This window comes from Scyliorhinus canicula, chromosome 21 (assembly GCF_902713615.1).
Source record: "Scyliorhinus canicula chromosome 21, sScyCan1.1, whole genome shotgun sequence".
In the NCBI taxonomy this organism is placed as follows: Eukaryota; Metazoa; Chordata; class Chondrichthyes; order Carcharhiniformes; family Scyliorhinidae; genus Scyliorhinus; species Scyliorhinus canicula.
Window position 1 is genome coordinate 65,146,998 of NC_052166.1, and position 56,480 is coordinate 65,203,477.

At 45.6% G+C, this 56,480-nt stretch overlaps 1 protein-coding gene across 2 annotated transcripts; it reads right to left on the reverse strand.

The window, feature by feature from the left end:
- Positions 1-1,769: 1,769 nt before the first annotated feature.
- pomt1 (protein-O-mannosyltransferase 1) lies at positions 1,770-50,248 on the reverse strand. Of its 2 annotated transcripts, XM_038781705.1 has the most exons (20): positions 50,157-50,248; positions 46,801-46,938; positions 39,000-39,106; positions 36,554-36,604; positions 32,988-33,134; positions 31,337-31,448; positions 31,177-31,239; positions 29,897-29,990; positions 27,379-27,534; positions 24,065-24,195; positions 23,072-23,167; positions 21,532-21,624; positions 20,222-20,318; positions 19,098-19,190; positions 16,931-17,051; positions 11,977-12,074; positions 6,414-6,527; positions 5,397-5,523; positions 3,428-3,605; positions 1,770-3,252 (listed from the first exon to the last, which is right to left on the reverse strand). In XM_038781705.1, exons 2-20 carry the CDS (start codon positions 46,920-46,922, stop codon positions 3,078-3,080), a joined length of 2,175 nt encoding a protein of 724 aa, XP_038637633.1. In that variant the 5' UTR covers positions 46,923-46,938; positions 50,157-50,248; the 3' UTR covers positions 1,770-3,077. The 2 variants fall into 2 exon arrangements, with proteins under 2 accessions (XP_038637633.1, XP_038637634.1); XM_038781706.1 differs by lacking the exon at positions 21,532-21,624.
- Positions 50,249-56,480: the final 6,232 nt, after the last annotated feature.

Consider the following 56,480-nt stretch of genomic DNA (forward strand, 5'->3'; position numbering starts at 1 on the left):
CATCCTCGTGTTTAGATGCCATCTTGGTACCTTCCTATCTCTGTAATCTTCACCTCCCCTATTCTCGCCATTCATTTGACTCTGGTCTCGTGCCCTTGCCCCATCACTGGTGGCTTTGCCTTCACTCAGGTTGGCCCCGAACTCGAGAATTCACTCCCGAAACCGCTCTCCTCCTTAAAAACAATTCTTTGACCAAGCTTTTGGTCACTATCTCTTCTTTTATAATAATCTTTATTAGTGTCACAAGTTAGTGTCACAACGGTCCCAGGTTCGGTTCCCGGCTGGGTCACTGTCTGTGCGGAGTCTGCACGTCCTCCCAGTGTGTGCGTGGGTTTCCTCCGGGTGCTCCGGTTTCCTCCCACAGTCCAAAGATGTGCGGGTTAGGTGGATTGGCCATGCTAAATTGCCCGTAGTGTCCTAAAAAGTAAGGTTAGGAGGGGTTGTTGGGTTACGGGTATAGGGTGGATACGTGGGTTTGAGTAGGGTGATCATTGCTCGGCACAACATCGAGGGTCGAAGGGCCTGTTCTGTGCTGTTCTATGTTCTAAGTAGGCTTACATTAACACCACAATGAAGTTACTGTGAAAAGCCCCTAGTCGCCACACTCCGGCGCCTGTTCGGGTACACTGAGAGAGCAATCAGATTGTCCAATTCACCTAACAAGCACGTCTTTTGGGACTTGAGAGAGGAAACCAGAGCACCCGGAGGAATCCCACGCAGACACGGCAGGTTCCACAGACAGTGACCCAAGCCGGGAATTAAACCTGCTGTAAACAGCAGTGCTAACCACTGTGCCACCATGCCACCCCTGTGTGCCACGTTTTTGTGATTCTGATGAGGGTTCATTGACCCGAAACGTTCGCTTTGCTTCTCTCTCGACAGATGCTGCCAGCATTTCGAACTTTTTCCATTTGTTATTTCTGTATCCACAGTATTTTGTTTTTTGCGATTGGGGTATTTTCATTGCCCCAATATGCTACATGATGAAAGCTGGTGGGTTAAAGTCATTCCAGTCCGGGAAAACAGTCACAAAATTATAATGCAACTTCTTTATCAGTCTAGCAGTGATGTCAAACTCTACAATTTACACTTCTGTTCAGATCTTTCAGAAAAGTGATAACCACGATGTCCACCCCCTCAAAAACAGCACACTCGAGGAGTACGCTGCACACCATCGGGTTGTCACTCGAGGCCCTTCCCCGATGGGCCGACTTCCCGACGGCGTGAGACAAATGTCCTCTCACTTTTTGTAAATCTGGCATGGTGACTGCAGACTGTGTTCAGCGCCACCACAGTCGCGGGCGTGGGGGCCATTCCACTGGCGGGGGGGGGTGGGGGGGGCTTTGGCGGGGGGACTGGTGGGGGGGTGGGGGTTATAGGAGGTGCAGTTTTTGGCAGGCCGGGTACGTGCACGGCCGGCGCCACGTTGTACTATGCAGCCAGCACCGTGCGCACGCGCGTCCACGAACCCGGCCATTCTCCAGCCTTACCCGCAGGTTACGTGGCGTGGCTGCTAGCCCCCCCCCCCCGCCGCCCCCCCCCCCCCCCCCCCCACCCCCCCACCCCCCCCCACCCCCCCCCACCGGGCGGAACATCGGTGCGGGCGCAACGCCGACTTTTTGGTCGTAAGACCAGACAGATCCTGCAAACATTGCCGCAGAATCGGAGAATCCAGTCCATGGCTTTTCAAATCATTTTCAAACAATATTATTTAGAATGGAAACCATATGGATTTGTGCTTTCATACTTCTTACCAATGAAGAGAATCCTTTCAAAAATGTCTACATTTTATTTTCATATAAACTGGAACATAATGGAGGATAAAAAGTCCTGTTTTTTTTGGGAAACTTAATCATTATCCTGCCTAAGCGGAGTCAAGTGATTCCTTGTAGATTTGCTGAGCTCCGGATGCTAGAGGCAAGGTGCTCGTCTTGGACTAAATGTAAACACCACATTACCTCTTTCCATCTGTTTTAGTGTAACACCGAGTGTTTCAATCTTCTCACAGGATACCCATACAAAGCCTCCACAAATCTGCTCAGCTACAGTTACACTTAGAACTTGTCAGTCTCCACTTAGGGCCAATGTTTCAGCAACAGATGCTACTGTAACTGATCAAGTGTGCCTGGAACTTCAGAACTTTAATAGGCAGGTCATAATGAGTACAGTACAAATATACTATCCACATACTTATCTGCAACAGTAATGCATACGACATTTCATGTACACAATTTGTATTCCTGATTTTAACACCATTCATGTCAACCTCTGTTTAGAAAAAAGAGAGGGTTTAAGTTTGAAACTCTTATGTATTCGCTGTCAACGTACAAGAAATGATCACGGTAAACCAGAAGTTCAAACTAAGATCACCACTCCAGTAAAAATAAAAAACTCAATAAGCCAATCAACTTATTTGCAGGAAAGTGGGGTAGACAGGTTAAAAATAGTGTACATGTACTTTCAGATCCTTCACTTAATTGAATGAGCCATGAGTGTCAGTTTACAGTGAGTCAGCGAAAGGCTCCTTTACGGCTGGACAAGGTTGGCAGTAGCAGCATTAAACTCTCACCTTGGAGCTCTGCTGTCATAAGGCACTCAATCTGATACGACAAAGAACTTTAAAAATTAATCACAATTTGGTTAAGTTAGAAATAACCATAATACTTGGCAGTCATGGCAATCTGGCTCATACCGTATGGTATTATAACAACTGGAACACTGCAATATCTTCAGATTTTAATCTTTACCTCAAAAAGCAGGAAGAGGCATTGGCAGTAGAGGATTTCTCTTGGTGTCCAGCCTCAGCATTTAAGCACCAGGACGCACACAAGACAGTATTGTCTCTGGTGCCCTATAGAGTTTTCAATACTTCATGGCAATGCAGCATCATATTGGGATCAGAAGTCTGTGTCACTACATCCATTCAGGTAAATTAATGGTTAATAGTCCGACCTTTACCTTTCTGCTCGATTATCCAAAATTGATGTCAACCATAATCCTTTAAAGTGCTTGAATTTTAAAGTGAGAGCTCACTCTCATCTTGCAGCCAGCCCACTGTCCTCTGCCTCAGTCAGGCGCTACCGTTTACGTATGAGAATGTCCCAGCTGTCTTTCCAGCGCAACGCAGTTAACTCAGATGCTGAAAGAGCTGGATACCCATAAGTGAGAGGGCTAAAGGTCCGATACACAAAGTAGACGGAGGAGATCCAAGCTAGGACCACAGCACTGAAGGTGTTTTTGGACACAGAAGACCTGGAAGGGTAATAGAAGCAGTTCAGGGTTTCACAATAGCTAACACTAGATTAGATTTAAGGCTAGGGTGTCGTTTTGCAGCCAAGTAGGTTGGCGAAAATTTAACAAGAACTTTGGAAGATACAGCTCACAAGATCAGTAGCGTTCCTTCAAAATAATTGGGCATTGCACATACCTGAGGATGTCATGGTGAATGTGCTCAAGAACAATGGGCAGCAGGAGGATTTTGAAGGTGAGACCCGGCAGGTAATGATACAGAAAAAGTGTTTTCTCCATCAAGAAAAAAGGCAGATAATTAACAGCCCATCCTCCAACACAGACAGCTCCAGCCAGAACAAAGTGCTCCCAGGAATCTAATTGAGCACAGACAATAAGAGCATTCAAATCAATATCAGCGGAAGTGAGATACTAAACACATTATACTTAGTGGATATTTATGATATGTCAATACTTTTATCAATTAGGACTTACCCCAGTACAGGTTATTCACAACCTCTGACTTTTTAAAGTGCATTTATTTTTACTTTCATGTATTTCAATACAAGAATACATGTTTCATATATATTATATAGATATAAATCCTATTCAAAATTACTTATACTGAAATACATTTGAAAAAAATGCACTTTGGGAGGTTACATCAGTGAACACTCACTCTCGCCACAAACCCCATTAAATAAATGTCGCTGGGAGAACAAGTGCATAACATCTTTATCTGTGTTGCAGTGGGCAGCATACGCAAGAAGCATCCACAGTACACTGAATAAATGCTCAGAGCCGTCCTGTACAACTCTCAACCAAAGGCCTTGATATTTTATACTTGGTCAACAGAGACATTACATCACAATCGTTACACATATCGGATGGACAAGTCAACAGGGGCTGGTTTAGCTGACTCGGCTAAATCGCTGGCTTTGAAAGCAGACCAAGCAGGCCAGCAGCACGGTTCGATTCCCGTACCAGCCTCCCCGGACAGGCGCCGGAATGTGGCGACTAGAGGCTTTTCACAGTAACTTCATTGAAGCCTACTCGTGACAATAAGCGATTTTCATTTCATTTCATTCAGTGAACCCCAACGGCACAGTCATATTCAAAAAGTTACAGGGCAAATACTGAAACAAGAAAAATCATATAATTTCAACGAGATGTCTGGAAATATAGTAGTGCATCAGCTCTAGAGACTCACAATGAACAAAGCAGCAAAGACTGACAAGGATCTTATACTCCTTATTAGCTAAAATCATTTTACACGATTGTGCACACAGACAGGACATTAAGAGTCAATGGAAACAGCAGTCAGTCATTTATTTCAAGCTAATTGAACTCAGTTTCTCATGACATGGTGCTTTTGATAGTACCAGTGCTATAAGCCAAACTTACCAAATGCTTGATAAATTAAGGTAGATGGGTGCATGCAATCTATTTTATCAGATGGGACATTGGAGCGGCTGTAAAACAGAACCTTCCCTTATCCTGCAACAACTTTGCTCTGGAAAGTAATAATGGCTGCTAAATCTTAAAGAGCATAACAAGTAACATCAGTCGCCTTCCCACCGAGGATGTGCTGCTCTGCGGGAGGTACTGTGCTCTGGGTGAGACGTTTAACCAAGGCCCCATCTGCTCCCTCAGGTGGCTGGAAGAAGAGCAGGGAAGTTCTCCCTGGTGCCCTGCCCAACATTTATTCCTCAACTAACATCACAAAGACAGTGTCTTGTCATTATCTCACTGCTGTTTGTGGGAGCTTACTGGGTGCAAATTAGCTGCTGCAATATATACAACAGTGGTTAGACTTCAAAAGTACTTATTTGACTGTAAAACACATCCTGGGGTCCATGTAAAGTGCCATATATATATATATATGTGCAAGTTCATTAGCTCACTGGGCTAAATCGCTGGCTTTGAAAGCAGACCAAGGCAAGCCAGCAGCACGGTTCAATTCCCGTACTAGCCTCCCCGAACAGGCGCCGGAATGTGGCGACTAGGGGCTTTTCACAGTAACTTCATTTGAAGCCTACTTGTGACAATAAGCAATTTTCATTTCACTTTTCATTTCATTCTTACTTCAAGTGCTGTCTGTACGGGGGGTGGTGGTGGTGGTTTGGGGGGGGGGGGGGGGGGGGGGGGGTGTCTGACAAAAAAGTTACCTTTCGGGATGGTGTAGACTCTCCGGTGCTGCCTCAGCAGATGCCAAAGGAAAAGTACCAAATAAACAAGAATTCCAACAGTTGCTGATGACCACGTCACAATATTTCCAATCAGCTGTATCTGTGCCTGCAAAGTAAGTTTCGGAATTCATAAGGTAAAGATGCAGTACAAACTATTACGTATAATTAGGCTTATAATAGCCCCAAAATTATAGTTTGAAGTGGTGTTCTCAATTTACCTCCTGCCCTGATGGATTTAAATTGCTTAATTTCAACTAGTGGATATTTAAAATCTTTGATTATATAAAACAAAAGACGTAAAATGAACAGGAATGTTTCAAACTAGTTACAAGGTGGCAATGAAGGAACAGTATCTTCAACCTCAGCCACGGCACAATTTTATAAACAATTCTTTCGTGGGGTGCGGGCTTCGTTGGAAAGGCCAGCATTTGTCGTCCGTCTCTAATTCCCCTCGAAATAATTGGCTGGCTTGGCCACGAGGACGATTCAGCATCAACCACATTGTTGTGGGTCTGGAGTCACATGTAGGTCAGATCGGGTAAGGACGGCAGATTTCCTTCCCTAATTAGTGAACCAGATGGGTTTTTGCAACAATCGATGATAGTTGTCATGGTCACCATTACGGAGACTATCTCTCAGTTCCAGATTTATTAATTGGATTTAAATTTCACCAGTTGCAATGAGCAATAGCCTGGGTCTCAGTATTACTAATCCAGTGATATTGATGCAGGGCATCAATTTATCCATTTTAGAAGCAAATACTGGCGGATAGTTTTAACTTTCGAGTTCAAGCCTGGTCTCTACTTATGAGGCATTCACTTCAATACACTCAGTCTGCATTGGCATTTTGCACCAGAATTCAGCAACTCCTGTGCTTCCAAGAGGAACGGGAATACAAGTAGGTGAATAGCAAAAATTATAAATGAGAGTTGAAAATGTCAACCACACACTTTGACAACAAGAGTTAAGTATTATTCGGCTAATTCTGTTCATTACGTTAGAGCTGGGGTGGAGCCAGTAGGCAATATTGGTGTCCATGTTTATCCATTCTAGAGGGGATGAGCTGTACTTGTGTTCGGTCTCTTCGCTCTTCAACATCATCATCTTCAGCTGTAGAAAACATAGGAGGAGTTTGTATTACATTGGACATATAGCACAGAAAAACACTCATTCAGTCCTTGACAAATATGAGCCTTCTCCCACCCCTCTCATTTCACCCTGTCAGCATATCCTTCTATTCCTTTCTCCTTTATGTTTTTATCATGTTTCTCCTAAATGCAAAAATGCTATTTGTTTCAACCACTCCCTATGGCAGCAAGTTACATATTCATACCACTCTCTGGGTAAAGAAGTTTCTTCTTAATTCCTTAACGGATTAATGCAACAATGCCGATTTATAATCTCAACTTTTCATTTATAATGAGCAGCACGGTAGCATAGTGGTTAGCACAATTGCTTCACAGCTCCAGGGTCCCAGGTTCGATTCCCGGCTTGGGTCACTGTCAGTGCGGAGTCTGCATGTTCTCTCCGTGTTTGCATGGGTTTCCTCTGGGTGCTCCAGTTTCCACCCACAGTCCAAAGATGTGCTGGTTAGGTAATTGGCTATGTTAAATTGCCCAGTGTCCAAAAAGATTGGGTGGGATTCCTGGGTTATAGGGATAGAGTGATGGTATGGATTTGGTTAGGGTGCTCTTTCCAAGGGCCGATGCAGCCTCGATGGGCTGAATGGCCTCCTTCTGCACTGTAAATTCTATGAAAATATCTGTAGGTCTTTGAATTGGGTGGATATCTTTGTCAAGTTGTTTAAGAATTATATTTTCCTCTTAACGTCCACCATGCTGCTGATGAACAGACAGCTGGTGCTAAATCCCCTGCCAATGGCAACGGATAACTGGTCACTGAGAAAGATGCAAGAGCGGCAGGGTAAATCGCCCTCCCTTGGCCCCATTCTCCCGTGGGGAGGCAGCTGTGTTCATCACCATTACAGGTATCAGCTGTAGTTCAGTGCATGGCGCTCTCACCTCTACCATCTGAGGTCATGGGTCAAGCCCCACTGAGACTTGAACACAAAACCTGGACTCTCTCCAGTGCCGCACTGAGGGAGAACAAATTTCGGATGAGAAGTTAAACCAACAGCCCTGCCTTCCCTCTCAGGAGGAATCACAGGATCCCACGGCACTTTACAAAGAAGAGCAGGAGAGTTCTCTTCAAAGCATAGGCCAATATTTATCTCTCAGTTAACTTAACTAAAATAGACTAATTGGCTATCATGACCACTGTTTACGGAAACTGTTGTAAATTGGATGCTACCTCTCCTACATTAAACAGTGACTACACTGGAGGTTGTGAAAGGCACTATATAAATGCAAGACTTTATTTATTTCTAACTGTGATGGCAAGGGTCGATTACAAACTCACCGCTGGACTGACAGAAATGGACCTGCACCATGGCAAATTATAGTACAGGACGTTAGGTCCAAAGACCACATGGCACAAAAAGAGACAATTCAGCCCATCGTGTCTGTGCCGACTGAAAAAACTAGCCGCCCATTCTATTCCCACGTTTCAACTCTCTGCTTCTACATTATTTTGGACTTGTGTAGAGGGTAGTTAACAAAGTAAATGCTACACTTCAGAGCCCTTATTTATTCACCTTTACACCAGAGAGGGTGGAGAATAAGTAGTTTGCAGAAGATAATACTTTACTTGTCTTCTTTCGACTCAACTTTTTAAATCAAGTAAACAAAAATATCAGAGCAGCCTGGTTTGCTGCTAGAATGTAGTTAACATTTTTTGAGCATATACCCTTCAGTAAATGGCTCAATTCTTTCATGCCAGAATGCACGAGTTGATGCTTCACTGATTTTTACATTCTTTTTCAATTAATGAAAGGCCGGGGATAAACTGAGACCTCCCATCTAGTTACCAACCTAAGAGGGCAACATTTGTACCCCAAGGTGGCACAGCAAAAAAGACAGTGTTCGAAACCTGGAATGCGAGTGCCTTCAGCATGCTTCCAATTCTCTCTCGTCTCTGATGCATCGAGTCCTCATTTGACCATAAAAGTCTGATCAATTTCCATCCAAAATATTTCCGAGTGTCCTTCCTGCTCAATGCCTTAAACCTGAATGCCATCTCCCGATCATGGTCTCTCAGGGAGAGGGAAGAATGCAGCATATATTGGTTGAAAGCGCATCTAGCCTTCACACCCTGAGATATGCCTATTTTCCCTAGAGTGGGGGAAAAGACCAATCACAGAGTGGGAGGAAAGTTGGAACAGCCTGTACCGCAGTAATAGTCTGAGTTTTCTTTCTCTCGCTACAAGAGGCAGCGAAGAGGCATATTTACCCACACTGAGCAGAAAGGAGGATGTGGAGCTGTTTTTTTTTTTTAAGGACTGCGCTTGGGTCAAGGGAATAGCTCCTGAAGCAGAATGAGTATGAGTGTTTCTTTTTAAAAGTGTCTCAAGCACACAGTGCTGGCTTGAGCACCAAGTGTTCAGTAATGTTGAATGCATTTCAGATGCAGATGCGTTCAACATTACCGAACACTTGATGCTCAAATTCCTTGTTGGCCAACTTTGTTTTAAAATCTGCCTCAACGGGATTTAAATTAGATATTCTTGATGGATGGATATTGGGAGATCTTAGTTACTGCTGAATGAAAATTACATTCTTTGTCGAAGCTTTTCATCTTACACTCGTGAGGACAATTCGCAAGAATACACAGAACATAGAACATACAGTGCAGAAGGAAGCCATTCGGCCCATCGAGTCTGCACCGACCCACTTAAGCCCTCACTTTCACCCTATCCCCGTAACCCAATAACCCTTCCTAACCTTTTTTGGACACTTAAGGGCAATTTAGCATGGCAATCCATCCAACCTGCATGTCTTTGGACTGTGGGAGGAAACCGGAGCACCCGGAGGAAACCCACACACATAAGGGGAGAACGTGCAGACTCTGCACAGACAGTGGGGAATCTGGCGCTGTGAAGCCATAGTGCTATCCACTTGTGTTATCATGCTGCCAAGGATAATACAATGCAATGCTAATATAATGCAAGGGAAACCAACAAATTTATGCTGTATGAGAAGAGGGTGCTGATAGGTTCACAAGTGGACTCTGATTGGTAAAGTCACTGCCATGGAGAATGTACCAGTTGATGCTGACCGACAGTTAACTGCCAAGCAATGTTTGAAATTTAAACCAGGCAGTGCAACTCTGACCAAGGCACTGTCCGGAGGAATGAGCCGGCAAATGGCTGTCACTTATTTTGTTTAGCTGAAACAGACGCAATGTGTGTTCATTCCTCAGGGCAATGCCTTGACAGTCTAAATTTGTTGGTTTCCCTCACACTGTATTCTTATGAACTGCCCTGATGAGTGAAAGATCAAAAAATGTTGCATTAGCGAGTTTGTCACAAGTAGGCTTACATTAACACTGCAATTAAGTTACTGCGAAAATCCCCTAGTCGCCACATTCCGGCGCCTGTTCGAGTACACTGAGGGAGAATTCAGAATGTCCAATTCACCTAACAGCAAGTCTTTTGGGACTTGTGGGAGGAAACCAGAGCACCCGGAAGAAACACACGCAGACACGGGGAGAACGTGCAGACTCCACAGAGACAGTGACTCAAGTCGGAATCGAACTTGGGACCCTGGCGCTGTCAACCAACAGTGCTAACCACTGTGCTACAGTGAATTTGGTTTGATTTAGAAGGGAAAATGAGGAGAAAAATGTTACCGAGATATCCCATTGCCTGGTATTTGGCAGTATCACTGAAAAAAAAGATAGTTAAGTGAACTGTATTTGTATTTATGGACATTAGGAAAAACATATCGCTTTATGCGAAAGCTTAATTTATATTTCTGCAGTTGTGTGTTAAAGAAACTTGACTTTTGCTTTCATTTTAAAAATGTTGCTTGAAAATCTGTGGATTTGTACGCCTGCATTTTTGATTAGGTTTTAGGACTTTTAAGTAGTTGCCTAGCAACTGGGAGCCCACAGAGACATCAAAAAATGTTTCAGTTCAGTTGGTGATTATTCTCGCGAGATGCAGGGAGCAGTCGAATGCTCTCTCTAGCAAAGCATGAAGGGAAGCTGCAGAGTGAAGGGCCCAGAGTGAAGGACAGTAAGGTCCCAAAACCAGGGAGAGTGACAGTAGGAAGTTCCAAGAAAAAACCTTAGTCAAAGGGAAAGAACAGGAATCTTGAAAAGATCATATTAAGTAAAGAGTGAGGAGCACAAGCTCCCAAATTAAAAGTCAGGGCTGCAAGGGGCTGACCTGGAACAATGTGGGCTTGTGAAAACCCAGAGATCCAAGGATGCCCAAACGTTGGTGACTCCTCACCATGGACCTGTGAAGCAGTGGTGTTCTGTTGGCACAGTTGGCTACCCTAGAGGTTGCGTGGAAGGCGAAGCTTAACTGCACCTGGCACTCCAGAATAGAGGAACACCGGAAGAAGAGGTTGAAAGCCTGGAGGTGGATCCTTGGTGAAGATATCCGAGAGAAAGCATTGTTTTCAGTCCAAGCATCGCGGAAGGGCCGAGCATGGTGTTCAAGTTGCTAATTACATTTAACACATGAAGTTGCCAGCTTTGCATGCCCTTGCCGGCACGAAGCACAAACTTCGTTTTCGCTGCCAGGGAGGGACTGGACCGAATTGGGGCCGGGCCTCAATTTTTGGCAGGCGTTCAAATCTCCGGCCAATCGCGATTCAGGTTTCCGGTGCCGCAAGGAATGCGGCCCCTAATTTCTTAAACTAACTGCACTGGAAAAAAATTGCCATTGACTGCCTAAGAGATTCGATTGTGTTTCATGAGGTGTCGGCCTGAAATCTGAGATAGCACTCAGCTCTGAGTAAGGAAGTCATGGGCACAAGCTTCACTCCAGAGACCTCAGCATGTAATCTCAACTTTCTGCAGGGCAGAGTGGGTGCTGCTCTGCCTGAGGTGCTGATTTTTGGATGAGTTGCTAAACAGAGTCCCTGCCGATCATCTTGGGTAGACATTAAAGATCCCATGGCACTTCACGAAGAAGAGATGCGGAATCTGCCCCAGTGTGACGACCAATATTGATACCTCAAACAACTTCGCCAGAACACAATACCTGGCCATTACCTCATTGCCGTTTGCGGAACCTCGATGTGCATAAATTGGTTGACATGTTTTCTGTACGAACTCAAAAGAATGTTTGTCAAGCACTTTGGGTTGGCCGGAAGTTCTGAAAGGTATTAAACATCTTTCTCTCTTTTCTGTGAGTGTTCTACCTACTATGTAACAAAGTGAAGCCCGGCAGCACGGTGGCGCAGTGGTTAGCACTGCAGTCTCACGGCGCCGAGGTCCCAGGTTCGATCCGGGCTTTGGGTCACTGTCCGTGTGGAGTTTGCACATTCTCCCCGTGTTTGCGTGGGTTTCGCCCCCACAACCCAAAGATATGCAGGGTAGGTGGATTGGACATGCTAAATTGCCCCATAATTGGAAAACATGAATTGGGTACTCTAAATTTCTAAAGAAAATACACAAAGTGAAGTCCAGAAATTAATAGTTCCATTACTTGTAATTCCAGGAATTTAGCCATAAAGCTGGTGTTTTTGCTGATATCCATCTGTGCTGGGGTTTGAAGCTCCAGCTCTCTCTCCTTCTGTTCCTCACCTCAGAGAAAATGAAAAAACGGCACAGTTTAAAAAAAACAAGGCATCTTACTGGAATGTAAAAGGATATACAGAAAAGTCCAAAGGTTTAAAAAGGAATTATTCTCAAAGCTCAACTATTACCTATATTCCATTTTTGCCGCTTCCACTGACTAATATTTGAAAATCATAGTTGTCAGTGATTACAAGGCAATATTCTGATCAAGCATCTCAAGTATTGCACCAACCCACCAAAGGTGAAACTTCTGCTTTTTTTTCCCTTTTAATTAGTTTTCTAAAAATCTGAAAACAAGGCACATTTCAACAGAACGGTGTTTGCAGGAAAAGATACTTTAGATGCCGGTGTGCCAGTGCGAACGCCGGGATCAATGTGTTTTAGTAATCACAGCCTCTGACTTGCTTGGAAGCGTAATGATAGGAGAGGGAGAAAACAAGAACAAATTTGAACTTTTACACTAAGCAACAATCCTGCCTTTTAGGGGAGGTTTGTGCTGTTTGCCTGGCTTCAAATTGGGGATCAGTACGGATTTACTTCCCTGTGCTGCATTGATCTGCCTATTCCTTCAGGGAAACGGTGTGGGTTTTTGGGTATTAAAGGGATGGATATGTTATATGTTCCTCCCAGTAAAGGTACTAACTACTGTGGGCAAGTAGCATTTTAGACTCAAAATTCACCTTGCCTCTAAGTGCCCAACTTCCTAATGAAGTTATGGAAATCTTCTTTATTTCAACTTTTTATTTGCATTTATACAGACCAAGTCGTCACTGGAAGTCGCCCCACTTCAAGCAATTTCACTTTAACATTTATTCTTTGGGAGCTTTTTTCGATTCATGTTGTCATTACCGATTTTATGCTGTCTGCTCTCAGGCCCCGACTCCAACCCCCCGTGTAGGCCAGCCGCCACCATTGTCACCAGAGGTTGAATTTACAGGGAGAGATTGAAGTTACAGGGAGAGGTTGAATTTACAGGGAGAGATTGAAGTTACAGGGAGAGGTTGAAGTTACAGGGAGAGGTTGAAGTTACAGGGAGAGGTTGAAGTTACAGGGAGAGGTTGAAGTTACAGGGAGAGGTTGAAGTTACAGGGAGAGGTTGAAGTTACAGGGAGAGTTGGAGTTACAGGGAGAGGTTGAAGTTACAGGGAGAGGTTGAAGTTACAGGGAGAGGTTGAAGTTACAGGGAGAGGTTGAAGTTACAGGGAGATATTGAAGTTACAGGGATAGATGGAAGTTACAGGGAGAGATTGAAGTTACAGGGAGAGACTGAAGTTACAGGGAGAGGTTGAAGTTACAGGGAGAGGTTGAAGTTACAGGGAGAGGTTGAAGTTACAGGGAGAGGTTGAAGTTACAGGGAGAGGTTGAAGTTACAGGGAGAGGTTGAAGTTACAGGGAGAGGTTGAAGTTACAGGGAGAGGTTGAAGTTACAGGGAGAGGTTGAAGTTACAGGGAGAGGTTGAAGTTACAGGGAGAGTTGGAGTTACAGGGAGAGGTTGAAGTTACAGGGAGAGGTTGAAGTTACAGGGAGAGGTTGAAGTTACAGGGAGAGGTTGAAGTTACAGGGAGAGTTTGAAGTTACAGGGAGAGATGGAAGTTACAGGGAGAGATGGAAGTTACAGGGAGAGATTGAAGTTACAGGGAGAGGTTGAAGTTACAGGGAGAGGTTGAAGTTACAGGGAGAGGTTGAAGTTACAGGGAGAGGTTGAAGTTACAGGGAGAGATTGAAGTTACAGGGAGAGGTTGAAGTTACAGGGAGAGGTTGAAGTTACAGGGAGAGGTTGAAGTTACAGGGAGAGGTTGAAGTTACAGGGAGAGATTGAAGTTACAGGGATAGATGGAAGTTACAGGGAGAGGTTGAAGTTACAGGGAGAGATTGAAGTTACAGGGAGAGATTGAAGTTACAGGGAGAGATTGAAGTTACAGGGAGAGATTGAAGTTACAGGGAGAGATTGAAGTTACAGGGAGAGATTGAAGTTACAGGGAGAGATTGAAGTTACAGGGAGAGATTGAAGTTACAGGGAGAGATTGAAGTTACAGGGAGAGATTGAAGTTACAGGGAGAGATTGAAGTTACAGGGAGAGATTGAAGTTACAGGGAGAGATTGAAGTTACAGGGAGAGATTGAAGTTACAGGGAGAGATTGAAGTTACAGGGAGAGATTGAAGTTACAGGGAGAGATTGAAGTTATAGGGAGAGATTGAAGTTACAGGGAGAGATTGAAGTTACAGGGAGAGATTGAGCCACAAGATCCTGGAAACACAAGCGCAGGGTAGGAATCTGAACCTGCCAACCGGGTGACGTACTGTCTCCCGATTGGGACTCCGCATGACAGAAAGGGAAAGGGGGGGGGGGGGGGGGGGGGGGGGGGGGGGAGAGAAGGCAGGGAGGGAGGGAGGGGGCAAGAGAGAGAGATAGAGGGAAAGGTGAGAGAGAGAGCGAGGGAAAGGTGAGAGAGAGAGCGAGGGAAAGGTGACAGAGAGAGGGGCAAAGGTGACGCAGAGAGAGGGGAAAGGTGAAGCAGAGAGAGGGGAAAGGTGAAGCAGAGAGAGGGGAAAGGTGACGCAGAGAGAGGGGAAAGGTGACACAGAGAGAGGGGAAAGGTGACACAGAGAGAGGGGAAAGGTGACACAGAGAGAGGGGAAAGGTGACCGAGAGAGGGGAAAGGTGACCGAGAGAGGGGAAAGGTGACACAGAGAGAGGGGAAAGGTGACACAGAGAGAGGGGAAAGGTGACGCAGAGAGAGGGGAAAGGTGACGCAGAGAGAGGGGAAAGGTGACGCAGAGAGGGGGGAAAGGTGACCGAGAGAGGGGAAAGGTGACACAGAGAGAGGGGAAAGGTGACACAGAGAGAGGGGAAAGGTGACACAGAGAGAGGGGAAAGGTGACACAGAGAGAGGGGAAAGGTGACACAGAGAGAGGGGAAAGGTGACACAGAGAGAGGGGAAAGGTGACACAGAGGGGAAAGGTGACCGAGAGAGGGGAAAGGTGACCGAGAGAGGGGAAAGGTGACGCAGAGAGAGGGGAAAGGTGACGCAGAGAGAGGGGAAAGGTGACGCAGAGAGGGGGGAAAGGCGACACAGAGAGAGGGGAAAGGTGACACAGAGAGAGGGGAAAGGTGACACAGAGAGAGGGGAAAGGTGACACAGAGAGAGGGGAAAGGTGACACAGAGAGAGGGGAAAGGTGACACAGAGAGAGGGGAAAGGTGACACAGAGGGGAAAGGTGACCGAGAGAGGGGAAAGGTGACCGAGAGAGGGGAAAGGTGACGCAGAGAGAGGGAAAAGGTGACGCAGAGAGAGGGAAAAGGTGACGCAGAGAGAGGGAAAAGGTGACACAGAGAGAGGGGAAAGGTGACACAGAGAGAGGGGAAAGGTGACCGAGAGAGGGGAAAGGTGACCGAGAGAGGGGAAAGGTGACCGAGAGAGGGGAAAGGTGACCGAGAGAGGGGAAAGGTGACCAGAGAGAGGGGAATGGTGACACAGAGAGAGGGGAAAGGTGACACAGAGAGAGGGGAAAGGTGACACAGAGAGAGCGGAAAGGTGACACAGAGAGAGGGGAAAGGTGACCGAGAGAGGGGAAAGGTGACGCAGAGAGAGGGGAAAGGTGACGCAGAGAGAGGGGAAAGGTGACGCAGAGAGAGGGGAAAGGTGATGCAGAGAGAGGGGCAAAGGTGACGCAGAGAGAGGGGCAAAGGTGACGCAGAGAGAGGGAAAGGTGACGCAGAGAGAGGGGAAAGGTGACGCAGAGAGAGGGGAAAGGTGACGCAGAGAGAGGGGAAAGGTGACGCAGAGAGAGGGGAAAGGTGACGCAGAGAGAGGGGAAAGGTGACGCAGAGAGAGGGGCAAAGGTGACGCAGAGAGAGGGGCAAAGGTGACGCAGAGAGAGGGGAAAGGTGACTGAGATAGGGGAAAGGTGACGCAGAGAGAGGGGAAAGGTGACGCAGAGAGAGGGGAAAGGTGACGCAGAGAGGGGGGAAAGGTGACCGAGAGAGGGGAAAGGTGACCGAGAGAGGGGAAAGGTGACAGAGGGGAAAGGTGACAGAGAGAGGGGAAAGGTGCGAGAAAGAGAACAGGAAAAGGGAGGGGGGGGGGGGGGAGGAGAGAGAGAGAAACACACAGGGAAAGGAGAGAGGGGGGAGGGGGAGGGAGAGGGAGGGGAGGGAAAGGAGAGAGAGTGAGAGAGAGAGGGGGGGAAAGTTAGGCAAGCAAAAGATTGAGCTGAGTTTCGACTGCTTGCGGGGGTGACACAAAAGCAGGGATACCTACTCAGGACTTGTTTGGGTGATTTAATGTTGTTTAAATTCTGTTATATTCAGGGATATATTTTAACTTTCAAGTTTTTGCAGCCAGGCATATACAGTGCTGCACATGGTGTATGGTATAGTATTTAAACTTGTATATTGGCTTCTCCCGAGCAAGAACATAGAACATAGAACACTACAGCGCAGTACGGGCCCTTCGGCCCTCGATGTTGCGCCGACCTGTGAAACCATCTGAAGAGTCTGAAAGAACCTAACCAGCTTTATTATTAATTCCTACAGGAACTCATGATTCATACAAAGTTGTTTCACCTAAAGTCACGATTTTCAGGAATGCAACCACAACTTATAAGGACTTACTGTATCACTTAGCATTGCAAAACATCCCAAGCTTTCGCATCAGTGCTACCTAACAAAATTTGATATAGAACTATATAAGTAGACAAGCACATCTTTTGTGGGCAGCACGGTGGCGCCAAGGTCCTAGGTTCAATCTCGGCTTTGGGTCACTGTCCGTGTGGAGTTTACACATTCTCCCCGTGTTTGGGTGGGTTTCGCCACGACTGTACCACCCCTTCCTCAACTTAATATCAGCAAACAGCCTTACTTTTCCCGTATCGGTGTTCCTCGACATTCCATGCCATGTTCTGGTGATAAACATTCGAGCTTTTATCTCCAACGATCTCCAACTGCCGATACCCCCAATCAGGCAAGGCAGTACCACTGAGCTACAAGGATAAAAAAAAACAAGAAAAGAATGACAGGGCTGAGATCTTTGCAAAGTAGAGAACAGTTTAAAATGGCACTGATCATGCAAACGTCAATATTTTCTCAGAAGCTGAAAGGCCAGATAAATAAAGGCAGTGGCTTCCCAAATGGAAAGGTATCTATACACCCAATAAGAGGTGGACCCATTGCAGGTATCAGCCATCGTTATTTGCTCGATTCCTTTTATAAAGAAAAATGAAAATGGAACCTAAGCATCTTGACAAACACATGGATAGGATGGGTATAGAGGGATACGGCACATGGAAGTGCTGAGGGGTTTGGCAAAGGTTGGTATCATGACGGGTACAGGCTTGGTGGGCCAAAGGGCCTGTTCCTGTGCTGTATTGTTCTTTAAGGAACATCCCAGAATTCTGACTTTTGAAGGCTTATTAACTTTTTAAACCCTCCACACATCCTGTATCAGCCAAGAGGCTGGCACTAAGGAACAGTTTATGCCCTTCAGTTCGATAACTATAATGCAATACATCCTTGTCTCAGGGGCTGATAGACCGTAATAAACATGATTGAAAACACTAGGGAGCTATCTAATCCAGCAGCCAGTTAGAATGAGCCGCAGAGGAGAATTAGCATCATTAGTTTGAACCCTGTGACAGTGACCTGAAATAGCTTCATTCTTCAAAGCTTCTGGACATGTTCACACGGATGTGCAGACTTGCTGTAAATAGCACCAATGTTTACACTGATCAGCTTGCGGATCAGTCTTGATGGGATACTAAACTCCGTTCCATCAAGAAACTCAATGTTTCATTATTTACTTAACATAAATCCCCATACTTCACTCCTCAATAATTTTTCCATCAAAAATAATTTGAATTAAGCAATGCAAATAACAGAAACTGGAGATATTTGCTGCTAAAAACTTGAATTATCAGAGAATTTAAATCGATAACCTATGAATTAAAAAAAAATGTTAAATATATTTAGCGTACCCAGTTATTTTTATTTCTAATTAAGGGGCAATTTAGCATGGCCAATCCACCTACCCTGCACATCTTTTGGGTTGTGGAGGTGAAATCCACGCAGACATGGGGAGAATGTGCAAACTCCACACAGTGACCCTGGACCGTGATCGAACCTGGGTCCTCAGTGCCAAGAGGCAGCAGTGCCCCGTGCCACCCTGATAACCTTTGAATTAACAGCAGACTCTATGTAACTGGAAAATTTCTATGTCCAGAGAGAGGGGAAGGAATTAAAATCAATTAGGGTACATCGGGGAACACTGTCTGCAGCAGACACAGATTGTTCTTGAAAACCTGGGCAGGTGTTATAATGTTCAAGATGATATAAAGTGGTGAATCACTGGAGATAGAAATTACAATTGTGAAATGATATCCACAACTACAGTGCATGATGTTGAGATTATCGTTATATTCATGTTAATGTCAAAGGAGTATACAAGAACTTAGTCTAAACATTAAGCGTTTGACAAGAACAGCACGTGGTCAGAAAATATATCACCTACAAGAGGGCAAAGAGAGTCAAAGAACAGACTTTTCAAGCTTATTATCAAAGAAAAGGGTCCAAGTGTACTGATTCTTTTCACCTTTATATAATTTTTTTAAAATTTAAAGTATCCAATCATTTTTTTCCACTTAAGGGGCAATTTAGATGGCCAATCTACCTACACTGCACATCTTTGCGTTGTGGGGGTGAAACCCATGCAGACATGGGGAGAACGTGCAAACTCCCCACGGACAGTGACCTGGGACCGGGATCGAACCCGGGTCCTCGGTGCTGTGAGGCAGCAGTGCTAACCACCCCGCCATCGTGCCGCCCATCACCCCGGTATAATTTGCAGTAACCTCCAGATACTCAGGCTCCTGGGAGGATAACATAAGATGCAACAAGGAAGATTAAAGCTCTTGATTAAACATATACATATGTGCAGATCCTGCGAAAGTGGTAATCTAGTGGGAATATACATATATTTCAAAAGGTACAAGGGTTACGGAGCATAAATCCCTATGCCTATCCAATAAACCTACCTTTAAAACTGCAGATGTGTTCACATGCAAAAGCTTCACTTCCGATAAAATAGTTTTCCACACTTCATTATTAGCGTCACGATTGACAATTTCCTGGAACATAAAAAAAAACATGGAATTAAAATATAATGGGAGACATAGAGCATATTGGTTAGCACTGTGGCTTCACAGCTCCAGGGTCCCAGGTTCGATTCCTGGCTTGGGTCACCGTCTGTGCGGAGTCCGCACGTTCTCCCCGTGTCTGCGTGGGTTTCCTCCAGGCGCTCCGGTTTTCTCCCACAAGTCCCGAAAGACATGCTATTAGGTAATTTGGACATTCTGAATTCTCCCTCTGTGTACCTGATCAGGCACCGGAATGTGACAACTAGGGGCTTTTCACAGTAACTTCATTGCAGTGTTAATGTAAGCCTACTTGGGACAATAAAGATTATTATTAAACTCTAATCATGAGGTTTATTACTGTGAGGGGAGTGATGGTGGAAGGGGGAGGGGGGTGTGACCGGGGTAGTGGTGAGCAATCGAGGCACAATAGCACCTCATTTTAGAAAATTTAAATCTTAGTGGGTTTAAATAGATAATGCAATTGAAACCAGTGATACTGAGTCTCAGTAACCAGCTTTAAATGCAGCATGATGCATTAATTCATGGGGTTTCTGGACTAATTGTGTAGCCTGCAGGAAGGGAGGATTCTGATGTGTAAAATGAAATAATGCTTTATAAAACAGGAATTAAAGTGGGACTGTTGGAATTTTAATTTCAACTAAACACCAGAATGCAGCATGTTCACATTAACAACTGCTATGCTGCACCTGTGCAACAAGGAGAAATCTAAGCAATGCTTTTCATATTGGAGTTCCCGGATCCTAATGAATCCATCACGACCCAAAGTTCATCAGTTTTCTGCCTATTCTTTATCCAATAATAATAATCTAATATTTTAGCTACTGTACAGTAATGAAAACCACTTGCACCAATTCCAGCAATGTTTTACTTTTGTGCACGAGACCGGGGGAGGGGGATGCACGGGGCATTGTTAATTAACTACTGGGGCTCTCCCACAAAGATTGGCAAACCGCAATTCTAATCTTTGTGGAAGACCCGGACAAATCCCACTCAGAGCTTACCACTTTCCATAGGTTCTGTGACGCCATTGAGACATTGTAATCAACGTAACAAGAAATCTCCTGCCAGTGTGGGCTCATAGGTGCTGCAACATCATGCCTGAAATCAAAACACCAATCTTCATTATAGTCAAAAATAAATACATTACTATTTACCCAATATTTTAATGTAATATGAGTCAGCGTCCCGAGGTGATTTACTGGCTCAGCTGCTGTCATTACATTGCTTCCACATTATAGTAGATTCTAAAATGCCACCTGGGAGAAATGCATTCATGGCATCTTATCGCAGTGCTCAAATGTACCTACATACCATAAACTAGTTTGAGATTTTAGTGACCTGGGTTGAGGGGACAATACAGGTAAGGAAAAACAATGCTGAAATCTTTAATGTCCATGTCAATAATCAAAGCAGGCAACTGGGAACTCCATTTCATGCATCATCTTAAAGGCTGATCCTTCAACAATGCAACATTCCTCAACACCGCAGTGGAAGAGCGTCAGCCTAGATTATACACAAATCCCATAGCCTAGTTTGTATGCAGAAATCCCGCAGCGAGTCACAACCCACTACTGACTCAAGTGACGGTGTGACCCATCCAGTCAGGCTGACCCACCAATTTAGAGGGAGAAAAACAAAACAAAACAAAAAACAAAAATCCTCAGGGGCTAAAGCAAAAAACTGGAAAGCCAGCACAGGTACGATGGGCCACAGCGCCACCATCTGTACCTCAATATCTCTCCCAACCCGGATACGCCCTGCACTGGCCAATCGACAGAAAGATCCAAGAACTGGTTTGTTCTGTTTGTTCTGATGAAGAGTTGTGTGTGCAATAAGTTGTTGGAAGAGGGATGTTTTTTTTTTTTTAATCGGTCTGCAGTTCAGGTAAAATAAGATTAGTCTTTTGACAGGATCAAAAATAAATTGTTGTGACTTAAAGTTTTAGGCAGTTACAGAGACACGCAGAGAGATTTAAATGCAACATGACCTTCGAATACTATCTCCATGTTCAGAGAATCACGCTGAAACACAGCAAGTTCACCACCATCAGAAGACGCTCACGGGTCTGCTGTGTTTTTCCAATGTTTTCTGCATTTATTTGAGATTCCCGGCTTTTCTCTTTATTACTGATTACCTTCTAATTCAATTGGCTAAATATCGAGAATTAAGGTTCAATGTATACAAGGTTTCCTATTAAGAGTTCACACTTCTGAGCAAAAACTCAATCATTCCACTGCCCAGACTGAACAACACAGTGTAAATGTGATGATGATGAAAAACAGAAAATGCCAACCAGGTATTCGGAACGTACGTGTTGAGGAAACGTGCTGTCATCCCATGAACCAGCTGCACAATGTCACCATGGCGAACTGGGCGAGGGGGGTTGCTGACAACCAGCTCCTGTCTTAAAAAATGTAATCACATTATGTAGAGTCCACAAATTTTAGCTCAAGGTAAAAGGCTAAATGGGGCGGGCGCGGTGGCGCAGTGGTTAGCAGTGCTGCCTCATGGCACTGAGGATCCGGGACCAATCCCGGCCACGGGTCACTGTCCGTGTGGAGTTTGCACATTCTCCCCGTGTCTGCGTGGATCTCACCCCCACAACCCAAAGATGTGCAGGGTAGGTGGATTGGCCATATCTCTTTATTAAAACATTAAAAAATATATACAAAGGCCAAACGGTACAAACACTAATTTTGTGGAGAAACAGGGTACCCTCCCCTCAAACAGTTCACAACACATTTCTACAAAAAACAAATGGTACAAGCACTAAATTTTGCACTGGAGAGACCAGATACCCTCGCCTCTGTACCAACAGAAGGGAAAGAAAGGGGGGTGGTGGGGAGAGAGGGGAAAAGAGGGTGGTGGGGAGAGAGGGAAAAGGAGGGTGGTGGGGAGAGAGGGAGTCGGGCTGTTGATGGAGGGGAGGCCCAATCGGGCACTGCCTGAACTATCTGTGGAGGCAGAAAGCTAAAAGAACCTTCCATTATGATGTGCCAGATTCCAGAGTCCCCCAGAGGGGGTGAGGGGAGACACAGTGTCAGGCACGAGTGAGCCCCGCACCCCGCTACAGAGCGTCTCGTGTACCCTGCGCTCCCGACAGTGGGCGGCTAACAGACTTCGGACAGTCACCCTCCAGGCCCAAATCCTCCACCACACTGAGTTCGGCAGGCGACTCGGGGCCCAGCATCCAACCCAGGGTCATGGTAAATCGTCCCTTAATTGGAAGAAAAATAATTGGGTACTCTAAATTTATTTTTAAAAAAGATAAAAGGCTAAATGGCCTTGACAGGGGGAATGTAGGATCAAGATCTAATTCCCACTCTCATTTGATGCTTTCCCAATATTAAACTAGTTTGGGCCACTATGTCTGGCACCTGCCAAGTGCTACGATTGGGCTCTGGAAAAAGTGAAAACAATCATGTGTTGCACATGATCACAGCTCGCGCCTTTAGTTCTGTATTACCACCAATGCTTTAAAAAATAAATTTAGAGTACCCAATTATTTTTTTTTCCAATTAAGAGGCAATTTAGCGTGGCCTATCCTGCACATCTTTTGGGTTGTGGGGGTGAAACCCACGCAAACACGGGGAGAACGTGCAAACTCCACACGGACAGTGACCCAGGGCCGGGATTCAAACCCGGGTCCTCAGTGCCATAGGCAGCAATGCTAACCACTGTGCCACCCTGCTGCCCTTACCACCAATGCTAACAGCAACCAACATGCAGCACAACACAAATCAGCAACCAATCTCAAACCACTCGTACAAGTCACCATTTACATACTAAATAGGTGCTTAATTGCCTCAGTGCTCCCCAGTCACGTTAACAAGCAATCTGTTACCACCTACTTGCCAGGGTCCTTCACAATCCACCAGTTGTTCACATCCTTAAAAGGATAACAGGTTACTTGCTGCTGGTGAGAACTACCTCTGCCACTGTCATACCTGCAAAAAAACAAAAACACCACACGATTTCAGTTGAAGGACAGCACTTCTGACAGAGCAGCACATCCTTGGTGTCGCATTCAAAATGCCAACCAAGATTATTTGACCTCAAGGCTCCGTTCTTCATTTTTTTTTTTCCATCTAGGGATTTAATGTTACATATTTTGGGAGAGTGGCACAGAAGGTTCCACCATCCAATGGACAGGGCGAATCCAATGGACCTGGTTAGTTATTCTCGCCCTTCTTTCCATATGCATTCAGAATTAGGTGGCTTATGTCTGTATCAAGTCCTGTTCACCCATCACCTCAGTGCTCACTGACCTACATTGACTCCCCTTCAGGTAATCCCCCAATTCCAAAATTCTCGTCCTTCACTTGAAATCCCTTCATGGCCTCACCCCTCTTTACCTGTGTCACATCCTCTGGCCTTACAACCCTCCGAGATCGCTGCGCACCTGCAGTTTTGGCCTCTCGAGTATCCCCAATTTGAATCGCTCCACCATTGGTGGCCATGCTATCAAGATGCCTGGGTCCCAAGTTCTGGAATTCCATTGCTAAACCTCTCTATCCTTTAGACATTCCCTCAAATCTCCTTGTGGCGCAGTGCCAAATGCTGTTTGATAACGTGCCTGCAAATTGCCTTTGAACGTTTATGACATTAAAGCTGCTTTAGAAATACAAGTTCTCATTTTTTGCACCTCCCTGCCAAAGTTCATCGTTTGTTGATGGAAGATTCAAGCATTGCAGCAATCGGACACACAAACCATTGGGTACCAGAACCATTACCTTGCCCCAAAGTCTGCAACACCAGCTCTCCAGCGAACATCTGTGCGTAAATAATACTTTTTCACAGAATAAGAATGTTTATTGCGTTTTCTTTGTCATCGGATGTTATACCTGATGGGGTACATGTTCTTGTGGGAATGCAGCCAGCAAGGAACAGGTTTGCTCCACACATTCCGCAGTGTAATTTGGGAACCGAAGGCTATTTCAAGAGGTTGACCCTGTGTGATCCTTGCAAGTCCGCCCTGTAAAGGAAACTAAGTGTAACTTTTTGATCACTTGGGGAAACGGTGTTCAAATATGACATTTTCTTTTTGGTGAACATTATGCTTACGAAGGCGAGGAATATCAACTCATTGGAACAGATTATTTCTCCATTCCTCGCTGCATGAATCTTGCCCGAGTTCTTTCATTCCATCGTCCTTCTCCCAAGCTGCTGACTGCTCACTGGATAATAGTTCCACAGCTCTTCTCTGGTACCTCACCAATGTGGTCCTTCCGTCTCAGCCTGATTCATGAAAGTTGTCAGATTGTTCAATCAGAGGCCTTAGAAACTCGTCCTACATCTGAATTTCCAACAGGTCTTGTTGGATAGCCATCAGCTGCAGAATATGGTCTACTTTTTCCCTTCCTAACCCAGGGGCAATTAGGTCACTGCCTATCATATTCCTACTGCTATTCCAGTTGACCAGAACTAATCGCTCCTTTCGGAAAGATGAACTATTTCCCTTAACTCAATCACAGCAATTTTATAGAATCATAGAAATTGATTGCATCAAAGGAGGCCATTCAGCCTGTCTTGTTTCTGGGGAAAAAGACTATCCAGGCTTGGCTTTCCAGCTCTCTGTACATTAAAACACCTCAAGTACATATCCCAAAATGAAGTGAGGGTGTCTGCCTCTCCCACCCTTTCAGGCAATGTGTTCCCGACCTCCACCATCCTCGAGGTGAAAAAAGATTTCTCAACTAATCTTTCTACCAATTACTTTAAATTTAGGCCTCCTGGTTAAGCTCTTTTCTAAGGAAAACAAGTTTGTTATCCACGCCATCAAAGGTCCCTCATGGTTTGATGCACCTCAATTAAATCTCTCCTCAGCTTCTTCTGCTCCAAGGGATACAAAACCCCAGCCATTCCAACCTATCCTCACAGCTAAAACGCTCGTTCCCTCTATAACTTCTCTGCTGTGGCCACATCTTTCCTACAACATTGTGACCAGAACTGGATGCAAAACCCGAGCTGCAGCATAACAAGTGTTTGATGCATTTCCAGCTTAATCTCCCCATTTTTATAATAATAATATCCTTTATAAGTGTCACAAGTAGCCTTACGTTAACACTGCAATGAAGCTATTGTGAGAAGCCCCTAGTCGCCACACGCCGCCGCCTGCTCGGGTACACGGAGGGAGAATTAAGAATGCCAATACACCTAACAAGCTCGTCTTACGGGAAACGTGGGAGGAAACCGGAGCACCCGGAGGGAACCCACGCAGACACAGGGAGAACGTGCAGATTCCGCACAGACAGTGACCCAAGCCGGGAACCGAACCCGGGACCCTGGAGCTGTGAAGTAACATTGCTAACCACTGTGTTACCGTGCCCCCCCCCCCCCCCCCCCCCATTCCTATGCCTTGGCTAATAAAGTATGAACCACATATTGCAAATATAATCTGAAACCTGCTTAGAGTTGCAAGAGTCAATGAGAAATTCTGTGAAGAATTTGCATTGAACCTTCCTGTTAGCCTCAAAGGCTGACTAATCTGAGGTGCTGCTCAGCCACCCTGGTGCCAAGTCAAATTATGTAAGGATTGTGCACAAATGCGTTACAAATTTGTCAAGCAATCTGATCAATGTCTTGCTTCGCAGAACCATGGTAACATATTGCTTATGAGGTATTCAGCAAGAGAAATGAAGCACACGGTGCCAATTAAACAACATTCACTCCACATTATCTCAAGAAATAGAATTAAACAACCCTCGGACCGTAACAAATATAGAGGAGGCTGTGGGGTAGTGTTAAAGTCACTGGATTAGTAATCCAGAGACCTACGCTATAAGTGACGGATTCAAATCCCACCACTCAGCTGGTGGAATTTAAACTCAATTCATTGATCAATTCAGTTAATTGAAAGCTAGTGTCAGTAATTGTGTCGATCGCCATCGTTCCTATTTCTTTTATTTTGCCTTTATTGTTTTTGGTCCACGGATAGTTAATGGAGACAAAGTACGTCAGAGGAAGGAAGGAACTCAAAAATGTCAAAATGGTACACCATGTTACAAAGGTTTGGATTTGGGGCAGAAGAACCCAGGCTTTACAGCACCCAAGAGATTGGAGGGGTTTGTTTTGATTGGTTGGCTGGTGGCCAATGGCTTGGCCAGTGACAGTATTCTGCCCGGCAACCGACAGTGATTGGTTCCTGCCAGGTGAGATTTTTCAGAGAAAATTGAGGAAAAGCCACTGGACCCTCAAGCTGGAAGCAACACTCTCTCTGCTCTGCTGCCTACTGTCTGAAGGCAGAAGTCTCTAGACCCCGAGAGAAGAAGCTGAATCTCTCTCGAATTCTGGTTACGTACTATTTGAGAGTCTGCAGTGAAAACCATTACAAGAAAAGATAACATCTGTCCCAAAACCTAGACTGAAGGAGAAACTAACTGAAAGATGTCCATCTGAAACAAAGATTCTTATCCTTTTACTTTCATTGTTTTTTTTCACTCCTCTTTCCCCTCTGTGTTTGTTTGTCTCTGCATGTATGTACATAGAGGGTAGGCAAGTTAAAAGAGGGGGGGGGGGGGGTTGGAGACTAGATAGTTAACCAGTTGCATTTAATTATAGTTAGTTAATAATAAAAAGTTAGTTGTGTTTAAATTTCCAAACCTGGTGACTGTAGTTATTGGGCAGACAAAGATCCCATGTATTTTAAAAGCTGGAATTGACCACGTATTGGCCCAGGATGTCGTAACAATGGTGACTATGAAACTCATCATAAAAAGCCAACTGACTCACTGGCGTTAGGGAAGGAAATCTGCCGTCCTTACCCGGTCTGGCCTACATGTGACTCCAGACCCACAACAATGTGGTTGACTCTTAACTGCCCTCTGAAACAGCCTAACAAGCCACTCAGTTCAAGGGCAATTAGGATGGGCAACAACAACACCAGCATCCCCTGAAGGATTTTTAAAAAGCCAGTCCATAACATATGCATTGCAAACTCAAATCAATTCCCCTCTGCTCCTCCAGCTCCTAGAGCTGCTCCCAATTTCCTCTGCTCTTCTCTTTAGCCCTCGCTCACCTACAGTTTGCGCACTGCCTGTAGCCCTCCAAACACACATCCACGTCTTTCAAAACTTTGTGTCTTGATTAAAATATTAAAAGGCAAAACAGACCTGATACAGCGGCAGCATTGGCCAACATGGGCACATGGTGCTCTTACCTCCAGACTGGCTTGGAATGTGCTTGTCATTATTTGGTCATGTGGTCCAGAGCGGTACAACAAGGTCAGGTGGATGTAGAAGAATCCCAAATACAGAATTACTGGGAGGACTAAAAGTGCACATACCCTGGCCAGAACATGATAAAGCACCGTGACCTGAAAGAAGAGTGCAAAGAAATTACAAGGTTTAAATCTTGGTTTAAATCCAAACACACCAAAAATCAATTGATCAATTCGGAATACAGATAATGCAATCAGCTAACGACTTTTCTGGAACTCGCAATGCAAGGGCACAGAATATGTAGTGCCACTTCCATGTCCAGAACCCTGCTTTAACTGCTCATTTCTAATTCAGCCAATATAATCTTTATTATTGTCACAAATAGGCTTACATTAACACTGCAATGAAGTTACTGTGAAAATCTCCTAGTCGCCACACTCCGGTGCCTGTTTGGGTACACAGAGGGACAATTCAGGATGTCCAATTTACCTGACAAGCACGTCTTTCGGGATTTGTGGGAGGAAACCGGAGCTCCCGAAGGAAACCTACGTAGACGTGGGGAGAATGTACAGACTCCACACGGACAGTGACCCAATCGGGAATTGAACCCGAGACCCTGGCACGGTGAAGCAACAGTGCTAACCACAGTGCTACCGTGCTGCCCTAAAGTAGGCAACGCACATTATAAGGCATGATTGAGGACTTGGGGCATAAAAATAGTGTCATGGGAATGAGCAATATCCTGCGATAAACATTGCGAGGACAATTGGTATTGGTTAAAATTGAAATCCATTTGAATCCTGGCATCAGTGCTTTCCCTTGGAGTTTGGCGACCTGTTACCATAGCAATACCAAGTACCATTCCCCTCCACACTGCACTTTAGTGGTCAGCTTGAATGAGCCTCAAAACAAGTAATGAACTCAAAGTTCATAAAGCTTTGTTGCAACTATCAGGATTTCAAGATCACCCGAGAGACTCCTCTCTGGAAGCCAGGGGCATGCAACTACAATCAGCGTCTCAAGCAGACTTCCACAAACCTGGAGCCAAATGTATGCAAGCAGTGACAACTGCCCTCTAACATGGGAGCTGCTACAATTCTGAAGTAGCATAGCGTCTACATTCATTAATGAGTAATCCAGAGGCCTCGACTAATGATCTAGAGACAAGAGTTTAAATCCCACAACAGCAGCTGAGGAATGTAAATGGAGTTCATTAAATAAAAGTCTGGAATTAAAAAGCTGAGTATCAGTTATCGAGACTGTGAAACAGAGTGTGGTAAAACACCATTTGGTTTACTAATGTCGATTAAGGAAGAAAATCTGTCGCCCTTGTCTGATCTGGTCTATATGTGACTCTAACCACCCAGCAATGTGGTTGCCTCTTAACTGCCCTCTGAAATGGGCAAGCAAGCCACTCAATAAAAGATGGCCTTGCCAGCGAACACCCCCCACATATACTGGGACTGAATAAAAAAGTAATTCCTGCATTTGCTATTTAGATTGGTTGCCCATGGAGAGCACATGAGCAATGAGTTTAAACGACAAGCCATGTTAGCAGCTAATCATCACAATTGCTCTCCAGACCTCATTTAGCCTACAAGCAACACCAAGGAACATCGGCTCGGGCCAGTTAGTGTGGCATGTGTCACAAAACACCTGTTAAATGTTATTGCCCGTGAGATTTTTCGGACCATTGGTGGTGGGAGGGGAAACCTATTTACATCCAGGTGCCCAAAATAAACATGCTCTAATTGACCAGAGACAGTACTCGGGTGTTAATTAATACCTTGTTCACATTGCTCAAACCTTGACCTGTAAAGGTACAGTCTGAATGTGTCTAAATTCAGCAAAATACTGCTTGTAGGATTTTACTGTGCGCAGATGGAGTGCCATTTGGGGCGGCACAGTGATTAGCACTGCTGCTTCACAGCACCAGGGTCCCAGGTTCAATTCCCAGCTTGGGTCACTGTCTGTGCAGACGTTCTCCCTGTGTCTACGTGGGTTTCCTCCCACAAATCCCGAAAGACGTGTTGTTAGGTGAATTGGACATTCTAAATTCTCCCTCTGTGTACCCGAACAGGCGCCAGAATGTGGCTTTTCATAGTAACTTCATTGCAGTGTTAATGATAGCCTGCGATAGCCTGCTTGTGACAATAACAATAAAGAAGATATTTTCTGTATTACAAAAGTGACTAAGTTTCCAACAGGCCGTAAGGCATTTGCCACAACCTGAGGTTGTGAAAGGCGCAGTAAAAAATGCAAGTCTTTTCCTTTCAATCTTCTAAACCACTTGTGAATGCGCCAATAGACAGTAATCAGATGAATGGAAAATTACACTCATATGAATATAATATTATACAGTGCCTTACTCTTGTCATTATCCTCGGATTTGTTACAGTGCCACAAGACATCTCTGCGTGTAAGTGTGTGTATTCAGGCTCCAAAATTGTTAAACCAATTGATGCACTAAAAACCTCTGCCATACAAAACTAAAATCAACAGCAGAGATATACCTACATTTGATAATGTTGTATCCCCAATTATCTGCCAAGTATGTACTCCAGCAATAGCCAATAGAAGCAGGTAAGTGAACAAGCCCATATATTTGACCCTGTAAACACACCAAAAGCAAAAGTCAAGAGGGGACCAATGTTCAGAAATCCAAAATTTATTCTTTTAATTAGACTAATAACAGGGGTGTTATTTTTCACGCTAAGGAATGAATTAGAATGTGTCACTATATAACAGACAGAAAATGCTGCAGTGCACAGGCTCCAGGGACACGTGAACTTCTTTTTTTGAAGAATCTGTGGAACTTTTTTGTTTGAAGAATCAGGGATGAAAAATAAATGAAAGTAGCTGTCTGTGCACAAAGTGTCATCAGCTCCTGGAAGTAATCATTGGGTAGATAAATCACCCAGTATGAAAATGAGACAGGGTTGCTCCCGGGTTAGAAGGCAATTAGGATTATTCTCATTGGAACAGAGCAGGTGAAGAGATTGACCAAGAGAATTTTAGGATGATAAGGGGTTTGACGGAGTAGATGGAGAAAAATGATTCCCTTGGGAGAGTGGGTCAGTAACCCAAGGTCATAGATTTAAAGTCATTGGCAAAATATCTGATGGGGAGATTAAGTGAAATGAGTTATTTGGATCTGGAATGGTACAGCTAGCAAAGCTTGGGGGAAGCCGATTCTATCAATAATTCTAAGGGAATTGGATAGACACTTGAGGATGAGGAACTTACAGGGTTATGGACACAAGGAAGGAGTGTGGGAACAAACACAACTATCATTTCTAATAGTCTATACGGGCACGGCGGGCCGAATGGCCCACTTCGGTGTTGGAAGTTTCTATTATTCCATAATAAAGCTCCCATGAACCTATCAATAACGATCACCAGAAAGTGATTGAGAGTAGGAAGCTCGCTGGATCATCTTCTCAATTCTGATCTCAGGGAACATGGAGCGAATTGAACGCTACCCTGGCTGAATGTTACCATTAAACACAGACTTGGAGGCCATTTCAGCATCTTCCTGGTGCTAATAGCTCAGCAAGATCCCAAATACACAAAGGGAGAGCCCGAATCTCTATTCCAACTTCCTCACCTGGTTCTTAATCAATCCCAGAGGTTACCCAAATACAGATTGGAGCATTGCAATAATTTGACCCTTTTTGGGGAGATTATATTTAAGAACGTTAACTCAGCTGCCACCTTCTCTTGTTCAGCCGGCAGCCATGTCACCCGAGCAGAGGAACTGCGGTCTTGAGTTTGAAGAAATGCATCAAGAAACTCACCCAATAGCAAGAGCACATGCAGTCCCGGTTAGGAAAAGCCAAAACCACCAGCTCATTGAGAAGCTGAAACAAAGCAAAATTGGCAAGAAACATCAAACTCTTCATCGCATTCTTTCCAATGTTCACAACATGAGGATGTCACTCAAGGGTTTAATCGTACCTGCATCTCTGCCTGTTGTAGAATTTCAGATAAGACATAACTGCCAACAAGACAAAGAAAATGAGGACGGACTCCAGGAGCATAAACCGTGACTGGGTTATTAAGGCGTTTTCTGTTTCAAAAAGAAAAGAACAGAGCACTGGAACTAACTGGAATTATTATATAAATGTGTTGTAGCTGACATCTAGGACAATAAAGCAGATATATAACTTGGCAAATAGGAAACCATGCGGCCCTTCGGACCAGCTCCGCCATTCAATATTAAAGTTGATAATTTATCTCAACATCATACTCCCACAGTCTCCCCAAACCCCATGAAGCCTTTAAGAGTCAAGACATCTATTTCCTCTTTAAGTATTTCCTGAGACTTGGCATCCACAGCCTTCTGTGGTGGAGAATGCCAGAGTTTTCAACACCCTCTGAATGAAGAGGTTTCTCTCCCATCTCAGTCCTAAATGGACTACCCCATATCCTGAGACTGTGAGCTCTTGTACTAGACACCCCCCAGCCAGAGGTCACAACATCTCTACACCTAGTCTGTCCAGCCCCATCAGAATTTTATATGTTTCACTGAGATCCCCTCTCATCTTCTAAACTCCAGTGAAGATATAGAATTTACAGTGCAGAAGGAGGCCATTCGGCCCATCGAGTCTGCACCGACCCGTGGAAAGAGTACCCCACTTAAGCCCCACACCACCCTATCCCCGTAACCCAGTAAGCCCCACTAAGGGCAATTTAGCGTGGCCAATCCACCTAACCTGCACATCTTTGGACTGTGGGCGGAAACCGGAGCATCCGGAGGAAACCCACGCAGACACGGGGAGAGCGTGCAGACTCCGCACAGACAGTGACCCAAGCCAGGAATCAAACCTGGGACCATAAACAGAACCTGACTGCTGATCCACTGGCATTTCATGTCATTGTTTTAAAAACTAACTAATCTGAATAGTTCAACAAAGCCTGTGGAATACAACAAACCACCATCTTTCCAAATGTGCGGTTTTCCACGTGCCCCCACCTCCCCCACTTCTTACAGACCGACTCAGGGAAGAGTAAGAAAATGGTGCCAAGGAGCAGCACGGTGGTGCAGTGGTTAGCACTGCTGCCTCAGGGCACCGAGGACCCAGGTTCTGGGTCACTGTCGGTGTGGAGTTTGCACATTTTCCCCGTGTCTGCGTGGGTCTCACACCCACAGCCCAAAAAGATGTGCAGGGTAGGTCGATTGGCCATGCAAAATTGCCCCTTAACTGGGAAAGAAAATGAATTGGGTATTCTAAATTTATGTAAAAAAAAGAAAATGGTGCCAAATGCAAGAATGGAGATTGAAGATCAAAGCTCTGGACAATGGTTGGTAATCTGAGATAATACTGACTTAAACTAATGAAGGGAAGGGGTAATTAAAAACCACGTCAGAAATGCTCTCTCTATTTAAAATTAAAACTGTATGATGTGTCATATCATTGTATATACACATCAAAGGGGATTCCCCACACTCCACTGAAGAATGGGTACAATGTTTTATGGCTTCTTACTTCCACTATCAGATGCTTAATTACAATTTCCACGTTCTACACGCTGCTATGCTTGCTATAAAAAAAAAAAATCTCAATTTGAATATCACGTTTTGTTTTGTAATTATTCTAACTCTTACCAAACATGATGAGAAGAGCAGCAATAACAGCAGAGAAGTGTGAATACTTGAGCTCAACTACAATCTGATAAGCCAGCGAGATGCAGAGTGCACTAGCAAGAGCTGGGAGAAATCTCAGGTTCCAAACAGGGACATTCGCGGTGTATTCTAAGAAAAAGAAAATGTAAAAACGTAATCAACAACAACTTGCATTAATATAGAGACTTTATTGTAGTAAGATGTCCCAAGGCACTTCACAGGAGTGTGATGCTTGACAACAAGCCATGCGAAAATGAAAGTCGCCAAAGTCTCAGAGGACCATGGGCTGCTCTCCTCTCTTTGAGAGCTGACCAGTGATGGTTTAACCAGAGGGTCATCACACCTCAGGTGAGGGGCAAGGTTGAGCAGGAGGGACCTTTATGAATAACCTGAGCCGGTGTGGGAATTGAACCCACGTTGTTGGCGTCACTCGGCATCACGAACCAACCAACCAGCCAACTGAGCTAACCGACACAAAAACAGAAAAGACTGGACAATCTCAGCAGGTCTGACAGCCTCTGTGGAGAGAGAGAGAAAGGAGTCTGGATAACTCTATGTGAAAGCTAACCGACCTCCGTCCAAGCCATGTAGGAAATTAGGACTAGGTAGTTTTCAGGGAGTCTCTTGAAGGAGGAAAGGGCAGTAGAAATATTTGAGGAGGGGATTCCAGTGCCAAGGGCCATGGTAGCTGAAGGTAGGGCCGCCAATGGGTGCAGTGACAATTGGAGATGTGCAAGAGGCACTAGGGTAGGGAGTGAGATGGAGTGGGTGGCTGGGGAAAGTAGTTTTTGGTGGAAACTGAAGACATCAGGTATTCCCAACATTTAATTGGAGAAAATCTCTGCTCGTTTAACACAGGGCGTCAGACAATCAAGGAGATAAATCAGATGCACTAATGGCTTTCAGAGGGGTAGTGGTGAGGCAGAGTTGTGTGGGATACAGCTTACATATGGTTGCTGAAGCTGTGACCAGGTGATGTCCCCAAGGAACAGATCATCTATGATGAGGAAGACGAATAGCAAGATCCATGTAGGACACCAGGAAGATACAAGCGATTCTCTGCCTTCAACTGGACAGATAATGGAACTGGGTTGTGATTTAGTACATCTAATGTCAGGCCATCCATATGACATTCTGGCGTTCTCTACCTGCTACCTCCACCAGTGATTGTACCACCAATTCACTCATGGTAATCCACATTCAAATTCCCTGTCCAGAGTGCACTTTTCCCCCCCAAACAATTGCAGTGGGAATGACATCCAAGAAACCTGACGCCATCCCTGGAACACAGCAGTTTGCCGGATTGGTGTCCTAGTTATTGGAATGACATCTGTGACACTATATGCAAGCTACAGCATTGCAGCAAATCACTAAGTTACTTTGGACAGAACCTACCTTCTTTAATCTCTACCACAAAGGTTAAGAGCAGAAATGCTTTGGGAACATATCCCTGATGGACATATATCGGCGCTGCTACACAGTTCAACAAGAATTGCATTGGGCGAGCAATAATCCAGCAATCTCAGCCCGATGGCTATTGCCCAGGTTGATTTCAACAGCGGACTAGTTAAACAACAGTTTGGTACAGAGGGAAGGGAAAGCCAGGCAGGCCAAAAGACAACCAAAAGACAGAACTGTGATGGCTGAACTGAGTGAGACGGGGCTCTCATGGGGTGAAGCACAAAACATGGTGCAAGCTTACAGCAGCTCAAAGGACGAGGAGGATAAACAAGATGACATTCTATCAGCCAATAACCAAAACTAGCCCATGACTGAACCAGTATCCATGACTGGTCATTATTCCTGAGCTAGGGCAGCACGGTGGCACAGTGGGTTAGCCCTGCTGCCTCACGGCGCCGGGGTCCCAGGTTCACTCCCGGCTCTGGGTCTCTGTACATGTGGAGTTTGCACATTCTCCCCGTGTTTGCGTGGGTTTCGTCCCCACAACCCAAAGATGTGCAAGGTAGGTGGATTGGCCACGCTAAATTGCCCCTTAATTGGAAAAAATGAATTGGGTACTCTAAATCTATGGAAAAAATATTATTCCTGAACTAGCCCACAAATCATCAGGATTATTGAATTTAATTTTCCAAGGTAGAAAATTTGACTTGTGACTTCAGAGCTGCAAAACTGATAGTATAATTTCATAGAATTTAATAGAATCCCTACAGTGCGGAAGGAGGCCATTCAGCCCATCGAGTCTGCACTGATCCTTCAAAAGATCACCCTACCCAGGTCCAATCTCCCGCCCTATCCCTGTAACCCCATCTAACCTTTGGATACTTAGGGGAAATTTAGCATGGCCAATCCACCTAACCTTTGGACTGTGGGAGGAAATCCACGCAGGCACGGTGATAATGTGTAAACTCCACGCAGACGTCACCTGAATGTCAGAATCGCACCCGGGTCCCTGGTACTGTGAGGCAACAGTGCTAACCACAACGCCGCCCTAATAATACCAGGACCCCGTACCTTATTTCTTTAAAAAAAAAAAAAATTTAGTGTACCCAATTCATTTTTTCCAATTTAAAGGGCAATTTAGCGTGGCCAATCCACCTAACCTGCACATCTTTTGGGTTGTGGGGGCAAAACCCACGCAAACACGGGGCGAATGTGCAAACTCCACACGGACAGTGACCCAGAGCCGGGATCGAACCTGGGACCTCGGCGCCGTGAGGCTGCCATACTAACCACTGCCCTAAATAAACCTATTTCAATGTAAAATAGACACATCATGTCACTTCATTCGAAAGCTCTACAAAACCAAAATTATTTCTTTCACCATGCGCTGGTTTACTTGACCAGAGGCCAGGCGGCACAGTGGTGCAGAGGTTAGCATTGCTGCTTCACGGCGCCGAGGACCCAGGCTTGACCCCAGCCCAGAGGACCCAGGTTTGACCCCGGCCCCGGGTCACTGTCCATGTGGGGTTTGCACATTCTCCCCATGTTTGCGTGTGTCTCACCCCCACAACCCAAAGATGTGTAGGGTAGATGAATTGGTGACGCTAAATTGCCCCTTCATTGGAAAAAAAAAAATTGTGTACTCTAAATTTTTTTTCAAGTACTTGGCCTGAGGCTCATTACAGCCTCATTTTTCCTATCCACATGTCCTCACTTTTGTACGGTGAGAGCCAACAGAGTTGTAGCATTGTTAAAACAGGCGAGCAGTATAAAGTGCACCCACACTTTATTCTTTAAAGGAGGTACACTGCCAGAAAACACTGCTATTTCTTATACCCACTTACCAGAGCAACCAGAGACCCTATAAATATGGTTCTGACTGCTTAATTACGTCTTGCATAAGTAGAAAAATGACTGCAAACTTAAAATTCCCAAGTGAGAGCTGGCAGAATAGTATGGATGAGCAGAACCCACGGTTTGATTTAGAACCAGTAGGTGGCATGTGTGCAACAGATACGCATTCATTTTGCATGAACTACTGTTCCCTATTTTCACTTGTGTGTAGTGTTACTTCGCTTGGGCCATCATATTACTACTCACTTCCGTGAGAATAAACAAAACAGTGAACAAGACCCAGCATCTCCTACCTGCGCCAATTCGGTTCCAAGAAAAGTTCCCATCAAAGCCACCATAATAAGCTGGAAGTGAAAAACCAAATACACTTTTTAAAAAGCAACAAATACCAAAGTTCTTTCATAGGTCTTCTGCAATTTTACTCTTCTGAAAATAGACAAAAGCAAAATCAAGTTTCTTAGAGTTATCAAACGGGTCACAGCTTCACCACAGCAGGTATGACCAAACGGTAGTTTTTACTTTGTTTTCTGCTGATGCTGTTTATTACTTTTCCCACACTTAAACACTTTCAGTTAATATTATTCCATTACCTACCTGGTTGTATATTATTTCTCTATAATGCTCAAAAAGGTGGCAGCCATGCTAGAATTGATAGGAGTTCACTGATACTTTTCTTTAGAGTATATGACTATCGCTGAGTTATTTGATCAAGGTAACCTAATACTTCAAATAGCTGGATATTTTCAGTAAGAGTCACTGGATAGCTATTAAGATTTGAAACTTTGGCATATTTATTCCATCCCGAAGGACAACTGGAACACTCCAATATAACCTGCCAATTTCTAACTTCCACTCTTCCAAGATCATCAAATGCTTCACCACCTTTCATAAACATAATATCATTGCCTAGCCTACATGCCACCCATTGCATGGAGACTGCTTTGGTAGAAATCACTTAATTCCATTTTGTGACTACCATGCTAATATTCCATAAAGTAAGTTGGCGAACTGGAGCCAATCTTTACACACTTTTATAAACATTTATTTGCAGAGTTACAAGCATATATCCCCTAACCCAATAATAGTTCACATGGGCCTATTTATAGGGGCACAGGGGGCATCAGAAAAGAAAAAGCAACAGACTGCTGTTAGATTTAAGATGCTTTAAATGGCTATTCAAGCATTACTTTCTTTTGGCATTTTAATTGTGATAAATGTGGAAGAAAGGGAATCTTGTCTCTCTATATACACAATAGTCATTTCGGAAACCCAAGTTCAGAGCATGGAAACACCTAGGTCAAGAAAACGCTTCATACTCTTATAAGGGGCTAGTTGTGAAGACTCCACCAACCACAGTGAATGATAAAGACTGATCTACACACTTACTGCTTTACAAAGTTATAGAACTGAGACAAAGGCTAAAAAGATTAAAATAATTTTGTGGGAGGTGGGTATTTGTGCTGAATGCAAGAAATTGTTATATTTTATATTTGTTGCAGTAATGTTATTTTAAAAACCTGGAATTAAGATGCATACAGCCAGTATGACTGCTAAAGCTGTGATTAAGGGGTCAGAAAAGTGAGATAATCCTTGATTTTGCAGGGGGGGGGATTCTGCTGATAGATTTGAGACCCATTATTTATTTAGATATGTGGCTAATGAAATATTGTTTTGGTTTGGAGGGCCCTGGGTTGTAGATAATTTGAGATATTGTATTTGGTCCTGGCTAACCAGGTCATGGGACATCTTGTGGGAGGAGACAGAAGAATGTCTTATGTTTTGGGTACTGATGATGTAATTAAGGGGAGGAGCCAGGCCTGTCTGTAGATTCAGTTTGTCATAGGACTTTAGACTGCCAAGTGTCTTTCAGTTTGCTCCTGAAAGATTCTCTCCAAGGGCTCAGCACAGAGGAAAGCAAGTAAACCCGATTGCTAACTTTATTTATAAGTGGTATTTGAACTATATTGGATCGCTTAATTGGAATATATAGTAGCAGGTGCAGAGAGTAAATTAAAGTCTTTCCTTTCACTTAAGAATTGTTGTAACTGTTATCTGTAAAGCTACCTTTTGTGGCTAATGCAGTTAATTCTGTGTTTAAATTGAAGTTTGTTTTAACATAAAAGATATCTATGGGTCAGTGTTGTCACTCCAGTGGTGCAGTTACCTTTCCTCACAGTTTTACAAATAGTTAGATTCTCATCGAGGATCCTAACACATCACTGACTCGGCCAGCATTTATTGGCCATCCCGAATTGCCCTCGAGAAGCAAGAGCAATAAGCTGAGTGGACAGCTAAAAACGTTCAGCCTATATATTAACTAGGCGGAAGGAAATGTTATATTGTGGTACAAGAATAGACCAGGTTTCCTCAAAGTCAGAGCATTCTCAGGAGGAACAGGAGACATGCAAAGAGTGTAACATGGCTGGAGCTGGTAGCTCCAGGGCTTGGAAACAGGATGTGTTGTCATCTTGGGTTGTCCTACATTCTCAAGATGGCCGGAGCCTAGGAAACAGGCATGCCATCTTGTCATTGAACATAATATGGAAGATGTTTAATTTAATAAAATTTGTTATAGTCCATGAATCATAAGAGTTACCTTTGTTACGATGTTAACCACATAGGGAAATCTCCAACCGCCCAATCTCTGTCAGCTCACTTTCACAAAATATCACAGGTATTAAAAAGTTGTGGCTAATGACAATTATCGAAAAACATCTCTTAAAAGCTGCAGTTTCTTACCTCCAACGGCCAGAATCATGTGACCAAGTGGAGGTCCGCTGTCATCAATAAAAAACATTTGCTTCATGTACAAGGAAACAAATTGTCCATAATAAACTTCGTCAAACCTGGGGAGAGATTTTAGATGTTGCAATCAATGAACGTCTAAGGAAAAGGGGCAAAACTGAGATAAGTGCAGAGGCCAGCTTGTCTGATAACGGTTTCATGAGGAATTTAGATTACGAGATTACTCTCGTAATCTCGCAGGCTGCAAAGTTGCAAAAATAAAATGGTCCAACAAATACTAAATATCAGTTAGCTGCCAATCTTCAAATTTTCACAGTAATCATTGATAAAAGATTTATCAAAATAGACATGATGGGGAGGTCACGTGAGGTGAGTGCAGGATCTTTTCATTTTTTAAAAAATATTTTTATTCAGGACATTTTTCATTTTATATTTTTTAATATAAATTTAGAGTACCCAATTCTTTTTTTTTCCCAATTAAGGGGCAATTTAGCTTGGCCAATACACCTTCCCTGCACATCTTTTTTGGGTTGTGGGGGTGAAACCCAGGCAGACACAAGGAGAATGTGCAAACTCCACACAGAGTGACCCGGGACTGGGATCGAACTCGGGACCTCAGCACCATAGGCAGCAGTGCTAACCACTGCGCCAACATGCTGGCCAAACATTTCCCATTTTACAAGAGAAAAAAAAACATTCATTCAGCCTTATACAATTATCATATTCAACAAAACTCAATTTTCACCAAATGCAAAACACTCCGATAGGTCTCCCACTCACGCCGTCATCCTCGGCAGCCTCAAAGCTCGCTGCCCCAACAAAATCCTCCCCCGGGCTATCAGGAAGGCAAAGGGCCACCACATCGGCCCCTCTCCCTTCCTGAACTCCCGGTTCATCCCATACCCTGAATATCACTACCCACGGGCTCGGTGCCACCCTTACTCCCAAAATCTCCGACATTGTCTGAAAAAGACTCCAGAATCTCGCCAATTTCAGACAGGACCAAAACATGTGTGGCGGCTTGCCAAGCACCGCTCACATTTGTCCGCCACTTCCAGAAAGAACCAGTTCATGTGCGGTTTGGCCGTAGGCGCTCTGTGCACAACTTCAAATTGAATCAGGCTCAATCGTCCACACGAGGAGGTAGAGTTTATCCAACGCAAGGTTTCACCCCACAACCCTCCACTGAATGCTGCACCCAATTCCTCTTCCAACTTTCTCTTTATCCCCTCCAGCAAGGCCCTCTTCCTCAACTGTCCACATCTGAAATTTTCCCTCCCATCTCATCGCCCAGAACAGCCTTATCCACCAATGAAAGGGGGGGGTGGGGGGACCACTGAAAGGTGGCCAACTCCTCTCACATAAAGTTCCTAACTTGTAAATACTGGAACCTAATTCCCCCCCGGAAGCTAGATATTTGTCGCCCAATAATATTTAATCAAATTTGGCAACGTCCAACCCTCCTGACCGCTTGACCCTCTGCAAAAAAAAAAAAGCTCTCCGGATCCAAGGCACCCTGCCTGCCCACACAAAAGCCAAGATTAGCTGATTAACCTTCCCAAAACAGCATTTAGGCAAGACAATCAGGAGATTTTGGAAGATAAATAACTATGGAAGGATCGTCATTTTCAGTTTAGACCCGCCCGGCCAACGGTTGCAGGGGAGCATCCCACCTCTTCAAATCCCCTTCACCCTTTCCACCAGGTTGGTCAAATTGAGCTCGTGCAACCGTGCCCAGTCATGAGCCACCTGTATTCCCAAATACCCGAGGCTCAACCTAGCCAGCCCGGAACGGCAGTTTCTCCACGTCTCCTTCCTGTCCTTTGGAGCTCACTGGGAACACCTCATTCTTCCCAACATTAAGTCTCTACCCCGAAAAGCAGCTAAACTTACCCAGCACCTCCATAATGCTACTCACATGAGAGCAAGTCTGTCACATCTAACAGCAAATCATCCACGTTTCGGGACACTCTATGCTCCATACCCCCTCATAACCTCTTCCAGCCCCAGCAGTGACTCCACCCCTTGCACTTTCCCCTCTTCCACCACTGGGAAATCTGAACCATCCAGAGACCATTTCATGTCCCTAACCCCCCCTCCCCGGGTCCCTAATTTGCACTCTCTCCCTTGAAGCCGGCTGTCAGCTCAGCTGATGCACCAATAGCCTACTGGCCTTCTCCCGATGCTCGGAAAAGGCTAACCACTTTCCCGTCGAAACCAGTTCAAACTCCATCTGGTGTTTCTTCCTCTCCGCCATCAACTCCTTTGGGGGCGGGCAGCACGGTGGCGCAGTGGATTAGCCCTGCTGCCTCACGGCGCCGAGATCCCAGGTTCGATCCCGGCTCTGGGTCACTGTCCGCGTGGAGTTTGCACATTCTCTCCGTGTTTGCGTGGATCTCGCCCCCACAACCCAAAGATGTGCAGGCTAGGTGGATTGGTCACGCTAAATTGCCCCTTAATTGGAAAAAATGAATTGGGTACTCTAAATTTAAAACCGAAAAAAAAGCTCCTCCTTGGGGGTAGCTGATTATCGGTCCACTGCCAGAATGATGTCTATCCACGGCTGCCTCTCCATCGTTCCCACCTTCTGCTTCCAAGGAGGTGATCCGATCCTCATGGTCGGTAACCGTCTCCTCCACCTTCTGGATTGATGCTTTCTCCACCTCCAGCTACTGCTGTACCCTTTCAGGGGCTGCCTGAATTTGTTCCTTCACCGTCACCAAATCTTCAGTGACCGCCTGCTTTTGTTTTTTAAATTTGGTCGATAGGAACTCACCAACTTCTCCGTAGACCACAGAGCGGGCAACGATGCCACAGGTCCGTACACCATGGTTTGCCCTCCTACGTCACACGTGTCCTCTGACTCCGATGAATAGCCCTTATTCGACACATTCCTCATTTGGTTACTCTTCAACATCTCTCGCCAGACTAGGAATCTTTTGGTAGGTGCCTTTGTGAAAAAGAGCCAAAATCCTCATTTGTTCGTGACACCTGGAGCAAGCCGAGGTGGGGCTCTGTTTTCAGTGACGCAGTTGTTATTCAGCGGGCTCTCGCCTTGGCGATGCTGTGAGTGTCAATGATGGCTGCCAGCGGAGATGCTGTCTTGGCTGGAAATCTCAGCTCTGCAGTTCACGTTGTCAGGTTGCTTTTATGGAGACGCACAAGGAGGTTCTTGCACCCGAGAGAGCACTTTCCTTGATGGGATCCCACCTCTATATTGTTGAGATCCTCCTACATGGCTTGTCGTCCATTGTGAAGCGATAAGGAGAGGGGGACTGAGCAGGGTATACCACTGGGCCCGGTTCCTGGGGAGAGGTGGTAGAAGAGTTCGGGAGAGAGATTGAAAATTGGCTGCCAGGTTTCGGTAATCTTGATTTGGAGGCTGAGTATATCAGATTTGATGGAGCACAATACACCCTCTCATCAAAGCTAGGGGTCAGTTCAGCCTACTGACCACTAGTTCCGTATTGACAGTTGTGAGGGGTTGGAGGCGGCCGAACCGGTCGGGATCTAGGCTGCAGATGGCCTGGGTGTTGGCGAGATAGCATGAAGGAAGTAATGGCGTCTCGTGCTTCAAACGTCGGAAGTCTTGGAAGACCCTGAAGAATGTTTGTTGATCCTGCTCTAACCTTAACTTTTGTTTTCTTATCCTGGATATTGGTCTTTGTTGATCATGTTGTTGTTTTTCTGATGCTGTCTTTTGTCCTGGGGGGAGTGTGAAATAGGGGTGTGATGACCGTACATTTGGTTATCCTGATTTAGCAAATTCATAAAACATACAGAGCAGAATGCCATTCGGCCCATCAGGTCTGCACCGACCTACTTAAGACCTCAGTTCCACCCTATTCCCGAAACTCAACACCCCTCCTAACCTTTTTCTGGACACTAAGGACAATTTAGCTTGGCCAATCCACCTAACCTGCACGTCTTTGGACTGTGGGAGGAAACCGGTGCACCCGGAGGAAACCCACGCAGAAACGGGGAGAACATGCAGACTCCACACAGACAGTGACTCATTGGGGAATCGAACCTGGGACCCTGGCGCTGTGATACCACAGTGCTAGCCACTGTGCTACCGGGCTGCATGTTGAGTCAAATATGGAAACTGGGATTTGTGCACAGCTTCACTCCTCTATTACACCTTGCTGTGTTTTATAATCTTTGAGATTGAGGGAGGCGGATGTTATTACCCTCTGCCTTGGTTAGAGGGAAGATGAGTGAGGAGCGAGGAGAGGGGTGGAATGTTGGGGTTGGTAGTTAGTTTGTTCCCAGTGTGATTGAGGATAGCAATCCCCACTCCCCCCTGCCAGTTAAGCTAATTGTCAGATTCTAAAATGTAATATCCTAATAAAGATACTTTAAAAGAAAGAAATTATCTGAAATTTCTTTTTGTCTACAAAAAAAGCCATTGCCAACTCAGCCACTTCCTTTCACACCTTCAACCGCACTCTCTAAGATATCAGTGTTTATACTGTTTCCCCAGAGTCACAGCTATAAACACTTGGGGTAAAGCTAAATACTTGAAGAAGTGGATGAGGAGAACAGGACTATTTGTAATAACACCCCCAAATGATCTGTTGTTGCTCTGAATCTTTTTTTAAAATAAATTTAGAGTACCCAATTCATTTTTTTTCCAATTAAGGGGCAATTTAGCAAGACCAGTTCACCTACGCAGCACACCTTTGGATTGTGGGGGTGAGACCCATGCAGACATGTGGAGAATGTGCGAACGCCACATGGACAGTGAGCCAGAGCGCTCTGAATCTTTGGGATCAGTATTTTTTTACTATACCGGACACTGGAAAGCATTAAAACTTTATAAGAGTTAATAATCACATTCAGCAAGTCTGTGCGGAGTCTGCATGTTCTCCCTTTGTCTGTGTGGGTTTCCTCCAGGTGCTCTGATTTCCTCCCACAAATCCCGAAAGACGTGCTGTTAGATAATTTGGACATTCTGAATTCTCCCTCCGTGTACCCGAACAGGCGTCGGAATGTGACGACGAGGGACTTTTCACAGTAACTTCACTGCAGTGTTAACGTAAGCCTACTTGTGACAAAACTTATTATACGATACCTTGACACCTAGTGCTGTGGCCTCCTTATTTCATCAAAGGGCAATCGCCACTTATTTTAGAGTAAGCTTTTCCATTGACATAAGGGTTGAGGACCAGAGGACATGAATTTTAGATGAATGGCGACATGTGAAAACTCTTTTTTCAGGATCGGGAATGCATTGCTCAAGAATGGTGGAGTCAGGTTCAATCGTACTTTCTTGGGAGTGAGTTGAAAGAGTTCTGTAAAAGCCTTCAATTCTTCAGTACATCTATTATTGCCAACACTGCCTCTAATATTAAACTATCTAACTAGTTAATATGTGTTTTTCCATTAAACAAAGGATCATCTTACAGAAATGTACTTTTCAGTGTTAATGTCCTCTGCTATTAACTAACCTGTATGCTACAGGCTGATCAGAGTTTGGCATTGCTGCATGGATCACCAAATCCCACAAACCACAAACTAGCAGCTCTCAAAGATGATAAAGCAAGTAAACTAGCAGAAATTCATTTGTTTTAAATCAGTAATTGTGTTCCTCTCTCCACAGTACTTGGCTGGGAGATGTTTTGAGGAGAGCCATACCACTGAAGATCTCAGACACTGAGGAGTACAGAGCTTGCAGTACTTGTGTAAAGTATGAAGGAAATTTGAAAGAGCAGTTCAATATCAGGAGTCATTGATGTGATATGTCTCAACGGTGTTTATTACTCATAGATGACACCTTCATAAAGGTTACAACGAGTACTAGAGTGAGTGAGTGAGTGAGTATAGGTGAAAACTGGGCACACTATCTGGACTAACAAAATTATCAGTCTCATCCTAATAGGGTCGCGAAAGGAAGAAAGTCAACCAGCTTGCCCATCTTGGAAATATATTACATGGTAGCTTCACACAAAGACAGAGCAGCTGAACACCGTAACATACTTAAAAGTGGACTGAAGAAGCCCAAGGATAGACCCCAAGGAAATCCAAGAATTAATTCTCAAAAGATTGAGAGAAATCTGAAATGCGAAGAAAAACAAACAGGCTGAAGTGGGGGTCATGAAGCTACCATCCAGTGTCAAAGGCCATTCCCTGATGGTGCTGACAACTTGCTCATGTCATATACAGAATGTCACCCAAGTGGCACCATTTATGGGTATGCCACATGGTTAAAGTACAGTAAATGCCCATAACACACCATTTTGATAGATTTCATTTCATTGGTCACGTGACTTTTACAATTCACTTAGGTCATCACATTTTTAAAAATAAATTCAGTGTACCCAATTATTTTTTATTCCAATTAGGGGCAATTCTGCGTGGCCAAGCCACCTACCCTGCACATCTTTGGGTTGTGGGGTTGAAATTCACGCAGACACGGGGAGTATGTGCAAACTCCACACGGGCAGTGACACAGGGCTGGGATTTGAACCTTGGTCCTCAGCGCCACAGTCCCAGTGCTAACCACTGCGCCACATGTCGCCAGGTCATCACATTTTTAGCTTCCGACCTGTAGGTTTTTGAATTCAACATTGCTGTGCATCTTATGATCCTTGTGTCAATAACTGGATTGCCAAACATGCACAGCAGTCTTATCAATATCCTGTTCCTTTGTCAACAGTTATCTTCCTTTCCCAGTGTTACGTCAGCAAAATAAGTTGCTGATCAGTAAGTTTGTGGATGATATGAAAATTGGTCGGGTGGGGTCGATTACAGGATATAGACAGGCTGATCAGATGGGTTGATCAGTGGCAAATGGAAATCAATCCGAATAAGTGTAAGGTGATGCACTTGGGTGGGCAAACAGGGAATGCGTGATAAACGGCAGGGCCCTGGGAAGCACCGAGGATCAGGGGGATCACGGTGTGCATGTACACCAGTCCTTTAAGGAAACAGAGGAGGTGGATACAGTGGTTAAGAAGGCAGATGGTATACTTGCCTTTATTAGCCAAGTCAGAGAATTTAAGTGCAGGGAGGTTATGCTGGAACCGTATAAAACATTGGTTAGGCCACAGTTAAGAGTATTGTGTGCAGTTCTGGAATCCACATTAAAGGAGGGATGTGATAGCACTGGAAAGGGTGCAGAGGAGATTTACCAGGATGTAGCCTGGGCTGGAGAGTTTTAGTTATGAAGGGAGATTGGATAGACTGGGATTTTTTTCCTTGGAGCGGAGGAGACTGAGGAGGGACATGAATGAGATGTATAAAATTATGAGGGGCATAGGTGGACAGAAATAAATATTTTCTCTTGGTGGAGTGGCCAATGACCAGGGGTCACAGATTTAAGGTAAGGGGCAGGAGGTTTAGAGGGGATGCGAGGAAACCTTTTTACCCAGAGGGTGATGGGAGTTTCGAATTCACGGCTTGAAAGAATGGTGGAGGCAGAGATCTGAATAACATTTAAGAAATATTTAGATGTGCATGAGATCCCAGGGCATACAAGACTATGGGTCAACTGCTGGAAAATTGGATTAGAATGGTTAGGCTGTTTTTGACCAACACAGACGTGATGAACCAAAGGGCCTTTTCAGTCCTCTTCCTTAACTATGACTTTACCCAGGAGTGTCGTTTGTGATCAAACGATTGGAGCGGAAAGCATACAATTTAAACCAATTCCTCCCTCATGAGCTGTTCTGCATGAGAAGATCGCTATATTCTCACAGCCTCGTGGCATTATAGCAACAGATTGCAAGTGGATCTGTAAACTGGAGATATCTTCTGTTGAAAAAGACAATTTAAAACAAACAAAAACACTTACACAACAGCTTTTGGGTACATCAGCCCCCATAATCTGTTCCCAATTCCCAGGACAGTAAGAATGGTTAAAACCACATCAACGTGCACTGTGATGATAATCGGCATTTTCAGCAATCCCGGCATTTTTCAATTGATAGAGCTGGAAGAAAGACTCAATACGGTAAAGATTATCAGAATAACCCATTCCTGTTATTCTGTTGCATAAAAACGTCCACAGTAAAGATGACGGGAGAATAGTGGCAGTGACTGGATTAGTAAACCAGAGGCCAAGACTAATGATCAGACACGAGTTCAAATTCCTTCACAGAAGTTGGGTGGATTCAAATTCAATTATAAAACCAGGAGAAAAATGCTAGCATTACTAATAATGATCATGAAATTATCAGATAGCAGTCAAAACCCATCTGGCTCAGTAGTGTCCTCCGGGGGATGAAATCCGAACCCAGTTTGACTGATATGTGACTCCAGACCCCAGCAATGTGACTGACTTTTAACTGAAAGGGCGGCACTGTAGCACAGTGGTTAGCACTATTGCTTTACAGCGCCAGGGTCCTGGTTTGATTCCCGCTTGGGTCACTGTGCGGAGTCTTCACATTCTCCCTGAATCTGCGTGGGTTTCCTCCGGATGCTCCGGTTTCCTGCCACAAGTCCTGAAAGACGTGCTCGTTAGGTGAATTAGACATTCGGAATTCTCCGTGTACCCGGACAGGCGCCGGAATGTGGCGACTAGGGGAATTTCACAGTAACTTAATTTCAGTGTTCAGGTAAGCCTACTTGTGACAATAATAAAGATTATTAAAATGGCCTCACAAGCCACTCCGTTGCATCGAACCACACGAGAATGCACTATGGGTCTGCCTACACCAGATAGGCAGCAGCGGTTCATGGCGGCAGCTCACCACCACCTTCTTAAGGGCAATTAGGGATGGGCAACAAGTGCCGGCTTAACCAACAACACCCACATCCCATGAACAAGTAAAAAGTGAAGCTAACTTCATCAAGCCAACCTATCCATAGAATTCTACTGCTGCATTTCCAGCAACAATGAATCCCAACACTCAAATATCAAATACATACAAATAATAAATCAATACAACTGAACAACACTGCAGAATTCTCAAGCAATGATATCTTAACAGATGTAGTAACACCTAAATTGCAAAATGTATTTGCTTCTAATTGATTTGCTCATGGGATGTGAGCATTGTTAGCGAGGCCAACACTTGTAGCCCATCCCTAATTACCCTGGAGAAAGTGGTAGGTGAAGGTGCTCTTTCACTGCTTTTTCCAAAGGAGTTCAACTAACATTGTTCTAGAATCTGATGTCAAGTGATCTGTTCAATTTATTATCATATCTTTGTCTAGCACTTAGACCTAACTGTGGCTTGCTTGGACATTTCAGAGGATAATTAAGAGTCAATCACTTGCCGTGAGTATGGAGTCACAGGTAGGTCAGACCGGGTAAGGATGACAGATTTCCTTCCCTCAACGACATTAATGAACCAGGTGGGCTTTTACAATAATTCCATAATGTAACGGTTATTACCAAGGTTATTAATTTCTGAATTTTAAATCGTGCTTAATTAACACTCCAAACCTGCTATGTTGGAATTGAACTTGGATTTGGGGAAGAGGGTTGTTTGACCCTCAAAGCACTCACCCAGTGTTGGCCACCCCCACACAGGTGAGGGTCATTCCCCCCCCCCCCCCCCATATTAACTGAGGGGCTCATAGACACCCAATTCCCAGAGTAGGGGGTCCTTAGATGCCCTCTCTCCCCACCCCCATAGTAAGGGGACCTGGACTACACACCCCTCCCCCATAGTGAGGGGGCCTTGACTACACACCCCTCCCCCATAGTGAGGGGGGCCTTGGCTACACACCCCTCCCCCATAGTGAGGGGGGCCATGCCTACACACCCCTCCCCCATAGTGAGGGGGGCCATGGCTACACACCCCTCCCCATAGTGAGGGGGCCTTGGCTACACACCCCTCCCCCGTAGTGAGAGGACCTTGGCTACACACCCCTCCCCCATAGTGAGGGAGGTCTTGGCTACACACCCCTCCCCCATAGTGAGGGGGCCTTGGCTACACACCCCTCCCCCGTAGTGAGGGTACCTTGGCAACACCCCCCCCCCCCATAGTGAGGGAGGCCTTGGCTACACACCCCTCCCCCATAGTGAGGGGGCCTTGGCTACACACCCCTCCCCCATAGTGAGGGGGCCTTGGCAACACCCCCCCCCCCCCCATAGTGAGGGGGCCTTAGCTACACCCCCCCTCCCCCATAGTGAGGGGGCCTTAGCTACACACCCCTCCCCCATAGTGAGGGGGCCTTGGCTACACCCCCTCCCCCATAGTGAGGGGGCCTTGGCTACACACCCCTCCCCCATAGTGAGGGGGGCCTTGGCTACACACCCCTCCCCCATAGTGAGGGGGGGCCTTGGCTACAGCCCCCTCCCCCAGTGAGGGGGCCTTGGCTACAGCCCCCTCCCCCAGTGAGGGGGGCCTTGGCTACAGCCCCCTCCCCCAGTGAGGGGGCCTTGGCTACAGCCCCCTCCCCCATAGTGAGGGGGCCTTGGCTACACACCCCTCCCCCATAGTGAGGGGCACTTGGCTACACACCCCTCCCCCATAGTGAGGGGGCCTTGACTACACACCCCTCCCCCATAGTGAGGGGGCCTTGGCTACACACCCCTCCCCCATAGTGAGGGGGCCTTGGCTACACACCCCTCCCCCATAGTGAGGGGGCCTTGGCTACACACCCCTCCCCCATAGTGAGGGGGCCTTGGCTACACACCCCTCCCCCATAGTGAGGGTACCTTGGCAACACCCCCCCCCCATAGTGAGGGGGCCTTAGCTACACCCCCCCTCCCCCATAGTGAGGGGGCCTTGGCTACACACCCCTCCCCCATAGTGAGGGGGCCTTGGCTACAGCCCCCTCCCCCATAGTGAGGGGGCCTTAGCTACACCCCCCCTCCCCCATAGTGAGGGGGGCCTTGGCTACAGCCCCCTCCCCCATAGTGAGGGGGCCTTGGCTACACACCCCTCCCCCGTAGTGAGGGTACCTTGGCAACACCCCCCCCCATAGTGAGGGGGCCTTGCCTACACACCCCTCCCCCATAGTGAGGGGGCCTTGGCTACACACCCCTCCCCCATAGCGAGGGGGCCTTGGGTACACACCCCTCCCCCATAGTGAGGGGGCCTTGGCTACACACCCCTCCCCCATAGTGAGGGGGCCTTGGCTACACACCCCTCCCCCATAGTGAGGGGGCCTTGGCTACACACCCCTCCCCCATAGTGAGGGGGCCTTGCGCCCAGTTGCGGGGATACGGGCCTCGCGGGTCGGACTCCGGGTTACCTCCTTCCCGCTGCCTCCAGCTCCCGCAGCGGCTCGGGCTGCGCGATGACCTCACCGGCAGCGTGTCGCCATGACAACCGCGTCGACGTGACGCAGTCACGTGACTGCAACGTAAGGGGCGGGTCAGTTAGACGCACGATTTGCATATTTGTGGCAGCCGGGCTCTGAATCACCTCCATCCCCTTTGGTAACAATAGCCCCGGAGAGGAGCAAATCCCCATTGGGAACAATAACCCCGGAGAGGGGCAAATCCCCATTGGGAACAATAACCCTGGAGAGGGGCAAATCCCCATTGGGAACAATAACCCCGGAGAGGGGCAAATCCCCATTGGGAAAAATAGCCCCGGAGAGGGGCAAATCCCCATTGGGAACAATAACCCCGGAGAGGGGCAAATCCCCATTGGGAACTATAGCCCCGGAGAAGGGCAAATCCCCATTGGGAACAATAACCCCGGAGAGGGGCAAATCCCCATTGGGAACAATAGCCCTGGAGAGGGGTAAACCCCCATTGGGAACAATAGCCCCGGAGAGGGGCAAATCCCCATTGGGAACAATAACCCCGGAGAGGGGCAAATCCCCATTGGGAACAATAACCCCGGAGAGGGGCAAATCCCCATTGGCAACAATAACCCCGGAGAGGGGCAAATCCCCATTGGAAACAATAACCCCGGAGAGGGGCAAATCCCCATTGGGAACAATAGCCCCGGAGAGGGGCAAATCCCCATTGGGAACAATAGCCCTGGAGAGGGGTAAACCCCCATTGGGAACAATAGCCCCGGAGAGGGGCAAATCCCCATTGGGAACAATAACCCCGGAGAGGGGCAAATCCCCATTGGGAACAATAGCCCATGAGAGGGGCAAATCCCCATTGGGAACTATAGCCCCGGAGAAGGGCAAATCCCCATTGGGAACAATAACCCCGGAGAGGGGCAAATCCCAATTGGGAACTATAGCCCCGGAGAATGGCAAATCCCCATTGGGAACAATAACCCCGGAGAGGGGCAAATCCCCATTGGGAAAAATAGCCCCGGAGAGGGGCAAATCCCCATTGGGAACAATAACCCCGGAGAGGGGCAAATCCCCATTGGGAACTATAGCCCCGGAGAGGGGCAAATCCCCATTGGGAACAATAACCCCGGAGAGGGGCAAATCCCCATTGGCAACAATAACCCCGGAGAGGGGAAAATCCCCATTGGGAACAATAGCCCATGAGAGGAGCAAATCCCCATTGGGAACAATAACCCCGGAGAGGGTCAAATCCCCATTGGGAACAATAACCCCGGAGAGGGGCAAATCCCCATTGGTGACAGTACCCCAGAGAAGGGCAAATCCCCATTGATAATCCTGGAGAGGGGCAAATCCCCATTGGGAACATTAACCCCGGAGTGGGGAAAATCCCCATTGGTCACAATACCCCAGAGAGGGGCAAATCCTCATTGATAATCCTGGAGAGGGGAAAATCCCCATTGGTCACAATAACCCCGGAGAGGGGCAAATCCCCATTGGGAACAATAACCCCGGAGAGCGGCAAATCCCCATTGGGAATAATAGCCCCGGAGAGGGGCAAATCCCCATTGGGAACAATAACCCCGGAGACAGTCTGAACTGGAGTAATAATAATAATCTTTATTGCCACAAGTAGGCTTACATTAACACTGCAATGATGTTACTGCGAAAAGCCCCTAGTCGCCACATTCTGCCACCTGTTCGGGTAGACAGAGGGAGAATTCAGGATGTCCAAATTATCTAACAGCACGTCTTTTGGGACTTGTGGGAGGAAACCGGAGCACCCGGAGAAAACCCACGCAGTAACGGGGAGAATGTGCAGACTCCGCCGACAGTGACCCAAACCAGGAATTGAACTTGGGACCCTGGCACTGTGAACCAACAGTGCTAACCACTGATGGCTTTGATTCGTTGACTTCTGGGTTACAATTCCTCTGCGCCACTCTGCTATGCTTTTTTAAAAATTCGTTCATGGGATGTGGGCATCACTGGCTGTGCCAGCATTTGTTGCCCATCCCTAATTGCCTTTGAGGGGGCAGTTAAGCATCAACCACATTACTGTATGGAGTCACATGTAGGCCATGGTTGTCATTAAACTTTTTAATTCCAGATTTTTATTGAATTCAAATTTCACCATCTGTAGTGGTGAGATTCAACCCCAGATCCCAGAGCATTACCCTGGATTTCTGGTTTACTAGTCCAGTGACAATACCACTACGCCACCACCTCCCCGATGTGTGGAGAAATCTGTTTCACAAGGTTTTCCCCAAAATATATAATGTTAACTGGATTCATAGAATAAACATTGCTTTTGTTTAAAAATATTTTTAATTTTCTGTTGCATCACACCTGTAAAGTGGGCCCTTGTGCTCCCCATAACCAAAATCTATTCAAAGTTGTGGGTCAGGTGAACTCCATGATATACTTTGGTGTTCTGTAAACTCTGGCCCATAATAGGTTTGACCTGTGATGGGTTTTGCTTGATTGGAGATAAAGGAGGTAGCAATTAAAGTGTTTAATTATACTGTTAAGCATTGTTTAACTGGTAATTGTAAGCTATCTTTCTCTGATGTTAAATTTAAGTTCAATACGGTGTTAATAATAAAGTTTGTTTTATTGTTGTTCTTTGTTCTTTAGGGTTTTGACCAAGGGCGGTATCATGACTGGTACAGGTTTGGAGGGCCAAAAGGCCCGTTCCTGTGCTGTATTCTTCTTTGTATACCATACCCCTATTTGTGTGTGAAATCAAAGTACCGGTCATGATACCACCTTAGGCCAAAGCCCTCAGCGCATCCTATACCCATCCCATCCATGTATTTGTTGAGATGCCTTTTGAATGCCGTTAATGCATCCTGGAACAAAGTATCCTTTCCTCTCAATCTTACAAATTAAAAAGTGATTGGCGTTTCTGTCCGGAATCCAGGCAAACGTCGGAGTCTGGTCCAGGATGGTAATGTCATAGATCAGATCTGGGTGATATTCCAGATGGGGCAGTGTTAGGGGCTGAAGTCAGTGGCTTTTTTGATCGAGAGTCGATGAGTTTGGAAGCTCAGTTCAGATTGAATAGAATACAATGTTGTACCCGAGACTGCGGCAAGAATCACTGAAAACAGTGCCTAGTTCATAGGGACCAAAGATAATTGTTTACGTTTACCAATTCTTAACTTGAGGAATTTGCAGCTCATCCAAAGCTGGGAATCAGCCAAGCAATCACCCAAGACAGAGGGAGTGAAGAAATTGAGGGAGCTGAATGAAAGGCAGAGTTGGTTATCAGCATAAATGTGAAAGCAGGCTGTACGTCTTTGAATGGATGGATTTGTTTATTGTCACGTGTACCGAGGTACAGTGAAAAGTATTTTTCTACGAGCAGCTCAAACAGACCATTTAGTACATGAAAAGGAAATAAAACAAAATACATAATAATGCAACACAAGGTACACAATTTAAATACATAGACACCGGCATCAGGTGAAGTGTACAGGAGTGTAGTATTAATCTGGTCATAAAAGGGTCATTTAGGAGTCTGGTAACAGCAGGGAAGAAGCTGTTTTTGAATCTGTTCGTGCGTGTTCTCAGACTTTTGTAACTCCTGCCCGATGGAAGAAGTTGGAAGAGTGAGTAAACCGGGTGGGAGGGGTCTTTGATTATGCTGCCCGCTTTCCCCAGGCAGCGGGAGGTGTAGACAGAGTCAATGGATGGGAAGCAGCTTCATGTGATAGACTGGGCGGTGTTCAAGACTCTCGGAAGCTTCTTGCGGTCTTGGGCCGAGCAGTTGCCATACCAGGCTGTGATGCAGCCAGAAAGGATGCTTTCAATGGTGCATCATGAAATAGGGGCTGGTTTAGCTCACTCGGCTAAATCGCTGGCTTTTAAAGCAGGCCAGCAGCACAGTTCGATTCCCGTACCAGCCTCCCCGGACATGCGCCGGAATGTGGCGACTGGGGGCTTTTCACAGTAACTTAATTGAAGCCTACTCGTGACAATAAGCGATTTTCATTTTCATTTCAATTGAAAAGAAGCAATATGTGGATAAGGAACAGCATGAGAGGGTCCCTTGGGATATCCAGAGGTTACAACTTGGGGTGGATCGCGATGCCATTGCAGGAACTAGATAAGTGGGACCAAAGTCTAACTGGACAACTGGAGAGGTGTTGATGGAGGGTGGTGTCAATCCTGTCAAAGGATTCATGGGAATTAAGGAATTCTCCACAAAAGTCATCGTTTGAGAGTTTGGAAATTTTATCTCCATTTCGGAATCTGGCTTTTGATTCTAAGCGTCTGTTATCTTAGCCCTCGATTTGGTTCACAACTTATCTAAGTTCTTAAATAAATGCTTGTCAGCATGCAATGCCAAGTCTTTTTCATGATTGAATTCAGTAGTATGAAGCAGAATTTTACACTACAATTACTTAATTGCTGATTTGCCTCCACTCACTGCTTGCATTTGCTTCCATGTGGCAGAATTCAAGGTTGAGGGTACAGATGCGATCTTGCACAGTGCAGACTAAATGCTGAGATCTTTATCAGTCCACGCTGAAAAGTTTTTTTTTAAAATTACGTTTTGGGATAGGCAACCCATTGTAGATTGCATTTACTGTCCACACGTTGGTGGCTTAACAAGGTCAAGACAAATTAGACCCAATGTTACCAAAGTGTGGGAGGGGTTTCTGGAAGGTGCGTGACTGGCAGTAGACAGTCGGTGCAGACAAGTGACAGCCTACACACCTGACACAGGAAAACAAAAAATGGCAACATTTAAGAAGCATCTGAACGAGCACTTAAATCGCCAAGGCTTAGTAGACTATGGACCAAGTGCTGATGAATGGGGTTAGTAGATTGGTATTTGATGGTTGGCATAGGTATGCTGGGCCGAAGGGCCTGTTCTATGCTGCATGACTGAACACTGCCGTATTCGCCTCCGTGGCGCACATTCCTTGTTGACCTCAGTAGAATTCATATCAGGTATCAATCAGAAGCAGTGTATTTCAGCCCAAGTTTTCCTCCTCTCCGATCTGCTTGGTGGATAGGTTTTGGGGAAGGACGAGGAAAGACTAGTGTGAGTTTCCAACTCACTAAGTCTTGGGGTTCCCACTCTCGCACATACATACGGACACACCCTAGGAGGTTTGGAATCTACTCCAGGCGGAATTGATCAGGTAGTGATGGCCAGGCCCTCTTCACATTTGGCAGGTCTTCCGGACCTACTCAACCTCCAGCCGCTCAAAGGCCTTCCCAACCTCCAGCCATTCACGGGCCTACCTGACCTCCAGCCGCTTGGTCGATCTTCTCAACCTTCTTCCCAATTAATGGACACTTGTTGCTTCCTGCTTGTGACCAAGCCTGCAGCTCCTCTCCCAAGTCCTTGTTTGATTTCCTCCCCAACACATTTTTCCTCATGGCCTGCCTGCTCTGTTTGTGCCACCACCGTCTGCTCCTTCAGTTGCTGGCACTTGTGCTGAAGAGCGAGAGAGCACACGCTTTGAAAACGAGCAGCCAATCACAATACTCACTTTGTCGAGAGACTGATTCTCTCTTGAACTTGCTGATAGGCCGGCTGTATCAACTGCAACATGGGAATCAGTCCCTGATTATACAAGCAGATTCTTGCAGATCTTTTATTCACATTACCCGTAATTTGAAGTGAGAGTTCATGGGCTGGATACAGGGCCTTCGGTGGCTGGGTCGTGGCCCACAGACCAGGGGTTGTGTATGTAGACTATACAGTTTCTTGTGCCCCCAAGAAACACCAGCCAGATGAGGGGAAAATTTTGTCTGGAGAGTGTATATAGCTCAAGGAATGAAGGCAGTGATATAAAAGGCATAAAACCTTTAAATCTAGCAAACTAAACAGACTTTATTTTAAAACTCTCAAGTCCAAAGACGTGCAGGCTAGGTGGATTGGCCATGCTAAATTGCCCTTAGTGTCCGAAGGAGTTGAGTGGGGTTGCTGGGTTTCGGGCATGGGGCAGAGGCGGTGCGGGCTTAAGTGGGATGCTCTTTCCAAGGACCGGTGCTGACTCAATGGGTCGAATGGCCTCCTTCTGCCCTGTAAGTTTGATATCTAAGTATCAAAATACTTGACAGCCAGAGCTAGCAGATCAAAATAATAATCCTGCTTCAAAATAAATTATTCTACTTAGCATCCTGAAATTAGCTTGCAGAAAAATCCTCTTCCTGTGGCCCAATGTTCAAAAATATATATACCAGAGGGGTAGATTTATCTATTTGAGGAAGGGAGAGACTTGCACATATGTACCTCAGGACATTCCAAAGCATCATACAGCAAATGAAACATAGCCACTGTTGTAAAAAGGAAAC

Excerpts from the sequence above, each read along its gene's own strand:
- pomt1 (XM_038781705.1), bottom strand. The coding sequence starts at position 46,922 with ATGCCGGGATTGCTGAAAATGCCGATTATCATCACAGTGCACGTTGAT. Across the intron at positions 23,168-24,064 it reads AAGAACATGTACCCCATCAG|GTATGACAGTGGCAGAGGTA; the intron begins GTATAACATCCG and ends GTTTTTTTGCAG. Across the intron at positions 21,625-23,071 it reads ATTGTGAAGGACCCTGGCAA|ACAGGAGCTGGTTGTCAGCA; the intron begins GTAGGTGGTAAC and ends ACATTTTTTAAG.